The sequence below is a fragment of the Macrotis lagotis genome, chromosome X, assembly GCF_037893015.1.
Source record: "Macrotis lagotis isolate mMagLag1 chromosome X, bilby.v1.9.chrom.fasta, whole genome shotgun sequence".
NCBI classification, from domain to species: domain Eukaryota; kingdom Metazoa; phylum Chordata; class Mammalia; order Peramelemorphia; family Peramelidae; genus Macrotis; species Macrotis lagotis.
Window position 1 is genome coordinate 172,808,482 of NC_133666.1, and position 72,089 is coordinate 172,880,570.

A 72,089-nucleotide genomic window follows, 5' to 3' on the forward strand; every position below is an offset into this window, starting at 1 on the left:
GCACCGGCCTTGGAGTCAGGAATACCTGAGTTCAAATCCAGTCTCAGACACTTAATAATCACCTAGCTGTGTGGCCTTGGGTAAGCCTCTTAACCCCATTTGCCTTGCAAAAACCTAAAAAAAAAAAAGAAAATGAAGTACATAAGAGATAATTTTTATAAAGTGTTCATCAGATTCTGAAGGGCTTTTTTATTGGTTTGGTTTGGTTTGGCTTGGTTTTTCATCCTCTAGATGGTAATAACATTGTCCATAGCCAGTCTAATAGGGTTGTCCTAGCACCATTGATTTTATTAATGCAAAATCTTTTTAATTTAATATACTCAAAATCATTCATTTTGCAGTTTATAATGTACTCCATTTCTTGTTTTGTCATAAAACTGTCCCCTTTCCATAGATCTGATAAAGTATTTCTTGGTCTATTAATTTTTGTATGATGTTGCCCTTTATGTCTAAATCCTGTACCCATTTTGACCTTATTTTTGTATAGAGTGTGAGATGTGGGTCTATGCCTAGTTTTTGCCATACTATTTTCCAGTTTTCTCAACAATTTTTGTCAAATAGTGAGTTCTTATCCCAGAAGCTAATGCCTTTTGCATTTATCAAACTATAGATTACTGTAGTCATTTACTACTATTTCTTTTGAACCCATCCTAATCCACCGATCCATTATTCTATTTCTTAACCAAAACCATGCATTGTTGATGACTGCCACTTTATAGTACAGTTTTTTGATCTGGTAGAGCTAGGCTACTTTTCCTTACATTTTTTCATCAGTTCCCTTGCTATTCTTGCCCTTTTGTTAGTCCAGATGAATTTTATTATTATTTTTTCTAGCTCAGTAAAATAATTATTTGGTAGTTTGCTTTGGCACTGAATAAGTAATTTAATTTGAGAAGAATTGTCATTTTTATTATATTAGCTTGACCTAACCATAAGCAATTGACATATTTCCAATTATTTAGACCTGACTTTATTAGGGTGAGATGTGCTTTATAATTGTATTCATACAGTTTCTGGGTTTGTCTTGGGAGGTAGATTCCCAAGTATTTAATGTTGTCTATAGTTACTTTAAAGGGAATTTCTCTATCTCTTGCTCTCGTTGTTCATATATATATATATATATATATATATATATAGAGAGAGAGAGAGAGAGAGAGAGAGAGAGAGATGATATAGAGATAGAGATAGAGATAGAGATGATATAGATATAGATATAGATATATAAATGTTAATGTTTATGTGAGTTTTTTTATATCCTGCTACTTTGTTGAATTTGTTAATTGTTTCAAGGAGTTTTTTCAATGATTTTCTCAGATTCTTTGAGTATGCCATCATGTCCTCTGCAGAGTGAAAGCTTTGCTTCCTCATTGCCAATTCTTATTCCTTTGATTTCTTTTTCTTCTCTTATTGCTAGAATAAGCATTTCTAATACTATATTGAATCATAATGGTAATAATGGGCCTCCTTGTTTCACCCTTGATTTTACTGTAAATTTTCCAAGTTGATCCCTATTACATATAATATTTGTTGATGGTTTTGGATAGATACTATTTATTATTTTAAGGAAAACTCCATTTATTCCTAAAATTTCTAGTGTTTTAATAGGAATGGACGTATTTTATCAAAGCTTTTTCAACATTTATTGAGATAATCATATGATTTCTGTTGGTTTTGCTATTGATATGTTCAATTGTGCTGAGTGTTTTTCTAATATTGAACTATCCCTGCCTGTCTGGTATAAATTCTATATGATCATGATGTATTATCCTAGTAATAACTTGCTGTAGTCTCATTGTTAAAATTTCATTTAAGATTTTTGCATAAAAATCTTTAGGGAGTTTCGTGTGTAATTTTCTTTGTCTGTTTTGGTTTTTCCTGGCTTTTGTATCAGCACCATGTTGGTGTCATAAAAAGAATTTGGCAGAACTGCTTCTTCTGTTTTTTAAAATAGTTTATGTAGAGTATGAATTAACTATTCCTTAAATGTTTGATAGAATTCACTTGTAAATCCAACTGGACCTGGAGACTTTTTTTTAGGGTCTTTGTTGATGGTTTCTTCCATTTTTTTCTGAAATGGAGTTAAGATTTTATTTTCTCTTCTGTTAATCTGGACAGTTTGTATTTTTGTAAATATTCATCCATTTTACTCAGGTTATCCAATTTTATTGGCATACAAATCAGCAAAATAGTTCTACATTATCTTTTTAATTTCTTCTTCATTGGTGGCTAGCTCACCCTTTTCATTTTTTTTATACTGGTAATTTAGTTATCTTCTTTTTTTAATGAGATTAAGCAAAGGTTTGTCTATTTTATTGGTTTTTTCATAAAACCAACTTTTAGTTTTATTTATTAGATCAATGTTTTCTTGCTTTCAATTTTATTAATCTCTCCCTTCATTTTCAAAATTTTTAATTTGGGATTTAATTGGGGATCTTTGATTTGTTCTTTTTCTAACTTTTTTAGCTGTATACACAATTCATTAATCTCCTCTTTCTCTATTTTATTCATCTAGGCATTTAAAGACATAAAGTTTCCCTTCAAAATTGCCTTTGCTACATTCCATAAATTTTCATATGATGTCTCACTAGTATCATTTTCGTAGATATAATTTTTTATTATTTCTAATACTACATTCCATAAATTTTCATATGACGTCTCACTAGTATCATTTTCTTGAATATAATTTTTTATTATTTCTATTATTTGTTGTTGATCTACACATTATTTAAAATTAAGTTATTTAGGTTCCAATTAGTTTTTGGTTTATCTTTCCATGACCCTTTATTACATGTAATTTTTACTGTATCATGGTCTGAGAAGTGTGCATTTATTATTTCTGCCTTTCTGCATCTAATTATAAGGTTTTTATGCCCTAGTGCATGGTCAATTTTGGTATAATGCCATGTTCTGCCAAGAAAAAGGTATATTCTTTTCTATCCCCATTAAGTTTTCTCCAGAAGTCTATCATATCTAAGTTTTCTAAGATTTCATTCACCTTCTCAACTTCTTTCTTGTTTATTTTGTGGTTTGATTTATCTAGTTCTGAGAGAGGGAGGTTGAAGTCCTCCATTATTAAAGTTTTTCAGTCTATGTATAGTTTCTTTCTAATGACACAGGAGCATCAGGAAAAAATTACTGAGGCACTAAGGATGCCACAAACCTAGAAAGTTTTGCAAAGACTGTTTTCTCCTCTTTTTTCTTTGGTCTTTGTACTCTCAGCACCTAGCATCATGCTTTAAACATGGTAGATATTTCATGAACATTTCTTGGGAAAAAAGGAAGGAGGGAGGAAAAATCAATTAAATTATATTAAGTTAATTAATGGGCAGTTAGATGGTGCAGGAGATAGGTCTAGAATCAGGAAGACACATCTTTCTGAGTTTGAATTTGGTCTATCTGTATGACCCTGGACAAGTCACTTATTTCTGTTTGCCTCAGCTTCCTCATTTGATGGAGAAGGAAATGGCAACAACTCCAGCATCTTTGCCAACTAAAAAAAAACCCTAATTAGAGTCATGAATAGTAGGACACCATTGAACAATGACTAAGCAGTAACAAAAAAGCTAGGCAGGACATTTGACATTATTAAATACCTACTATGTCTTAGGAACTGGGATTACAAAGATAAAAGCAAACTAATTTCTATCAAGGAGTTCACATTCTACCCATGGCATATACAATTAGTTTAGGGGTGTTCAATAAGGACTAGTAAGGACTATCCCTCTGATGTGGGGGCTTACCAAACCCCTTTTAGGACTACTCCACCTTTAGTTTCTCCTTGGTACTTTAACTCTCATCTATGGTTCCAAGAAGCTATAGCATGTATAGTAATCCCATTCCAGTAAACTGCCTCAGCAAACAAGATAACCATCTTGGTGGTTCTCCCACCATCTACCCCAAGTATGTGTGAACTTCCCCTGGCAGAATGGGCACATGAGAACTATTTGTTCCAATGAACATGAATGTGACTGAAGCGGTTGTTATAGAGGACTTGAAGCTTGGTCAGGCATCAAAGATGCCAAGGTTATCCACTGTAACCTGGGACATTGCTAATCATCTTGACTTTTTTCTTGCCACTGGACTTTGATAACTGAAAGAGAGCATGAGGCTAAGAACTCTAGCTGGGGGGGGGGGGGAGCCAAGATGGCGACATGAAGGGATCGAGTCTTAGGAGCTCTCTGATAAAAACTCATAAACTAAGGACTCTAACTAAACTTCCAAGAGACAGAACCCACAAAGGGACCCAGTGAGGCAGTTCTCCTACTCAAGGTAACCTGGAAAAGAGCAGAAAGGCTCTGCTCCCAGGGCCGGAGGGGTGGCTGGCCAGAAGGGCTGCCCGCTAGAGTGAAAGAACTTCAGCCTCCTGGAGGCAGCCCCAGGGTACTGGGAGCCTCAGCTCACAGCAGCGGGGAGTTGCCTGAGCTGCACCCCGGGGAGCACCAAGCACAAATTGGGGGAACAGCGGGGGACCTCCGCCAGAGTACACCTGGAGCCCAGCCCTCAGGGCACACAGCCAGCAGCATGGTCTTTCAGCAGCCCTGATCCAGGAAACAGAAGCAGGTGGAGCCAGTAAGCAGGAGCCCCCAGGGCATGAGCCCATTGAGCTGAGGGAGGGGAGTGAAGAGAGAGAGACTGCTGAGCTCTGTCCTCTGCCTCTGGAACAAGGCTCTGGGGCTCTGACCACATTCAGATCCTGATAGCAGTCTAGGCCCCCCCATAGAACAGCAGGGCCCCCCCACCTCAGCCCCGTGGCAGAGGGGGGCGCTTATGATCATTCACAGATCAGGAGGGAGGACAGGGCCTCACACACTGAGACCCTTGTGGGAGTGTCCCAAAAGCTCAGGAAGCACCCCCCAAAAAACAGGCATAGGCTGGGAAAATGAACAAACAAAGAAACAAGAGGAAGACCATTGAGAAATATTTTGCAAATGAGCCCAAGAAGGATCAAAATACTCAGTCTGAAGATGAGGAAGCACAAGCTCCTGCATCTAAAGACTCCAAGAAAAACAGAAATTGGGCTCAGGCTATGATAGAGCTCAAAAAAGACTTTGAAAATCAAATGAGAGAGTTGGAAGAAAAACTGGGAAAAGAAAGGAGAGATATGCAGGAAAAACTTGAAAATGAAGTCAGCAGCTTAGTCAAGGAAATCCAAAAAAATGCTGAAGAAAATAGCATGCTAAAAAACAGCTTAGGTCAAATGGAAAAAACAGTTCAAAAAGTTATTGAGGAGAAGAATGCTTTAAAAAAGCAAAATTGGCCAGATGGAAAAAGAGATAAGAAAACTCTCTGAGGAGAATAAATCCTTCAGACAAAGAATAGAATTCAGGGAGATTGATGACTTTACCAGAAATCAGGAATCAATACTTCAAAACCAAAAAAATGAAAAATCAGAAGAAAATGTGAAACATCTCATTGAAAAAACAACTGATATGGAAAACAGACTTAGGAAAGATAATTTGAAAATTATTAGAATAGCTGAAAGTCATGATCAGGAAAAGAGCCTTGACATCATTTTCAAAGAATTACTACAGGAAAATTGCCCTGATAGTCTAGAAGCAGAGGGCAAAATAGAAATGGAGAGAATCCACCGATCCCCCCGAGAAAGAGATCCCAAAAAACCAACCCCCAGGAATATTATAGCCAAGTTCCAGAACTCCCAAGTCAAAGAGAAAATATTACAAGCAACCAGAAGGACACAGTTCAAATATCATGGAACTGCAGTCAGGATCACACAGGACTTAGCAGCAGCTACATTGGAAGCTTGTAGGGCTTGGAATACAATATACCGGAAGGCAAAAGAGTTTAGAATGCAGCCAAGAATGAACTACCCAGCAAGGCTGAATGTCCTCTTCCAGAGAAAAAGATGGACTTTCAATGAACCAGGGGAATTTCAAAGGTTCTATATTCATGGGGGGAGGAGTATTTTGTTTACTTGTAAACAAGTATATTTTATTATTGTAAAGAAAAACATTTGTACAAAATGAGAATAAAAAATAAATTATAAAAAAAAAGAACTCTAGCTCACTTAAATCCAATTCATGTATAAGTCATGATGCCACCTCAAAATGTTATTGGTCTTCTTTGAAAAATGAAGGACAAAACCAACAATTAGCACAATGCAGCAACTATTTAACAATTACTTCTTTATTCATGAAATGAATAAAAATATCTTGCAACAATACAATATATTTTGGGGCAGCTAGGTGGTGTAGTGGATAAAGCACTGGCCTTGGAGTCAGGAGTAACCTGGGTTCAAATCCGGTCTCAGACACTTAATAATTACCTAGCTGTGTGGTCTTGGGCAAGCCACTTAACCCTGTTTGCCTTGCAAAAACCTAAAAAAAAAAAATACAAGATATTTTGAGGAGATAAAGCATTTAACAATTAGAAGAAAGGAAGTTATCTAATTCAAAGGTTTTAGTTATTGATAAAGAAACTGAGAAATAAATTTGCTTATATAAGTTTACAATAGTTTTGGAGAAGCAAGTAAAGGAGTTCACAAAATTAGTTTTATTGTGCTTCAGAGAGACAATAAGAAGCATTGTAGCATGGAACATTTGGTTATTGCATGTTGCATTACGCACAATTTGAAGGTTAATTATAACTTTTGGTATAATATATTTTTCAGAGAGTGAGTAGATAGAGAAACTACATGAAAAGCTCACCAAGATAAAATTAAATTAAATTCATAACATTTACAAATTAAATTTACAACCCACCAAATTTACAATATTTATAAATTAAATTTACAATATGTATAATAACAAATATATAAATATATAATATATTTAAATATTATGATTTATATAATATATTATATACCTATAATATAAATATAAAATATAAATAAATTTATAATATTTATAAATTAAACCACTGGCAATGTCAATGAAGAGATGGGAATAGACAAGGATAATAGAAAATATGGTTTTTACTTCTAAAAGTAATGAAATAGGCCAAAGATTCATAAATTACTTAGAACCTTCATTCTTACACAACAATTTTACTCAATTACACAATGAAAACGTACCTTGAAAAGAGAATCAAAAGGTGCTAGACATGACAAATGTTGAATAACATCATACCAAAAAAAAAAGAGAAAGAAATTTATTCTATTTTAGTGGATAAATACTGATCCATCATTGATGTGGAAATTAAGCAAAAGTCAAAAGTAATATAAAACTGAAAGTATAAAAATTAATAGGGGAAAAACTATAGGGACAATAAATACAACCCCAACCTGACCTATTTAAGCATGTTGTTCATGAAAAAAATAATAATTCTTAAAAAGAAGAAAGGATTTAAATCAATTTTGAACAAATTTAATGTTAATCAGTCAACATCAGTCAACACCAAAAGAACCTAAAACCTTCTATAGTCAAGAAACACTTTATTTTTTTTTGCTGAATGGAGTGAAATGGCAGTTAAGTACAAACAACATCATTATTTTAGCTTATAATCTCATTTATAAAATCTTACAGAAAAGAAATGGTAAAAGATTATGAGGAATATTGATTTCCAAAACAGCAAGAAGGGAAAACCATTTTAAAGGTCTAAGAGAGATTCAATTATTTAATCATCACTAAAACAATTAAGGATAAAACCGGAAGGAATATACAAAAATGGAAAAAATCTGAAAAAAAAATTTTGAACAAACTCTTTCTTATCACTGTTAGGTTTGACTCTAATAAAGGAAGCCACTGATGAAAATATATCTATTTTCATTGATATAACCTTTCTATGAGAATAGACATATATTAAGGATTTCCCTGACAAGGGAAAGAACACAAAAAGACTTTTGTTAAGTGACTCTCCTCAACATAATACATTTTTACTATTGAAAAATTTATTGAGAAATGGAAAGATTATATGATCCTACTGTGCTTATTGTTTTGTTGAATATTTTTAAAGTATTTGATTTCATAGAGCAAAATAATATTTCATGTATGCTCATTCTACAAAGATATTTTGCATGCATGTATCAGAATTATTCAAAATTGCTTTAATGATATAGCAGTAGAGGTAATAGCATACAGCTTTTCACATATTTCATTAATTCTGAACAATGAACAATTGTTCCATTAACAATTTCATGTATAAGTACAACTTATTAGATAAATTCTAGTCCAGGGACTTTTAAACTTTTTGGTGACATGGACTTCTTTGACAATGGGAGGAATCCTATCAGTTATTAAAAAGTTTTAAAATGTATAACATAAAATACATGAAATTACAAAAGGAAATTAGTTATATTGAAATGTAATTATCAAACTTTTTTTTTAAATTAGCAGACCTAACATTAAAAGCCTTTGGGAAGTTTGTTACCTGAGACATATGGAGATTGGCTAATTTCTCCAAGGTTATATAATAAGTGAAAGAGTCAGGATATGAATTCAGGTCTTTATGACTCCAAGTAGCATTCTATCGTTTATGCCATTCCACCTAAAATGTTCATAATAAATATCTGTTGAATTTAATTTATTGACTCATTTTTCCTTAAATATTATTTATAATTATAATCTAAAGAAAAAAGTCACAATTTAAAAGAGAGATCACAAAAATTACAAGAGAATTGAATTCTATTAGATAGTCTCACAATGTAATAGAAAATAATATGAATCTGCACTCTAAAGACTTTGATTCAATGGGACTTGAGGCAAATTATTTCATCTCTTTCAGGGTCTTGATTTCTCTAACTATATAATGAGTTTGGATTAGGTGATCTTTAAAGGTAACTTCCAGATCTAAATTCTATGAATTATGCAATAAATAATAAATAATCCTTACAAGAGCTTTTCTGTTTCTTTTTAACGTCCTTGTTAGGGAAGACCTTAATACATGTCTATTCTCATGGAAATGATATATCCATGAAAATAGGCATTTGTATCAGTTGCTTCCTTTAAAAGGAATAAACAGACTTCCGGCCAAGATGGCGGACAGAAGACAGGCACAGTTCTAAAGTCTCCTGATCTCTTCCCCATCTATCACATGAAACAAACCTCTTAAAAGAAATCCGAACCAGGAAACCCAGAAAGAAAAGCCATGAGAGGAAAATCGACCTCAGGATTTGTCTCCCGCAGCAGCCTTGGCTGAGTACCGGCAGATGAGTCTGAGCCCGGGATCAGCCAGATCAACAGCTGAAGCAGAACTGGGAGTCTGAGGGCCCTAGAGCCGGACCTGCTGGATCAGTGGTGGGGCTGGATGAAGGGGACTTGGGTCCGTGGGGAAGCAGAGGCGCTGGTGCTGGTGCTGTCCCCCTGGAGCTTGGGGAAGGGGCTGCGGGGAGAGGTCTGGTGCAGGGGAGCTGTGGACACCATCCCTAGGCTCCTTGGGTCTGAGAAACTCTGAGCCCACGCCTCCATTGCACTGAGGCCTCCTCCCAAACAAATGCAAACTACTTCTGCCTCAGGCCCCAGTGTGTGAGCAAAAGAAGCAGCCCAGCTGGGGAATGACCTCAGGCCAGGGTAAAGCCCACCACTGATTGAAGGCAAAAGAATTCAATAGCTCCAATTCCCTCCCTCAAGCAAAGGGAGAAGGCCTCTCAACCAAGGTCACAGACACTCCAGAAAGGGCAATCAGCACCTCCTACTGGCCATCCAGAGAAACTGCACTCAGTAAAGCCTTTAGAGATCCCAAGCCCAGGTAAACCAGGCCCACCCAACTCAAGGTATTAGCATAATGAAGACGGGTCAGCGGAAAGGTGGATCCATAGAAAATTTCCTGGAAGGGAAAGACCCCAACCCAGAGAGACCTAGAACATCTGAGGAGAATACAATCTGGTCTCCAGCACAGAAAGACTTTCTTGAAGAAATAAGGAAGGAGTTTAAAAATCAACTGGAAAATTTGGGGGAGACAATTAATACCTTGCAACAAGAAAACAAAACCTTAGAAAGTAGAATTGGACAAACACAAAAGGAGAATAAATCTCTCAGATCATCAATTGGACAATTACAAAATGAGAATAATTCTCTCAGATCCTCAAATGAGCAAATGCAAAAAAGAAATTAATTCTCTCAAAACCTCAATTGGTCAAATGGAAAGCTCTTTCAAAAGTAGAATTGACCAACTGGAAAAGGTTAATGAAGAAAACTCCTCCCCCCAAAAAATAATGGAATCTACAGAAACTAATGACTCCACGAGACAGCAAGAGTCAGTTAAACAAAATCAAAAAATAGAAAAAATAGAAGCAAATGTGAAATACCTCATCAACAAAACCACTGACCTTGAGAATAGATCGAGGAGGGGCAACCTGAAAATTATAGGACTTCCTGAAAACATTGAAGAGAAAAAAAGCCTGGACTTAATATTACAGGATCTAGTGATGGAAAACTGCCCTGACATCATCAAATCAGAGGGCAAAGTAGTTATTGAAAGAGTACATCGATCCCCACCAGAAAAAGATCCTAAAATGAAAACACCAAGGAATGTTGTGGCCAAACTCCAGAACTATCAGATAAAAGAGAAAATCCTGCAAGCAGCCAGAAAGAAACAATTTAAATATCAAGGAGCCATAGTAAGGCTCACGCAGGACCTGGCCGCATCAACTTTAAGGGATCGAAGGGCCTGGAACGAGATATTTCGAAGAGCATGGGAGCTTGGAATGCAGCCAGGAATTTACTTTCCTGCAAAGCTGAGCCTTCTCTTCCAGGGAAAAAGATGGACATTTAATGAAATGGAAAAATTCCAAAAATTTCTGATGAAAAGACCAGAGCTAACAGAAAATTTGGATATCAAACAGGAGGTTCAAGAGACACATGAAAAGGTAAAATAAAGGGGGGGCAGTAAAAGGAAAAAAATGCAATCCAGCAAGTTGAAACTGGCTATATCCCAGCATGGGGGGGGGGGGGGTAGAGACTCTCATAAATCCTGAGAAATGTAACACTAACAGAGAGAATATACTGAGCCAGAAATGATGGACATCCATGACCTATCCATGAGACTGCTATCTAATGGGATGTAACTGGCTATAACTCCACTGGGGAGAAAGACTCTAATAACTCTTAGGAATTTTGACTCTATTCAACAGAATATACTGAACTAGAAGGGACAGACACTCGGAATTTTCTATGACTTAGATAGAATGATCTTAAAAAAATACATTACCTCCCTAAAAAGGGGGACAGGAAAGAGACGGGAGGAGGGAGGGGATTGAATGGGACAAATCTCATTACACTAAGAGTTTCAAAAAACCTATGGTAATAGAGGGGAAGAAGGGAGTAGAGGAGAAACACCTGAATCTTCTTCTCAACAGACTTGGCTTAAAGTCAACCTACACATACTCAGTTAACTTATAAAACATCTAACCTTTCAAGAATTAAAAGGGGCAAAGGGGAGGGGGGACAGAGAAAGGGAAGGGGAGTGGAGGAAATAAGGGGAAATAACAAAAGGAAGGGAAGGGAACAGGGAAAGGGGAAAGAAAGGGGAGGGTTTGATATAGGAGGGCAAACACACTGAAGGGGGTGGTTTTCAGAAACAAAAGACTGGGGAATATGGATAAAGGGGGGAAAGGGGGGGGGAATACAAACAGAGGGAAGATAGCACAGAGGGCAATAAAGAATTAGTCATAACCTTGAATGTGAATGGGATGAACTCTCCTTTAAAATGTAAGCAAATACAGAGTGGATTAAAAACCAGAATCCTACAATATGCTGCTTACAAGAAACTCATTTGAAGCAGAGAGATACATATAGAGTAAAGGTAAAAGTTTGGAGCAAAATATATTTTGCTTCAGCTGAAGTAAAAAAAGCAGGGGTAGCAATCCTTATCTCAGACAAAGCAGCAGCAAAAATAGATAGAGTTAAAAGAGATAAGGAAGGAAACTTTATCCTCCTAAAAGGTACCATAGACAATAAAGTCATTTCAATATTGAATATATATGTACCCAGTGGGACAGCACCCAAATTCTTAGAGGAGAAGCTGAAAGAATTACAGGAAGACATAGACAGCAAAACTCTACTAGTAGGAGACCTTAACCTCCCGCTATCAGATCTAGATAAATCAAATCATAAAACAAACAAGAAAGAAATTAGGGAGGTACATAGATTGTTAGAAAATTAGATATGGTAGACTTATGGAGGAAACTGAATGGGGATAGGAAGGAATATACCTTTTTCTCTGCAGTACATGGAACCTATACAAAAATTGACCATGTACTAGGATATAAAAACCTAATGATCAACTGCAGAAAGGCAGAAATAGTGAATACATCTTTCTCAGATCACAATGCAATAAAAGTCATATGCAATACTGGGCCAAGGAGATATAGTCCCAGAGCAAATTGGAAACTGAAAACTGAATAACCTCATCTTAAAAAATGAGTGAACCAAAAAACAAATTATAGAAAGAATTAACCATTTTGTCCTAGATAATGATAATAATGAAACAACATACCAAAACCTATGGGATTCATTCAAAGCAACTGTCAGGGGATATATTATAGCTCTAAATGCTTATATGACTAAATTGGAGAAAGAGGAAATCAATGAACTAAACATGCAACTAAAAAAATTAGAGAAAGAACAAATCAAAAATCCCCAATCAAATACCAAATTAGAAATTTTAAAAATTAAAGGAAAAATTAATAAAATTGAAAGCAAAAAAACTATTGGATTAATAAATAAAACCAAAAGTTGGTATTATGAAAAAACCAATAAAATTGATAAACCTCTCATCAATTTGATTTAAAAAAAGGAAGAAGAAAACCAAACTGCTAGTATTATAAATGAAAAAGGTGAACTCACCACCAATGAGGAGGAAACTAAAGTAATAATTTGAAATTATTTTGGCCAACTTTATGCCAATAAATTTGATAATCTAAGTGAAATGGATAAATATTTACAAAAATATAAGTTGCTCAGGTTAAATGAAGAAGAGATTAAATACCTGAACAACCCTATCTCAGAAAAAGAAATTCAACAAGCCATTATTGAACCCCCTAAAAAAAAATCTCCAGGGCCTGATGGATTCACAAGTGAATTCTACCAAACATTTAAGGAACAAATGGTTCCAATTCTATATAAACTCTTTGGAAAAATAGGGAAAGATGGAACTCTGCCTAACTCTTTCTATGAAACCAGTATGGTGCTATTACCTAAACCAGGAAGAGTTAAAACAGAGAAAGAAAATTATAGACCTATTTCTCTGATGAATATAGATGCAAAAATCCTAAATAAAATCTTAGCAAATCAACTACAACAAGTCATCACTAGGATAATAAATTATGATCAAGTAGGATTTATTCCAGGAATGCAGGGTTGGTTCAATATTAGGAAAACTGTTAGTATACTCAATTATATCAATAACAAACCTATCAGAAACCATATGATCATATCAATAGATGCTGAAAAAGCTTTTGACAAAATATAGTATCCATTCTTATTAAAAACACTAGAGAGTGTAGGAATAAATGGACTGTTCCTTAAAATAATTAGCAGTATCTATCTGAAACCATCAACAAGCATTATACTCAATGGGGAGAGGCTAGAGGCATTCCCACTAAAATCAGGGGTTAAACAAGGGTGCCCATTATCACCACTACTATTCAATATTGTATTAGAAATGTTAGCATCAGCAATTAGAGAAGAAAAAGAAATTAAAGGAATTAGAATTGGAAAGGAAGAGACAAAACTCTCACTATTCGCAGATGACATGATGGTCTACCTAGAGAATCCCAAGAAATCATCTAAAAAACTACTGGAAACAATTAGCAATTTTAGCAAAGTTGCAGGTTATAAAATAAACCCCCATAAATCCACAACTTTCCTATATATGACTAGCAAGAAACAGCAAGAAGAGCTAGAAAGAGAAATCCCATTCAAAGTAACCTCAGACAGTGTAAAATACTTGGGAGTCTATTTGCCAAGACAGACTCAGAATCTTTTTGAAAACAATTATAAAACACTTCTCACACAAATTAAATCAGATTTAAATAACTGGGAAAATATCAACTGCTCATGGATAGGTAGAGCTAATATAATAAAAATGACAGTTCTACCAAAACTAAACTATCTGTTTAGTGCCCCACCAATCAAAATCCCAAAAAATTACTTTAATGAGTTAGAAAAAATTGTAAGTAAATTCATATGGAGAAATAAAAAGTCAAGAATTTCCAGGAGTTTAATGAAAAAAAATGCAGACAAAGGTGGCTTAGCACTACCTGATCTAAAATTATATTATAAAGCATCAGTCATCAAAACTGTTTGGTATTGGCTAAGAAATAGAGTGGTGGACCAGTGGAATAGACTAGGTGTAAAAGCAGGAGAGGATTATAGTAATCTGCTGTTTGATAAACCCAAAGAGTCTGGCCATTGGGATAAAAACTCCCTCTTTGATAAAAACTGCTGGGATAATTGGAAGTTAGTATGGAAAAAACTTAGATTAGACCAACACCTCACACCCTTTACCAAGATAAGATCCAAATGAGTACAGGACATAGACATAAAAAACAATACTATAAGCAAATTAGAAGATCAAGGACTAGTCTACCTGTCAGATCTATGGAAAGGGGAACAGTTTATGACTAAGGAAGAGTTGGAGAACATCACTAAAAACCAATTAGATGATTTCGATTACATTAAATTAAAAAGTTTTTGCACAGATAAAACCAATGTAATCAAGATCAAAAGAAAAGTAGTAAATTGGGAAACAATCTTTACAAATAATGATTCTGACAAAGGACTCATTTCTAAAATATACAGAGAACTGAGTCATATTTTTAAAACAAAAAGCCATTCCCCAATTGACAAATGGTCAAAGGATATGCAAAGGCAATTTACAGATGAGGAGATCAAAGCAATCTATAGCCATATGAAAAAATTCTCTAAATCATTAATTATTAGAGAAATGCAAATTAAAGCTACGCTGAGGTACCACCTCACACCTCTCAGATTGGCCAGTATGACCAGGAAGGATAATGATCATTGTTGGAAGGGATGTGGGAAATCTGGGACACTATTACACTGTTGGTGGAGCTGTGAACTCATCCAACCCTTCTGGAGAGCTATTTGGAACTATGCCCAAAGGGCAACAAAAATGTGCATACTCTTTGACCCAGCAATACCACTACTGGGTATATACCCTGAAGAGATGAGGAAAAAGGGTAAAAACATCACTTGTACAAAAATATTTATAGCAGCCCTGTTTGTGGTGGCAAAGAAATGGAAATCCAGTAAATGTCCTTCAGTTGGGGAATGGTTTAGCAAACTGTGGTATATGTATGTCATGGAACACTGTTGTTCTATTAGAAACCAGGAGGGACAGGATTTCAGGGAAACCTGGAGGGATTTGCATGAACTGATGCTGAGTGAGATGAGCAGAACCAGAAAAACACTGTACACCCTAACAGCAACATGGGAATGATGTTCAACCTTGAAGGACTTGCTCATTCCATCAGCGCAACAATTGGGAACAATTTTAGGCTGTCTGCAAAGGAGAGTACCATCTGTATCCAGATAAGGAGCTGTGGAGTTTGAAACAAAGTACATAGGACTATTCCCTTTAATTGGGAGAAAAAGAAAAAAACCCAGATGTCTTATTGTTTGATCTGGTTACCTCTGAGAATTCTGTTCTCTTTAAGGATATGATTTCTCTCTCATCACACCCAATTTGGATCAAGTTACAACATGGAAACAAAGTAAAGAGTGACGGAGTGCTATCTGTGGGGTGGGGGTGGGGGGAGGGAAGCAAGATTGGGGGAAAATTGTAAAACTCAATATCTTTAATAAAAATTTTTTAAAAAAGGAATAAACAATACTAATACCAAATCTGAGTGACAGAAAGAGTTTACTCAAAAAGTTTTTTCAGATCCTTTCCATCTTTGTATGTTTAGTGTTCTCCTTCCAGTTTCATCTTTAATTGCCTTAGTGATGACTAAATAATTGAATCTCTTTGTGACCTTTAAAATGGTTTTCCCCCTCTACTTCTTTCTATTTTAGATGTCAGTATTGCTCATAATCTTTTACTATTTGGGAAGTCAGATCAGGAGTGACTGTATTCCAATCATTTATAAAAAGTTGTATGAGGCTAGAGTTGGGAAATGCAAAGTTCACAGAATACCTAGTAGTAGACTTTGGCTTGGGACATAGAATTTATAAAGGGGTATAATATAAAATAAGTATGGAAAGGCAAGTAAAATCGAATATTGTGGAAGCTCTTAAGTGCTCTGAGAAGTTTGCATTTTATATTAGAAATTATATTGTTGTTTATACTTCTTTTCAAAGAGGATCAATGACATCATAAGTGATGTCTTAACCTGCAAGTGTAAATTGCATTTAAGTGAAGCAGAGTTGCACAGTCATCAGCCTCACTCTCTTTTCATTAGTCTTTGAAGTCCAGTGGCAAGATAAAAGTCAAGATAACTAGGAATGACCCAGCATGAAGTGGATGACCTTGGCATCTTCAGTGTCTGACCAAGATTAAAGCACTCCCACAGTGCCTACTTCTTTCACCTTCATGACCATTGGAACAAAATGTTCTCATCTTCTCATTTCTCCAGGAAAAGTCTTCATATGCTTGTGGTAAATAAATATCATCATAAATCACCAACAAGTGTGAGGCCCATAGTTGTCCTCAACTTAGTTTAGTCTATTTGATGAGGTGGTTTATTAGAATGTGGTCACTGCACATAGTACAGCTTCTTAGAATCACAGGTAAAAGTTGGGTAAAAAACCCTGAAAAATGTTTTTGTTACACTCTCCTGAGGTGCTAGTCCTCCTGATCACATCATATGCCCCTAAAAACAATAGAAAGTCAGTGAAGGCTTTTGAGCAAGAGAGATAATCAGAGCTTATGTCCTGAGGAAGATTTTTTTTTGACAGTTGTGTGGGGTATGAATGGGAGAAGGGAAGAAAGTCTACAAGCAAGAAGGTGAAATAAGAATATGAATGGGAGGAGACAAAAACTGCTAACAAGAAGATGAAATGAAAGCATGAATGGGAGAAGGCAAGGACTGAAAGAAAGATGAAATGAGAGTATCAACATAATCAGAAAAGAAAAGATAAGAGTCTGAATTAGAATGGTAGTCATGTAAGTGAAGCAAAAGAGTTGTTATTTTCCAACTAGAGTTAAAACTAGCAGTTGCCATATTATTAATTATTAATTATTAATATGAAATACTAATGAAAACACACCATAAAGTCAAGATCTCTTAATACTATATTACATTACTCTTTAGAATAGAAAAATACCTTAGTTTTCAATCAAATTTATGATATTTAATCAACTTGTAAAGATATGCCATGATTGAGTCTGTAGTTACTAATGACAAAGTTGGAAAGGGAAAAAAACTGGGCAAAACCTGGATTAACTCACTCATCTATTAGATTTATCAATTCTTTTTATTATGTGATTTTTCTACATATCATATTCAAAGTAATGATGAATTAGAATAATAAAAAAAGAATTCTGGTGTTAGAATCAGAATGCCTATGTTCAAATACTGACTCTGATGCTTCATATTTTTGTGACCTTGGGCAAGTTATTCTCTGGACCTCAGTTTTGTTATGTATAAAATCAAGAGATTAGACTGAATGATTTCTTTTTTTTTTTTTAGGTTTTTGCAGGGCAAAGGGGGTTAAGTGGCTTGCCCAAGGCCACACAGCTAGGTAATTATTAAGCATGTGAGACCGGATTTGAACCCAAGTACTCCTGACTCCAAGGCCGGTGCTTTATCCACTACGCCACCTAGCCGCCCCTGAATTATTTCTAAAGTATATTCCAGCTGCAGATATGTGAGCCTATAATTTTATTTAATTTACATTCAGCCCCTCAACCATATAAGTTGTTCAACCTTTCCTGGGTTTCATTTGTAAAATGAGACCACAATACAAGATAACTTTTGAGGTCCCTTCCTACTCTAAGACTATGAGAAATCTAATATTAAAAATAATTCCTAGAAAACAGACTGAAATAAGATATTATCCCTAATTTACAAATCTACAAACTGAACCTCATAGAAAATGAATGATTTCCATTTTCCTAGCCTCAGATTCGTGATTCAGCATTACTTTTCTTTTGACTTAAAGTCTTCAAGATGTTTGCAACCTGTCTCTGTCATTGCCAAGAAAATTTTGTTGGGTGGAGTTAGGACAATGATTATCTGATTTATATATCTATAATTCATAGCCACAAATTCACATATTAACCAATATAGAATCAATTAATAAACTTTGATTTGAATCAAGTATTCAAGTCATCAAATATGTACCATTTACCATATATATTTATATATATATATGAAAGATTATATTAGGTGCTAGATAATACACAAAAAATCAAATAGAAAGAATCCCTATCCTCAATATTTTATTGTAAATATTCCCATTTATTTGCTATAAAATAAGTTTTTAGGTAGCTGTCTATCCACCAAATTTTCAAAGAAGAATTTTTGTAAAGAACTATATTACCCAATACTGATTAAAACCACATTCTCAAGAAGTATCTTGCTGCCAAATTTAGGAGATAAATAAATTCAAGATTGTGTAATATTGCACTCACTTTGGACTCCAAATATTTACTATCACCCATGGGTGAGAAAGAGAACATTAACTCTGCAGCATTTTATGAAATAATATTAATGCTTCATACTAGAATAATAGCGCATACCAGATTCAAGATTTCAACTGCTTTAAATTCTGCCATTTTTTTGTATTTTATAAGAATGATACAAACTATTCTGCTTGACCGCAGAGAAAAGAACTAGTATCACTGGATGAAAATTACAAGAAGGCAGATTTTGAATCATAAGAAATTATAAACAAATAAGATGGTCAACAAGGATAATCTCATAAAGCAGATGAGTTTTCTGTCATTGAAGGTATTCTATCAAAGGCTGAATGATTACTTGATATGGATGTTGGAAACGATGATTTGATATTCAGGTAGGCTTTGGGACTTGATGATTTTCTAAGACTTCTTTCAACTTTAGGACTTATTTATTTTAGTAATAAATTAGGTTCCATCATATTAAAGCCCTCCATTCCTACATTTAGTAGAGCTGCATGGACCATATAGGAAAGGGTGAGACAAATGTCTTGTCTCACTGAAGGTGAAACAAGACACTTCTCTCTCTCTACATGGACACCCCATGGAAACTCAGTTCTGAATGTCAATGCTATCAAATGGCTCACCAAGCCATATCTGAACAGAAGGCAGAACACACGCCTTCTGGAACATCACACATTTTCAATATAACATAGCAACCTTCATTGAAACATGCTGTATGCATTTAATTTTTTCCCCTCAATCTGTGCCACCTGGTAACTGTTAGAAGACAAACATACCAGCTTTGGCCATATCCAGTTACTAGCTGTTCCTAAGAATCAGCCAAATTATTCTTATGACATAATTTCCTTTCCATGGAATGTTACTTCACATTTTTGGAGATTTCTGCATATTAGTCCAAGGACAAGAAATGATACATTTTAAGCAATAACATGAATATTAACAACTAAAATATATATGGTAAATAGTCAAAAGAGTATTTTCTTTTAATTTTAGCAGATCATAGAATTTTATTAGAAATTGGATCATGATTAGAAGGGATCTTAGAGATATTTAGTCTAATAATAATAATAATAATAAACAGCTAACATTTGTATGTAAGGTGGATAGAGTGCAGGGCCTGAAGTCAGGAAGACTCATCTTCCTGACTTCAAATCTAGTCAGATACTTAGCCTGTGACCCTTGGTTCTATATCTATAAAATGACCTGGAGAAGGAAATAGCCAACCATTCTAGTATCTTTGCCAAGAAAATCTCAAATGGGGTCACAACAAATTGGAAAAGACTGAAAACTGAAATAGCAACAAACATTCTATAGTACTTTGAGGTTTGCTATGCTATACAAATCTTGTCTCATTTGATTCTAATAACAATGCTCTTAATATACCTACCCCCTATTTTACATAAGGGAAAATAGACTAAGAGAAGTTAAATGACTTGCCCAGGTTCAATTAGTAAGTGTTGGAGACTGGATTTGAATTCATGTTTTCCTGAATCCAAGCCCAGGCCTCCATCTACTGTGCCATAAGAAATATTTGATTATAAACTATCCACTACACTATTCTGAACAGATAGACTTCTAAATTTCAACTAAAGAAAATTCACTACATCCCCAAGCAATCTAGGCTATCCTAAGATAGCTCCAGGGCATGTCAATTTTATATTAAACCTAAAATATTTCAATATTTCTCCTGGTTCTTCTGCCCACCAGGAATCAGAGTAAGTCTATTTTTTCTTCTTCAGGATACAACTATCCTGTCTCCCCTAAATCTAAGGCATTTCCAATTCCTTCAACCAATCTTGATCTCAAAGTATTCCACCACCCTGGTTGCTCTCCTCTGGATGTTCTCAAGCTTATTCATGTCATTCCTAAAGATTATCAAACAGGACACAGGACTCCAAGTGCCATCTGAACAGGATGACTATAAGGTCTCAATTTTGGATAGTATTTCTCTCTTAATGAAGCCTAAAAACTCATTAGCTTTTTAGAACTACATAACCCAGTTGACTACTTTTGAATCTGCAGTTCACTAAAAAGCCCAGGTCTTTTTCAAACTATTCTTTAACCACACTCTTCATTCTATGTTTATTGATTTTTTTGAACTTAAATATTGTTGGGGATATTCAGTCATTTCTGGCATGTCTAATTCTTAATGATTTCAATTTGGAGTATTCTTAACCAAAGAGACTGAATTGCTTTGCCATTTCCTCTCCAGCTCATTTTACAGATGAGGATAATGAGGCAAACAAGATTAAGGGACTTTCCCTGAGTCAAATAGCTAGCAAGTGTCTACATTTGAACTCAGATCTTCCTGACTAGGTCACTGGCTACCTAGAAGACCCAAATGTACCTAACATTTATGTTTTTTGAATTAAAATTTATGGAGTCCTATCTGGAGCAAATATGCTGGTTTCCAATGCTAAATTTGGAAAACTAATTAATATTCAAGAATATGTTTGCAAAAATATAGTTTTCAGAGAAAGAAAATATTTCTTCAAGGTTGCAAAAATTCTTGGTTTCAAGGATTAAGGTTTCCTGAGAAAGCAGCATTTCTATAAAGACTCCTTTCTTTAGTGCTTATACCAATATTTAAAACAGTCAGGATCAGTGAATATCTATTAATGCTGATACTGAATGAGTCCTGGGAACATGAAATAGGTACATAATTTTAAGTGACAAGTCACGGAATTCCAATGAGTAAGAAGTCATGAGGGGAAAACCTAACATGAAAATTTCATCTCTCTTCTGAGTAAAATAGGTTACAAAAATACATTGGAGAATATGAAAAAAATTGAAGAGGATAATGAATTTATAATCTATGGTCTACAGCAGTCAGTCTCCAACAGTGAAAGTACAAGTTATCAACTAACCAAACGCTGCCATAAATGATTAACCTTTGAAAGCACAGATCTTTTGACCTACTCCCACGAACAAACACTGCTCTGTAGTGACTAAAATAGCTAAAGGTAACATTTCAGGCACACTGAACAAATCTTACTAGAAGCCCTGCCATTTTATGTCATAGGGATTCTAGTGATGGCTTCTCTCTACCTAGTTACAGAGAGGGAAATAATTCTGCCAGGGGCTCCCACAGGGAACTTAAATTAGCCAGATAATTGCCTCAAATCTCCATCTCACCAAGGCTTTTAAGACATGGCTTAAGGCAATTTAAAAAAAAAAGATTTGATTTATGAAAAGGTACTAATTTCTGAAGTATGCACCAAAAATGTAGCAAGTAAAATAGCAGAAGATTGCATGATGCCCTACAATGAAAGCAATTTTAGTTATGGTGAAATATAGAGTATTATTTTCATTATTTTTATCAACTGTAATTATGGTTTGACAGAACTCATATCCACCAATAAAATGGGTCATGAAGAATGGACACAACTGAAAACAAATCAAGAATAACAAAAATAACAAGACTATTGAAGGCACCACTAATCTCCCAGACACTTTGGATCACAAGCTCAGTGTCAATTGATATTTATTTTCCATATTTCCAGTCCACTGCCAAATCATATCATTTCTATTTCCACAACATCTCTTCTTTAATGCATTCAATTATCCAGGTACCACTCAAATTCAGTATCTAATCACTTTTTTGCTTGTTTGTTTTTTGTTTTGACTATTGCAATTGCCTTCTAATTGGTCAACCTCCTAAAGTCTCACCTGACTCCAATTCATTCTCCACTCATTTGGCAGGTAGCACAATGGATAGAGGCATTGGGCCTAGAAGCAGGAAAAGTTCCAATGTGACCTCAGAGGCTTATGACCCTAACCAAACCACTTACCCCTGCCTCAATTTCCTCATAGGTAAAATGAGTTAGAGAAAGAAATGGCAAATCACTCCAGTATCTTTACCAAATGGGGTCAAAACACACACACACACACACACACACACACACACACACACACAGAGATTCCATAAAGTTTGGTAGCTAACTATTCTCTCTAGGCTCAAATACAAAATCTTTGTTTGACATTGAAAGCTCTGAATAATCTAATCCCTACCTTTCCACTCCATTCCACACACAGACCATCCAATCTTCTTGCAGATTCTCACACACCACATTCCATATCCCATCTTCTTTCCTCTGTACTGGCTTTTCCCCATTCCTAAACTGTTCTCCCTTCTCACCTCCTAATCCTAGTTTCCTTGCTTACTTTAAGATTCAGCTGAAACCTCTACAGAAAATCTCTCCAGTTCTCCCTGCACCACCCCCATGTTCCCAGATACTAGTACCTCCTCCTCTGGATATTTAAATATTGCTTCCCAGAATGCCCATCAATTGGGGAATGGCTGAAAAAATTATTAAATGTGATTATGATGGAAAACTATTGTGCTATAAGAAATGATGAGCAGGATGTAGGAAAAAAACTTACATGAACTGATGGAAAGTAAAAAAGTATAAACTAACAGCAATATTGTAAGATGATCAGTTGTGAGTAACTCAGCTATTCCCAGCAATACAATGATCCAAGACAGTCCTGAAGGGTTTATAATGAGAATGCCATTCATCCCCATAAAAAGAATTGATGGTGTCATTAATGGCATACTTTTTTAAGGCTAATTTTTCTTCAGTGTTTTTTTTTGGGGGGGAGTGGGAATCTGTATTTTCTTTTTATAATATGACTATTATGGAAATATTTTACATAACTATATACAGGTGCTATATTAAATTGCTTGCCTTCTGAATGAGGCAGAGTGGGGAAGGAGGACAGGAAAGAACTTGGAACTCAAAGTTTTAAAAACAAAAGTTAAAAAATGTTTTTTCATGTAACTGGGGGAAAATAAAATACCAAATAAAAAGAAATAGGACAAAGTGACAAACCTCAAAAAAAAGTAAAGAATGTTATGTTTCTTCATAATTTTATTTTTTATATTCAATTAAATAATAAATGAAATTTCTAAGGATGATATATGAATGAATAAGCAAATGAATAAGTGAATAGATGAATGAATAAGTGAGTAAAAAAATAAATGAATGAATAAATATAAATATTGCCTCTCCCTTCAGAATATTTACTCCAGGATTGCAAGGTCCGTAATTTTGCTTTTCTTCATATCCCTGGTTTTTAATAACTACTGCTTAATAAACACTTGTTGACTTGTGTACAACATGAAACTAACCCTAGGTTTTCAAAGGTTAAACCAAAGTAGCAAGGTTAGGCATAACATCAAACTGAAAAGTCTTTTATTATGATAGGGCATGTCTGTTGTCCAAAGACCAAAGAAGATAAATTGGGAGTGGCTCATTGCTTTGGTTGGCAAGGACATAATGATTTTTTCCCCAACCACAATAACTCATGAAGACTGACTAATCATTAAGACACGAAGTAGTTTGATCTGCATCAATGAACAAAGTGCTCATATCAACCAATCTTGGATTCTTGAAATATTGAAAGAACTTTTTAAAAAATCTGCAAAATCAAAGATAGAACACTGTGCATAGTCATTTAAGTTGCTCATAGTAGGCACTCAAAAATAATTATTAAAGGAAGGAATAGTGGTGTTCATTGCCAGTTTATATCATAACTATAGCCTAAATAATAAAGTTTTTAAAATAACTAAATGAGTAGCTGAGGTCAGATGTCAGCCCTGGCTCTTTCTTCCTGGCCTCAAGCAACTGAATGTTCGCCTAAGGCAGGGTCCCACCCACTCTGCCATAACTTTCACATTTGTCAGACTTTGTGTGCTGCAGTTAAAATTCCCAAGTTAGATTCTAAGGAGGACACTCTTTCCTTGACAATTGGCAATGCTAATATTCACTGAACCACAGTTCAGCCGGATCAGGAGAACATTGTACACATGATGGATGCAGCTCCTCTCAGCAGTTCAATGATCAAAGACAATCTTGAGAGACCTGTTTATGGTTTCTCATCCATTCCACATGCAAGAAAAAAAACAAAAAGAAAAAAAATACTACGTAGTCTGTTTACTTCATAAAATTTCTTTAGTGTTTCTCTCTCTCTCTCTCTCTCTGTCTCTCTCTCTCTCTCTCTCTCTCTTGGTTTTTTCTCCTTTGGTTCTAATTCCTCTTTTACAACATGACTAATATGGAAATATGTTAAACAAGATTGTATATGTACAATTTTTACCAGATTGTTTGCTGCCTTGGGGAGGGGGCAGAGAAGGGAGGGTGGTAGAAAAATGTGGAACTCATAAACTTGCAAATGAATGAGTGCTGAAAACTACCTTTGCATGTAATTGGAAAAAAATAAAAGAAAATAAAGAGAAAAAGAAAAAGAAAGAAAAAGAAGCACTGCTCAGGTTCTTACCCCAACACAGCCATCTGGGTCACCTCTCCAATCCTTACTTGAGTGGGTCTGAATTGGGAGCAGGGGTATAATACATTCTACCCTCCTGAGTCATGAGTAATAAACCTTTACTTCCAAACCCCTCAATGTTCACTGTGTCCTCCCAATCTGAACTCCCACTTAACATTCAAAGATTTTTTTAATACTGTTTTTTTTCCCGAACCGCCTCCAAACTCACCTTATCTTCCCTGATCTCCCCAAAGTAAATGTATGATAGAATTGTGAAGCAAGAAACAACATGATCATGTGTCCCAAGAACTCACATCTCTTTAGTGATAGAATTAGGATAACAACTCAGATCTTCTGCTTTCTGGGTTGGTACACCCTATTTTTTTATATCACAATTCAAGTCAATAAAACATTTTAGCACAGAAATTAGAAGCCAAAGTTGTTTTTTTTCTCCCCAACTTCTCCTTTAAAAATGGTAGCACAGGGGGCAGCTAGGTGGTGCAGTGGATAGAGCACCAGCCCTGGAGTCAGGAGGACCTGAGTTCAAATTCAGCCTCAGACACTTAATAATTACCTAGCTGTGTGGCCTTGGGCAAGTCACTTAACCCCACTGCCTTGCAAAAACCTAAAAAAATGTTTAAAATTATAGCACAGAAAAATAATTATTATTTTTATAACAGACATTTATATAGTGCCTAGTATGTGCCAGACAGCATGCTGAGTATTTTATAAATATTATCTTAATTTTATCCTACAGCAATCCTGGGAGATTTGTTGTCTTTTCAGTCATGTCTGACTCTCCATGATTTCATTTAGGGTTTTCTTGGGAAAGACATTGAAATGGTTTGCTATTTCCTTCTCTAGCTCCTCATTTTACAGATGATGAAATTGTGGCAAAGAGGGTTAATATAACTAGTCATATAACTAGTGTCTAAAGTCTTTCCTTACTCCAGGTCAGGCATTCAACCTACAGTATCACTTAGTTCCCCCAGCCCTGGGAGGTAGATGCAGCTATTATTATTCCCATTTTTCAGATGAGGAAACTGAGGCAAACAGAGGTTAAGCAGTTTCCAGGGTCACACAACCAGAGTCTCAGGTCAGATTTGAACTCAAATCTTCCTGATTCAAGGTCTGATATTTTCTCACTTCCAGACCTGGCTTTCTATTCATTGTACTGTAGAGTCAGAGATTTAGAGTAAGCAGGGGTTGAATCCAAATTCAGGTCACTTTTGATTCTATCACATAACTTCTCAAATTATATCCTTCCTCCTTATTGAGGCTTTTTTTTTTGTCCTTCCTTCTTGAAGACTGAGACATCAGGGAGGTGATGCCATGACACACACACATAAATTGGATTTGAGTGGGGGGGGTGCTCTGCTAAGTCACCAGCCTTACTTTCTACTCTGGAATCATCTGGGTTCAGTGGTCAGATATAGATCAGAATGACAGGAGATGACTAGATGCAAGACAATCAGGGGTTAGTGACTTGTCCAAGGTCACACAACTAGTAAGTGTCAAGTGTCTAAGGTCACATTTGAATTCAGGTCCTTTTCACTTCAGGGTTGGTGCTCTATCCACTGTACCACCTAGCTCCCTTCCTCTTTATTACTTGACTTTACAGAGGCTTAGAAATCTCACAACTTCAACAATTGAGATCATAAAGATATATCTCTCATACAGCTCAAAGAAGAATTATTCTATGAACTATTAAGTTATTCTATCAACCAAAAGCAGCATCAATTTAGAAAGGACCATAGAGACCATCCTATTTCAAGATAATGAATCTGAAGTTTAGAGGCATTGTGATTTACCTAAGATTTTTATAGGGAATAGGTGGCAAAACTGGTATTTTTCATTTCAGTTGCCAAACCCCCAAATCCACTGCTACCACTATATAATCAAACATCTTTCTTGGAAAAACAAGATGTAAATAGTCATTCAGAGAAGAGACTTGCAAAACTATAAATGTTTTATAATATTGGATCTATTTCAATAGGAATAAAATGTTTAACTTTCTACAGAGAGAAAACCATCTTCTCTATTTTTTGATGAGTCAGATACTTCTTCAGAAAGCTTAGGTTTTTCTTATTTGTCAGCATACCTTCACAGACAAGGGGAAAGAGAAAAGGATGGGGGGAGAGAAATGATTTCTCTCTTTGATTACTATTTTAACCAAATTCTATTCAGAAACATATAAGATATCTTGGCAAAAGTACTATAAAAATATGTACATATATAGGGATTCTTAACCTTAACCCCTTTGGCAATCTTGATCCCTTCTCCAAATACTCTCTTTTTAAAGGGGGAAAAAAAAACAAGTTCTTGCCCAATCCCTTTACTATCACATTCTTAAATCTTTATGTTCTTTATACCCCATGTCCTGATAAGTCCCCCTAATCTAAACAGTGCTATACATAGGAAAACAGACTCAGAGACTTCAAGGGACCTATTTAATAAGTAGTCGAATTAGGACTGTCACTCACTCTCACATTTTCATAGCACTTAAAATTTTTTTAATTTATTTTTTTTAAGTTTAAAAAGTTTTCCTCTTAACAGTCCCATGAGGTAGGAAGTATTTTACAATAAACATTTTATAAGCAAGGAAGTTGAGTCACAGAGAGGATGAGTCTTTTCTGGTCCCATAGCCAACATTTATCATTGGTCAGCATTTCTAGATCATCTCAGTACTCTTGTAAAAACAATGTCCAGCATCATATTGGTCCAGCAAGAGATATAAAAAACTAAATAATATGGTGCTTACCTTTGTTGAACTTAAAATCTAATAGAGATAAGTTGATGATGATGATAATAATGATACTGATAACAATAACTAGCATTTATATCACACTTTAAGATTTACAAGATACTTTTGTGGCTTTTGTTCAATCATTCCAGCATGTCTAACTTTTCATGACTCCTAGGATCACAGGACACCAGACTCATGTATCTTCCACTATCTCTCAAAGAATGTCCAAGTTTGTGTTTGTTGTTTCCATGATACTAACCATCTCATCCATTGCCATCCCAACATGAGAGTCTTTTCCAATGAATCCCACCCTTCCAGTTTGTTTATTTATTTATTTATTAGTATGTTTACAAAACCACATATATAGACATATTTATGTATATACATATATATTCATATAAGAAATGCATACATAAAATGTGTGCATGTGTATATGGGGCAACTATGTGTCTCAGTGGAAAGAGAGCAGGGTTTGGAGTCAGAAAGATCTGAGTTCAAATTTGACTTAAGATACTTAGCAGCCATGTGACCCTGGACAAGTCACATTACCTTGTTTCCCTCAGTTTCCTTATCTATAAAATAATCTAGAGAAGAAAATGGCAAACTGCTCCAATATTTTTCCCATGAAAACTCCAAATGGGGTCACAAAGAGTGAGACATAATTGAAACAAGTGAACCACAACTGTATAGGAGCCAATATTGTATTTTATATATATATATATATATATATATATATATATATATATATATATATATATATATATAATACAAAGCCAAACATTAACTATGTAACCCTGGGCATTTAACCTTTCATTGCCCCTGGGAAATTTTCTATGATGGTTTGTAGTAGAGTGTTGGCTGATATTCACTGCTGGAGATAGTTCAATTAAATTAATGAATTCAGCAGTCCAGTCCAAATATTTATGTGCATATGAAGTAGTTAGATAAAAATAGAGAGAAACAGAGACAGTCACAAATAGATTAGATAGATAAGTAAAAAGCTAAATAATAGATTAGATAGAAAGAAATGGAGACAGATTATATAGATAGAAACAGAAATAGGGATAGAATAAATTAGATTAGATTAGATAGGTTAGACAGAAAGAAGTGAGACAAATTGGGTATAGATAGATGACAGATAAGATAGAAAGAACTGGAGACAGAGAAAGAAATGATAGAAAGATAGAAAAAGAAAGAAAGAAAGGTAGATAGATAGATTAGATGGGTGAGAGAGAAAGAACTGTAGACAGAAAGATTAAATAGAAATGGAGACAGGGATAGATAGTGATATATTCAGGATTTTCAACATTCTTTATATGTGTTATTTCATTTGATCTTTCACACAACTCTTTGAAGTATGTTGTTCTGAGCTGGACCTGACTCCATAGGTTCCCTGTAAATTTAGGTTTGCTACTGGAATAAAATAATACAACAATTAACAAAAGGAAATTTATTTAGCTATAGCAAAAGATATTCAACAATAGGCCCTAAGAGGCCCTTGAATTGATTTTGCTCTCATCTCAATCTCCCAACCAACCCCTGAGGACTCCTCTAGCAACTTAAATTCTTTGTATATATAGAGAGAGAATGGCATGAAATCTGAAGTCCCAAGTCCCCAAAACCAACTAAGTCTAAAGGAATGTCCAAAAAATTTTCTAAGGGAAAAAACCAACCTAATCTGCATGGGGGAGGAGTTAAGATAATGTTCCTATTGCATAGGTTCTACAGGTATTTTTATCTCCATTTTAAAGCTGAGGAAACTGAAGCTCAGAGTTGGGATTCAGGGTAACACAGCCAGGAAATGTCAAGGGCATGACTGAAACTGTGGTTTATCCAGCCTCAAAGTACTAAGTCCTTTTCCATATAATACAAGGCATCTTTGAATAGTATTCTTTTTGTGTGGTTTGGTTTAACTTTGCTTTTTATTCATGAATGTTATATGCTATCCTTCCTACTGAGATGACAACATTCAATCCTCCCTAGAGAAATGTTCCTTTAAACAGAAGATGATAGAGTTGACATAGATATTCATATGCTTATGTCCTTTTTACTTATATCTTTGGTTTTTACATCTCATTCATTTCTGATTATATCCCTTTCATTCCCCTACCCAATGTGCCATTCAATGTAGCAAGAATTATAAATTAAAAAGAAAAGGAATAGGAGTGTAAGCCTCTAATCCCTCCAATGGGCAGACTGAAAGTGATGGATCTTTTACTTTTTGGAGTTCTGAGCAGCAATAGGCTAAACCACTTGGATGACCATACTAAATTCAGCATTTAATAGGATGAAACCCTGGGAATGGGAGAGAAAGATGCAACACATTTACCTGCTTCAGGTCAGAAATGGAGCAGTACAAGTTCTATAACAATTAGTGTGAGAGGGGAGGCTAGGTGGCATAGTGGATAGAGTACCAGCCCTGGAGTCAGGAGTACCTGAGTTCAAATTAGGCCTCAGACACTTAATAATTACCTAGCTCTGTGGCCTTGGGCAAGCCACCTAACGCTATTGCCTTGCAAAAACCTAAAAACAAAAAAACAAACTAGTGTGAGATCAAGGCTATAGGTAATTTTCGTTTCCATTTCCAACACAAGGGTGATGGGGGGAAACATTTTTAGAATAAAATGAAGTGAGGGCATCTAGGTGGCACAGTGATTAGGTCACTGGCCATGGAGTCAAGAGAATCCGAGTTCAAATCTTACCTCTGATACTTGATACTGACTGAGTTCATGACCTTGGGCAAGTCATCTAATCCCATTGCCTCATAAAAAATTAAAAAAAAATAAAGAGAAAGAAAGGGAGAAAGGAGAAAGAAGTTAAAGCTTAATTATGTCTGAAAGTATATGCAATAGTAGATACTCACAGTCTTCTACCTTCAAAAAGAAAGAAAAATAATGTGTTGGGAGAGAGGTACAATTTCTCAATTCTTTTGTGGGCCAGAAGCTCTAAGTAACATTTTTATCCTTCTGTAGGGGGAAGAGAGATGATTTTTTAACCTTTCTTTTTCTATTCTTCTCAGCTGTTCCTCTTCCTCTATTCTTCCTTTTTCTCCTTTCAAAAATCTGAAACAATAAGAGGGAGGAAGTTAAAGTTGCCTTTGACTCTGGAGACAGGTGGAGGGAATCCATCTCAAAAGTACTGCTGAACTATTTATTGATGGAGCTGCGAAGTGGTCTGACCAGAAATTTTTCACACTTTGATTCAACAGTATTACTACTGGGTCTGTTCTCCCAAGAGATCATGGGAAAAGGGAACGAAAACATTTAGAGCAACCCTTTTCGTGGTGGCAAAGAATTGAACACTAAAAATGATGCTCATCATTTGGGGAATGACTGAACAAGTTGTGGTATATGATTGTGAAAGGGCATTATTGTGCTATAAGAAATGATGAAGAGGATGGTTTCAGAAAAATATGAGGTGATACAAAGTGAAGTGAGGGAACTAAAACACTATACACAGTAATAGCTATATGATAAGAACAATCAACTGTGAAAAACTTAGCTACTTTAATCAATATAATGCTCAATGACAATTCCAAGAAATTGGATGAAAAACACTATCTTGAGAGAGAATTGATAAACTCGGAGTAGATTGAAGCATATTTTTTCACTTTATTTTTCTTGCTTTTTTTGCAACACTATTTATATGGAAATATTATGCATGACTTCATATGTATAATAGTTACTCTATTGATAGCCCTCTCAATAGGTGAGTGTGAGACTGGAGGAAAGGAAAGAATTTGAAACTCAAAAATTTTAAATGAATGTTAAAAAAAATATTGCTGAAAATCTTCAATATGATAAAAAAATGCCACATAACCAAAGAATTTCACTATATTTTAATCTGAACTGCAGAACTTTAAGAGTATCTGGGGTTTTTTTTGGGGGGGAGGGATTCAGACTTTTTATATTTGACTCACAAATACCACAGTTTACATTGACAATGTTAATTCTGAAAAGTCAAATAGGAACTTTTAAATTATAGAAATCTTTTCCCACAGTTTGGATCTGAAATATTTTATTATAGTTGAAAACTTAATTTTATGAAAACTTTCATCTTCATGTTCTATACACAAAAAATAGTTAATAAACATTTAATAAATGGATGAAATAAAATAAAATAAAAATGATCTTTTGAAGACTGGTACATATGTAGCATGAGTGTGACTCAAAGGGAGGCAGAACCTCTTCTTCCCCCTCCTCACTCTTCTTTAAAGGAGACAATTTTCTGCTAGGTGGGAAAGCAGTTAGGCAAAAGCTTGGGTATTCTTTTTCTTCAGAGAAAGAACATATAAGACTAGAGTTATATCTATCTGTTCCCTTAAAATTATTAACTTCAGTATGTAATTATTTGGTTCTACTGTAACTCGGGTTGTAATTTTTTTAATTAAGGAAAGGAAAAGTCCAAACTTTATATTCAAGACTTGATTCCCTTCCTACCAAATACCAATATCACAATGAATACAAAAAAATAATTATCAGAGAAATCTATTTATCCAATTCTATAGGAAATCAAAATCAGAGAAAAATACATAGGAAAATATATTCCAGATAATATATAGCAGACAGTCCCTGTCCTTAAGGAATTTATAAACTAATAAGGGAGGCAATATGCAAATAAATATATCCAAAGCAAACTATATAAAGGATAAATAGAAAATAATTAAAAGAGGGAATGCACTGAAATTAGGGTAGATTGGAGATGGTGTGATTTTTAGTTGAGACTTGACAAGGAGGTGAGAGTGGAAGAGCTACTAGAATTTTGATTACAATATATAAATAATTATAAACAATTAGCATGCACCTCAAAGGAAAAGAGGTTATTGAGTGTTGGAAGAAGAGGGAAAACCTGGAAGAAGCAATAGATAAGAGAATGTCTTCACTTCAAGCAAGACTGTCCCACTTAAATCCAATTTATGCATGAGTCAAAGTCTCTCATACCATTTTACCCTTTTTTACTTACCTCAAAATCCTGTGACAAAGGGAAAGTGATGAAGGATCAAGTGTGGGTAGATACACCGAGAGCAGTTATAACCGTGCATAGCAGTGCTCTGGGCCAGTCCATGTTCTGGTGTCAGATGCCTCTCCTAACCACGTTAAGTTATCATATTGGAAAAATATCTCATCCAACTTTTTTTTGTTTTTGGAGTTTTAAAATTGTTTAAACTCATTTGTTTTTTGCTCTTCTATTCAATAATTCAATTTAAAGTATTATTTTAAAACTATTGGAAAGCAAAGATAGGAGAGTTTGGTTATAGTGTTTCCTTTACTCTGTCATTTTAACTCTGCCCCTGAAAGTTCAATTGGTTTCCTTTGCTACCTAATATATTTCACTTTATGCATTATTTAAACATTATTCTGAGAATAGATCTATAGGTTTCACAAGACTGTCAAAGGAATTTGAGATCCCCTAAAGCTTAAAGATCCCTTCTCTAATTCATTCCATGCCACTTGATTATTTCCTTCCTGAAGTTTATTTCACTTCAGAATGCCTTGATATCATGTGCCTTTTTTCTTGGACAACACTATATGCTCAATAGCTACCAATAACCACAATCAAAAATATTTTGGCAAAGATGAGTAGTTTTAGAGAGACTTCTGGCATTATGCCCATCTACTTGTTTGTGTGGCTTCAGGTAGTTTGGTGGCAGTAGTTCTTTAGTCTGTAACAGAAACTACCCAACTTCAAAAAAAATAAGTTATAATGAGTTCTGAACTTGTAGCCAGAGGCAAATGTGTTTAAAAATGGTTTTTCCCTGTTCAATTTTTTTGCAAACATTTACTGTCCTCAGAAATTCAGTAACTTAGGTGCCTAATATTACCAAAACTCCATACAAAAATAGAAATTGATACCAGAAATTCTCTAATGATTATGAAGAGTAAAAGGTTCATCTTACTAGAGGAAAAAGTAGTTTTTCCAAATGAAAGAATCTCAGAGTTGGAGGGGCCCTCAAACATGAAATCAGTACAGCCATATTTGAATAAAAATCACCTTTATGACAAATGGGTCCTATGCAGCCTCTATAATCACCATCATTTCAAAACAGAAAAATGTTGTCAAGCACTCAAGCTTAAGAAACCTGTCTTCAAAGTCAGATTGGAAAGGCTAGTAATATTTATGGCAGTAGACAAATATATGAAATAGAATATGTGGACCAGAAAGAACTAACATAGCTTTATCACTATCTGCAAAAGAAGCTGATATATATATGTACCTTTATGGAGGTAGGAGGATGTTCATGGTTTCCTCTGTCCACAGCCTACCAAGGAAAAAGCAGACAAGATCCAGGAGTTTTGCTATAGCACAATCTCTGTTTCACCTGTCTCAAAGAGAGGTATCAGTCTAGCACTGAAATATCTGTAGTAAAGGAGGTCAAGGCAATTAAGAGACCAATAGAGCAGTAGGCCAGGAGGCAGGTGGATTCTTGAGTTCAGATCCAGTCCCAAACACTTACTAGCTATGTAGCCCTGACTGCCTCACATCTAAAACCCTCTCTAATCATCCTGATTCATATCTGGCCACTGAACCCAAATGACTCCAGAGGAGAAAACAAAGCTGGTGACCTAGCCCTGCACTCCCTCACTCAAATCCAGTTCAAGTGCATTGTCATGTTATCATATTCCTGATGTCATGGTTTTCTTCCAAAAGGAAGGATGAACAACTTCAATAACAGCATTTATTCTCACCAAATTAGCTTCAAATGCTGGTTAAACAAAAGATAATTATAAGTAACAAGTAAATATATTAAAGTAAGCAGTAAACAAATCAGTGAATTTAAACAGATTAATTAAATTAATTAACAGAATAATGTGAGAACACAAGAGTAAATGATTTCTTTTACTAGGAGAGAGATAAGATCTTAACTCAACCAAAGAGATAGAATGATCTCACTGTGGGGCAAGGGGAGAGCCTTCTCTTGGTCTCTAAAATTTTAGGCATTGGAAAAGGGACATATTGGGAGCTGGATTCCCCACTTATCTGTGGTTCATGCCATGATATATCTTCAGTATTGCTATTCTAAAGTCTCTCTATGTATTTCTTTTTCTTTTTTGTCTTTCTCTGTCTCTGTGTCTGTCTTTTTCTGTCTTTCCAACTCTCTATCTCTGTTTCTGTCTGACTGTCTGTATTTGAAGTCTCTTCTCCATTTCTGCAGATCTTCAGCAACATGGACTCAAAGATTGGTGAGTCAAGAGTCACATTTGCCTCAATGTATGAGACTGTCTGTCACTTAGGAAACAAACCCAGTCTATTCCATAAACAGAGAGGAAACTATGTTGGAGAACATTTAGAGAACACTTAGGATCCAATTGACAATTAGCTGAATGAACTGGAGTGCTTAGGTTAGAGAAAACTTAGAGAGGATATAATAGCTGTTGTTAAGTATTTAAAAGGTCATCCTTCTGCTTGGCTTTAGAGGGCAGAACTAGGAACAATAAGTCAATGCTGAAAGAAAAAGAAACATATATGAGCTTCATTTACAGTAAATTGATGAACAGAGAATTATCCAAATATGTAATGAGCTGCTATGACAAGTGATAGGTTTCTACTGGAGGTCTTCATGCAAAAGCTAAAATGTCACTTAATGGGTTTATTGTAGATGATCTTGTTTGGATACAGACTAGCCCAAGTGACCTATGATATGTCTTCAGCTCAGATTCTGTGTACTTATAGGTTTTGAAATTATTTCAACCATCATTCACTTAAAAGAAAGTTGAAAATTAGTAACATTTATTTCTCATGTTCAATAAGCAAGTACAGAAATGTAGTTTGAATTTGGATCACTGCATGAAATCTATTGTCCCAGAAAATAAGAATGAAAAAATGCATAGCTCATTGAAATTTGTAAAACTCTGATTTTTGCAATTCAAATCTCTCAATCAATAAACATTTATGAGGTGCCACTGTGGCCAAGTGAGGTAGCTAGATGATACAGTGGACAAATGACAGGACCTGAAGTCAGAAAGACCAGAGTTCAAATGTGACCTCAAACACTTACTAGCTGTTTGATTCTGGACAAGTCAGTTAACCCCTGCCTCAAATAAGAGAAGGAAATGACAAACCACTCCAGGATCTTTGTCAAGAAGATTGCAAGGACAGTAGGTCCACAGAGTCTTAAAGAGACAGGTACAACTGAACAACAATAATGTGCTGAGGTAGATGAGGATAGAAATGGAGAAAAAGACCATTCCTTGCCCACCAGGAGTTCACAATCTAATAGGGAAGACAAGCCGTAAACAGGAAATAATTAACAGAGGGAAGGCATTGGAATTAAGAGGGGTTGGGAAAGGTTTCCTGCAAAAGATTAAATTTTAATTGGGACTTAAAAGGAGCCAGGAAAGTCAGTGGACTGAGGAGGAAAATACAAACCCTCCATACTCAAATCTAATCAAATCTGAATAATCTCTATAGATTAGCAAAGGAGTGAGAATGAGTTAAACTAAATCCCTTAAGAGTCTGACATCAGATCTATTCAAGCAAGGTCCTTTTCTCAAAACCTAATTTACAAATGAAGAGCCAGATTCCAGGAATTTCTAAAGATTCCAGAGAGAATGGTCTGGAATCCTAGGGAAGAAACACATAACCTTCATTTAATTTTTTTTTATTTTTCTTAATTCCTGTGTTATGAACATAAGAAATATTCACAAATATAAACATTTCTATATATCAGTTTGTCATTTGTCCTCATTCTCAAAGAAGACCATGAAACCAGGGAGGTGATGCCATGGCAGGGATGTGAATTGGATTTGAGGGGATGCTGTGCTAAGTTACCAAACTCACTTTCTCGTCTGGAACCAAATATGAATCAGGACAACTGAAGATGGCCCTGGATGCAAGGCAATCAAGGTTAAGTGATTTTCCCAAGGTCATACAGCTAGTAAGTACAAAGTATCTGAAGTTGGATTTGAACTTGGGTCGTCCTGATTCCAAGGCCAGTGTCCTACCCACTACACCACCTAACTATCCTTCAAAATGACTCTTTTATTTTCTTCTGTGTATTTTATATTGGTTGATTGTTTACAGTTGTGTCTGACCTCTTCATGATCCCATTTGGTGTTTTCTTGGAAGAGATACTAGAGTGGATTGCCATGTCCTTCTCCAGTTCATTTTACAGATGAGGAAATTGAGGCAAACAGGTTAAGTGGCTTGCCCAGAGTTAACATAGAGAAGTGTCTGAGGCAGGATTTGAACTCAACCATCTGCCTATAAATTATGTAACTTGCCATATACTTGTCATACAAAGATTTCCTGATACAAGCAATGGATCTGAAAGATTTCTGAACAATACCTGAAAGATATTCCAAATGAAGGCTATTTCAGTTCAAATGATGGGAAAGGACTGAATCCAGCAGCAAACCCTTTGAAGTCTTGAAATTTAGAGAGTCTCCTATGGTACAAACTCATCCTCCACAAATATAGTGACACTGCTTTTCAGCCTTGGTCCTTTACTGGTTTAAGATTAAATAAGGAATTATAATTCTGATGATTATTTTTAGCCCAGAGTATTAAAAAAAACACATGTAAACTCTATACCAACATAAGATTGAAAAGAATACAGGATTTTGACATAAATGCCATTAAGCCATTAAGAGAACAAGGAATAGTCTGTTTGCCAGATCTATGAAGAAGGGAGGAATCTAAGACCAAACTAGAGATAGGGAATATTATAAATTGCAAATCCATACTATGGGAATGGTGTAAAGACTAGCAAACTGCTTTCAGGGGGGCGGGGGAGGAGGGAAGTGAGATTGGGGGAAAAGTTGTAAAATTCAAAATAAATAAAACCTTTCTAAAATTAAGAAAATGGATAATTTTGACAACATTAAATTAGAAAAATTTTACGCAAATAAAACCAATGCAACCAAAATTAAAAGGAACACAGAAAGCTGGGGAAATAACTTTTATAGTGTTTCTGCTAAAGGAATCATTTCTAAAATGAGTCAAATTTGCAAAAATACAAAAATACAAGCCATTCTCCAATTGATAAATGGTCCAAAGATAGAAATAGTCAGTTTTCAGAAAAAGAAATCAAAGCTATCTATGCTTTGATATGAAACAATGATCCAAATCATTATTGATTAGAAAAATGCAAATTAAACCAATTCCGACATACCACCTTACATTTATTAGATTGTCTAAAATGGCAAAAAAGGAAAAAGATCAATGTTGGAGAGAACATGGGAAAATTGGGATACTAATGTATTGTTGGTAGAGTTGTGAACTGATCCAACCATTCTGGAGAGCAATTTGCTACTATGTTCAAAGGACAATAAAACAGTGCATACCCTCTGATCCAGCAATACCACTACTTGATTTATATAACAAAGAGATCATAAAAGGGGGAAAGATCCATGTGTTCACAAATATTTTCTTTTTTTAGTAGCAAAGAATTGAAAATTGAGAGGGTGTCCATCAATTGTAAAATGACTTAACAAATTATGGTATATGAATATGATAGAGTACTATTGTTGTGTAAGAAATCATGAGCAGTCAGAATTCATAAAAGCCTGGAAAAACTTGTATGAACTGATTGTGAGTGAAATGAGCAGAACCAGAAGAACATTGTACACATGAACAGCAACATTGTAAAATGAGCAACTATGATGGATACAGTTTTTCTCAGCAGTTCTGTGATCAAAGGTCCCTGAGGGACCTATTGTAGAAAGTGATGTCCACATTCAGAGAAAAAGGCAAAGCAAAGCATACTATGTTCATTTCTTTTATATTTTTTCTTTCTTTTTTCATAGCTTTTCCTCCTTAGTTCTAATCCTTGAGAGACCTGTTTATGGTTTCTCATCCATTCCACATGCAAGAAAAAAAAACAAAAAGAAAAAAAATACTACGTAGTCTGTTTACTTCATAAAATTTCTTTAGTGTTTCTCTCTCTCTCTCTCTCTCTCTGTCTCTCTCTCTCTCTCTCTCTCTCTCTTGGTTTTTTCTCCTTTGGTTCTAATTCCTCTTTTACAACATGACTAATATGGAAATATGTTAAACAAGATTGTATAATGTACAATTTTTACCAGATTGTTTGCTGCCTTGGGGAGGGGGCAGAGAAGGGAGGGTGGTAGAAAAATGTGGAACTCATAAACTTGCAAATGAATGAGTGCTGAAAACTACCTTTGCATGTAATTGGAAAAAAATAAAAGAAAATAAAGAGAAAAAGAAAAAGAAAGAAAAAGAAGCACTGCTCAGGTCTTACCCCAACACAGCCATCTGGGTCACCTCTCCAATCCTTACTTGAGTGGGTCTGAATTGGGAGCAGGGGTATAATACATTCTACCCTCCTGAGTCATGAGTAATAAACCTTTACTTCCAAACCCCTCAATGTTCACTGTGTCCTCCCAATCTGAACTCCCACTTAACATTCAAAGATTTTTTTAATACTGTTTTTTTTCCCGAACCGCCTCCAAACTCACCTTATCTTCCCTGATCTCCCCAAAGTAAATGTATGATAGAATTGTGAAGCAAGAAACAACATGATCATGTGTCCCAAGAACTCACATCTCTTTAGTGATAGAATTAGGATAACAACTCAGATCTTCTGCTTTCTGGGTTGGTACACCCTATTTTTTTATATCACAATTCAAGTCAATAAAACATTTAGCACAGAAATTAGAAGCCAAAGTTGTTTTTTTTCTCCCCAACTTCTCCTTTAAAAATGGTAGCACAGGGGGCAGCTAGGTGGTGCAGTGGATAGAGCACCAGCCCTGGAGTCAGGAGGACCTGAGTTCAAATTCAGCCTCAGACACTTAATAATTACCTAGACTGTGTGGCCTTGGGCAAGTCACTTAACCCCATTGCCTTGCAAAAACCTAAAAAAATGTTTAAAATTATAGCACAGAAAAATAATTATTATTTTTATAACAGACATTTATATAGTGCCTAGTATGTGCCAGACAGCATGCTGAGTATTTTATAAATATTATCTAATTTTATCCTACAGCAATCCTGGGAGATTTGTTGTCTTTTCAGTCATGTCTGACTCTCCATGATTTCATTTAGGGTTTTCTTGGGAAAGACATTGAAATGGTTTGCTATTTCCTCTCTAGCTCCTCATTTTACAGATGATGAAATTGTGGCAAAGAGGGTTAATATAACTAGTCATATAACTAGTGTCTAAAGTCTTTCCTTACTCCAGGTCAGGGCATTTCAACCTACAGTATCACTTAGTTCCCCAGCCCTGGGAGGTAGATGCAGCTATTATTATTCCCATTTTTCAGATGAGGAAACTGAGGCAAACAGAGGTTAAGCAGTTTCCAGGGTCACACAACCAGAGTCTCAGGTCAGATTTGAACTCAAATCTTCCTGATTCAAGGTCTGATATTTTCTCACTTCCAGACCTGGCTTTCTATTCATTGTACTGTAGAGTCAGAGATTTAGAGTAAGCAGGGGTTGAATCCAAATTCAGGTCACTTTTGATTCTATCACATAACTTCTCAAATTATATCCTTCCTCCTTATTGAGGCTTTTTTTTTTTGTCCTTCCTTCTTGAAGACTGAGACATCAGGGAGGTGATGCCATGACACACACACATAAATTGGATTTGAGTGGGGGGGGTGCTCTGCTAAGTCACCAGCCTTACTTTCTACTCTGGAATCATCTGGGTTCAGTGGTCAGATATAGATCAGAATGACAGGAGATGACTAGATGCAAGACAATCAGGGGTTAGTGACTTGTCCAAGGTCACACAACTAGTAAGTGTCAAGTGTCTAAGGTCACATTTGAATTCAGGTCCTTTTCACTTCAGGGTTGGTGCTCTATCCACTGTACCACCTAGCTCCCTTCCTCTTTATTACTTGACTTTACAGAGGCTTAGAAATCTCACAACTTCAACAATTGAGATCATAAAGATATATCTCTCATACAGCTCAAAGAAGAATTATTCTATGAACTATTAAGTTATTCTATCAACCAAAAGCAGCATCAATTTAGAAAGGACCATAGAGACCATCCTATTTCAAGATAATGAATCTGAAGTTTAGAGGCATTGTGATTTACCTAAGATTTTTATAGGGAATAGGTGGCAAAACTGGTATTTTTCATTTCAGTTGCCAAACCCCCAAATCCACTGCTACCACTATATAATCAAACATCTTTCTTGGAAAAACAAGATGTAAATAGTCATTCAGAGAAGAGACTTGCAAAACTATAAATGTTTTATAATATTGGATCTATTTCAATAGGAATAAAATGTTTAACTTTCTACAGAGAGAAAACCATCTTCTCTATTTTTTGATGAGTCAGATACTTCTTCAGAAAGCTTAGGTTTTTCTTTATTTGTCAGCATACCTTCACAGACAAGGGGAAAGAGAAAAGGATGGGGGAGAGAAATGATTTCTCTCTTTGATTACTATTTTAACCAAATTCTATTCAGAAACATATAAGATATCTTGGCAAAAGTACTATAAAAATATGTACATATATAGGGATTCTTAACCTTAACCCCTTTGGCAATCTTGATCCCTTCTCCAAATACTCTCTTTTTAAAGGGGGAAAAAAAAACAAGTTCTTGCCCAATCCCTTTACTATCACATTCTTAAATCTTTATGTTCTTTATACCCCATGTCCTGATAAGTCCCCCTAATCTAAACAGTGCTATACATAGGAAAACAGACTCAGAGACTTCAAGGGACCTATTTAATAAGTAGTCGAATTAGGACTGTCACTCACTCTCACATTTTCATAGCACTTAAAATTTTTTTAATTTATTTTTTTTAAGTTTAAAAAGTTTTCCTCTTAACAGTCCCATGAGGTAGGAAGTATTTTACAATAAAACATTTTATAAGCAAGGAAGTTGAGTCACAGAGAGGATGAGTCTTTTCTGGTCCCATAGCCAACATTTATCATTGGTCAGCATTTCTAGATCATCTCAGTACTCTTGTAAAAACAATGTCCAGCATCATATTGGTCCAGCAAGAGATATAAAAAACTAAATAATATGGTGCTTACCTTTGTTGAACTTAAAATCTAATAGAGATAAGTGATGATGATGATAATAATGATACTGATAACAATAACTAGCATTTATATCACACTTTAAGATTTACAAGATACTTTTGTGGCTTTTGTTCAATCATTCCAGCATGTCTAACTTTTCATGACTCCTAGGATCACAGGACACCAGACTCATGTATCTTCCACTATCTCTCAAAGAATGTCCAAGTTTGTGTTTGTTGTTTCCATGATACTAACCATCTCATCCATTGCCATCCCAACATGAGAGTCTTTTCCAATGAAATCCCACCCTTCCAGTTTGTTTATTTATTTATTTATTAGTATGTTTACAAAACCACATATATAGACATATTTATGTATATACATATATTTCATATAAGAAATGCATACATAAAATGTGTGCATGTGTATATGGGGCAACTATGTGTCTCAGTGGAAAGAGAGCAGGGTTTGGAGTCAGAAAGATCTGAGTTCAAATTTGACTTAAGATACTTAGCAGCCATGTGACCCTGGACAAGTCACATTACCTTGTTTCCTCAGTTTCCTTATCTATAAAATAATCTAGAGAAGAAAATGGCAAACTGCTCCAATATTTTTCCCATGAAAACTCCAAATGGGGTCACAAAGAGTGAGACATAATTGAAACAAGTGAACCACAACTGTATAGGAGCCAATATTGTATTTTATATATATATATATATATATATATATATATATATATATATATATATATATAATACAAAGCCAAACATTAACTATGTAACCCTGGGCATTTAACCTTTCATTGCCCCTGGGAAATTTTCTATGATGGTTTGTAGTAGAGTGTTGGCTGATATTCACTGCTGGAGATAGTTCAATTAAATTAATGAATTCAGCAGTCCAGTCCAAATATTTATGTGCATATGAAGTAGTTAGATAAAAATAGAGAGAAACAGAGACAGTCACAAATAGATTAGATAGATAAGTAAAAAGCTAAATAATAGATTAGATAGAAAGAAATGGAGACAGATTATATAGATAGAAACAGAAATAGGGATAGAATAAATTAGATTAGATTAGATAGGTTAGACAGAAAGAAGTGAGACAAATTGGGTATAGATAGATGACAGATAAGATAGAAAGAACTGGAGACAGAGAAAGAAATGATAGAAAGATAGAAAAAGAAAGAAAGAAAGGTAGATAGATAGATTAGATGGGTGAGAGAGAAAGAACTGTAGACAGAAAGATTAAATAGAAATGGAGACAGGGATAGATAGTGATATATTCAGGATTTTCAACATTCTTTATATGTGTTATTTCATTTGATCTTTCACACAACTCTTTGAAGTATGTTGTTCTGAGCTGGACCTGACTCCATAGGTTCCCTGTAAATTTAGGTTTGCTACTGGAATAAAATAATACAACAATTAACAAAAGGAAATTTATTTAGCTATAGCAAAAGATATTCAACAATAGGCCCTAAGAGGCCCTTGAATTGATTTTGCTCTCATCTCAATCTCCCAACCAACCCCTGAGGACTCCTCTAGCAACTTAAATTCTTTGTATATATAGAGAGAGAATGGCATGAAATCTGAAGTCCCAAGTCCCCAAAACCAACTAAGTCTAAAGGAATGTCCAAAAAATTTTCTAAGGGAAAAAACCAACCTAATCTGCATGGGGGAGGAGTTAAGATAATGTTCCTATTGCATAGGTTCTACAGGTATTTTTATCTCCATTTTAAAGCTGAGGAAACTGAAGCTCAGAGTTGGGATTCAGGGTAACACAGCCAGGAAATGTCAAGGCATGACTGAAACTGTGGGTTTATCCAGCCTCAAAGTACTAAGTCCTTTTCCATATAATACAAGGCATCTTTGAATAGTATTCTTTTTGTGTGGTTTGTTTAACTTTGCTTTTATTCATGAATGTTATATGCTATCCTTCCTACTGAGATGACAACATTCAATCCTCCCTAGAGAAATGTTCCTTTAAACAGAAGATGATAGAGTTGACATAGATATTCATATGCTTATGTCCTTTTTACTTATATCTTTGGTTTTACATCTCATTCATTTCTGATTATATCCCTTTCATTCCCCTACCCAATGTGCCATTCAATGTAGCAAGAATTATAAATTAAAAAGAAAAGGAATAGGAGTGTAAGCCTCTAATCCCTCCAATGGGCAGACTGAAAGTGATGGATCTTTTACTTTTGGAGTTCTGAGCAGCAATAGGCTAAACCACTTGGATGACCATACTAAATTCAGCATTTAATAGGATGAAACCCTGGGAATGGGAGAGAAAGATGCAACACATTTACCTGCTTCAGGTCAGAAATGGAGCAGTACAAGTTCTATAACAATTAGTGTGAGAGGGGAGGCTAGTGGCATAGTGGATAGAGTACCAGCCCTGGAGTCAGGAGTACCTGAGTTCAAATTAGGCCTCAGACACTTAATAATTACCTAGCTCTGTGGCCTTGGGCAAGCCACCTAACGCTATTGCCTTGCAAAAACCTAAAAACAAAAAAACAAACTAGTGTGAGATCAAGGCTATAGGTAATTTTCGTTTCCATTTCAACACAAGGGTGATGGGGGGAAACATTTTTAGAATAAAATGGAAGTGAGGGCATCTAGGTGGCACAGTGATTAGGTCACTGGCCATGGAGTCAGAGAATCCGAGTTCAAATCTTACCTCTGATACTTGATACTGACTGAGTTCATGACCTTGGGCAAGTCATCTAATCCCATTGCCTCATAAAAAATTAAAAAAAAATAAAGAGAAAGAAAGGGAGAAAGGAGAAAGAAGTTAAAGCTTAATTATGTCTGAAAGTATATGCAATAGTAGATACTCACAGTCTTCTACCTTCAAAAAGAAAGAAAAATAATGTGTTGGGAGAGAGGTACAATTTCTCAATTCTTTTGTGGGCCAGAAGCTCTAAGTAACATTTTTATCCTTCTGTAGGGGGAAGAGAGATGATTTTTTAACCTTTCTTTTTCTATTCTTCTCAGCTGTTCCTCTTCCTCTATTCTTCCTTTTTCTCCTTTCAAAAATCTGAAACAATAAGAGGGAGGAAAGTTAAAGTTGCCTTTGACTCTGGAGACAGGTGGAGGGAATCCATCTCAAAAGTACTGCTGAACTATTTATTGATGGAGCTGCGAAGTGGTCTGACCAGAAATTTTTCACACTTTGATTCAACAGTATTACTACTGGGTCTGTTCTCCCAAGAGATCATGGGAAAAGGGAACGAAAACATTTAGAGCAACCCTTTTCGTGGTGGCAAAGAATTGAACACTAAAAATGATGCTCATCATTTGGGGAATGACTGAACAAGTTGTGGTATATGATTGTGAAAGGGCATTATTGTGCTATAAGAAATGATGAAGAGGATGGTTTCAGAAAAATATGAGGTGATACAAAGTGAAGTGAGGGAACTAAAACACTATACACAGTAATAGCTATATGATAAGAACAATCAACTGTGAAAAACTTAGCTACTTTAATCAATATAATGCTCAATGACAATTCCAAGAAATTGGATGAAAAACACTATCTTGAGAGAGAATTGATAAACTCGGAGTAGATTGAAGCATATTTTTTCACTTTATTTTTCTTGCTTTTTTTGCAACACTATTTATATGGAAATATTATGCATGACTTCATATGTATAATAGTTACTCTATTGATAGCCCTCTCAATAGGTGAGTGTGAGACTGGAGGAAAGGAAAGAATTTGAAACTCAAAATTTTAATGAATGTTAAAAAAAATATTGCTGAAAATCTTCAATATGATAAAAAAATGCCACATAACCAAAGAATTTCACTATATTTTAATCTGAACTGCAGAACTTTAAGAGTATCTGGGGTTTTTTTGGGGGGGAGGGATTCAGACTTTTTATATTTGACTCACAAATACCACAGTTTACATTGACAATGTTAATTCTGAAAAGTCAAATAGGAACTTTTAAATTATAGAAATCTTTTCCCACAGTTTGGATCTGAAATATTTTATTATAGTTGAAAAACTTAATTTTATGAAAACTTTCATCTTCATGTTCTATACACAAAAAATAGTTAATAAACATTTAATAAATGGATGAAATAAAATAAAATAAAAATGATCTTTGAAGACTGGTACATATGTAGCATGAGTGTGACTCAAAGGGAGGCAGAACCTCTTCTTCCCCCTCCTCACTCTTCTTTAAAGGAGACAATTTTCTGCTAGGTGGGAAAGCAGTTAGGCAAAAGCTTGGGTATTCTTTTTCTTCAGAGAAAGAACATATAAGACTAGAGTTATATCTATCTGTTCCCTTAAAAATTATTAACTTCAGTATGTAATTATTTGGTTCTACTGTAACTCGGGTTGTAATTTTTTTAATTAAGGAAAGGAAAAGTCCAAACTTTATATTCAAGACTTGATTCCCTTCCTACCAAATACCAATATCACAATGAATACAAAAAAATAATTATCAGAGAAATCTATTTATCCAATTCTATAGGAAATCAAAATCAGAGAAAAATACATAGGAAAATATATTCCAGATAATATATAGCAGACAGTCCCTGTCCTTAAGGAATTTATAAACTAATAAGGGAGGCAATATGCAATAAATATATCCAAAGCAAACTATATAAAGGATAAATAGAAAATAATTAAAAGAGGGAATGCACTGAAATTAGGGTAGATTGGAGATGGTGTGATTTTTAGTTGAGACTTGACAAGGAGGTGAGAGTGGAAGAGCTACTAGAATTTTGATTACAATATATAAATAATTATAAACAATTAGCATGCACCTCAAAGGAAAAGAGGTTATTGAGTGTTGGAAGAAGAGGGAAAACCTGGAAGAAGCAATAGATAAGAGAAATGTCTTCACTTCAAGCAAGACTGTCCCACTTAAATCCAATTTATGCATGAGTCAAAGTCTCTCATACCATTTTACCCTTTTTTACTTACCTCAAAATCCTGTGACAAAGGGAAAGTGATGAAGGATCAAGTGTGGGTAGATACACCGAGAGCAGTTATAACCGTGCATAGCAGTGCTCTGGGCCAGTCCATGTTCTGGTGTCAGATGCCTCTCCTAACCACGTTAAGTTATCATATTGGAAAAATATCTCATCCAACTTTTTTTTGTTTTTGGAGTTTTAAATTGTTTAAACTCATTTGTTTTTTGCTCTTCTATTCAATAATTCAATTTAAAGTATTATTTTAAAACTATTGGAAAGCAAAGATAGGAGAGTTTGGTTATAGTGTTTCCTTTACTCTGTCATTTTAACTCTGCCCCTGAAAGTTCAATTGGTTTCCTTTGCTACCTAATATATTTCACTTTATGCATTATTTAAACATTATTCTGAGAATAGATCTATAGGTTTCACAAGACTGTCAAAGGAATTTGAGATCCCCTAAAGCTTAAAGATCCCTTCTCTAATTCATTCCATGCCACTTGATTATTTCCTTCCTGAAGTTTATTTCACTTCAGAATGCCTTGATATCATGTGCCTTTTTTCTTGGACAACACTATATGCTCAATAGCTACCAATAACCACAATCAAAAATATTTTGGCAAAGATGAGTAGTTTTAGAGAGACTTCTGGCATTATGCCCATCTACTTGTTTGTGTGGCTTCAGGTAGTTTGGTGGCAGTAGTTCTTTAGTCTGTAACAGAAACTACCCAACTTCAAAAAAAATAAGTTATAATGAGTTCTGAACTTGTAGCCAGAGGCAAATGTGTTTAAAAAATGGTTTTTCCCTGTTCAATTTTTTTGCAAACATTTACTGTCCTCAGAAATTCAGTAACTTAGGTGCCTAATATTACCAAAACTCCATACAAAAATAGAAATTGATACCAGAAATTCTCTAATGATTATGAAGAGTAAAAGGTTCATCTTACTAGAGGAAAAAGTAGTTTTTCCAAATGAAAGAATCTCAGAGTTGGAGGGGCCCTCAAACATGAAATCAGTACAGCCATATTTGAATAAAAATCACCTTTATGACAAATGGGTCCTATGCAGCCTCTATAATCACCATCATTTCAAAACAGAAAAATGTTGTCAAGCACTCAAGCTTAGAAAACCTGTCTTCAAAGTCAGATTGGGAAAGGCTAGTAATATTTATGGCAGTAGACAAATATATGAAATAGAATATGTGGACCAGAAAGAACTAACATAGCTTTATCACTATCTGCAAAAGAAGCTGATATATATATGTACCTTTATGGAGGTAGGAGGATGTTCATGGTTTCCTCTGTCCACAGCCTACCAAGGAAAAAGCAGACAAGATCCAGGAGTTTTGCTATAGCACAATCTCTGTTTCACCTGTCTCAAAGAGAGGTATCAGTCTAGCACTGAAATATCTGTAGTAAAGGAGGTCAAGGCAATTAAGAGACCATAGAGCAGTAGGCCAGGAGGCAGGTGGATTCTTGAGTTCAGATCCAGTCCCAAACACTTACTAGCTATGTAGCCCTGACTGCCTCACATCTAAAACCCTCTCTAATCATCCTGATTCATATCTGGCCACTGAACCCAAATGACTCCAGAGGAGAAAACAAAGCTGGTGACCTAGCCCTGCACTCCCTCACTCAAATCCAGTTCAAGTGCATTGTCATGTTATCATATTCCTGATGTCATGGTTTTCTTCCAAAAGGAAGGATGAACAACTTCAATAACAGCAATTTATTCTCACCAAATTAGCTTCAAATGCTGGTTAAACAAAAGATAATTATAAGTAACAAGTAAATATATTAAAGTAAGCAGTAAACAAATCAGTGGAATTTAAACAGATTAATTAAATTAATTAACAGAATAATGTGAGAACACAAGAGTAAATGATTTCTTTTACTAGGAGAGAGATAAGATCTTAACTCAACCAAAGAGATAGAATGATCTCACTGTGGGGCAAGGGCAGAGCCTTCTCTTGGTCTCTAAAATTTTAGGCATTGGAAAAGGGACATATTGGGAGCTGGATTCCCCACTTATCTGTGGTTCCATGCCATGATATATCTTCAGTATTGCTATTCTAAAGTCTCTCTATGTATTTCTTTTTCTTTTTTGTCTTTCTCTGTCTCTGTGTCTGTCTTTTTCTGTCTTTCCAACTCTCTATCTCTGTTTCTGTCTGACTGTCTGTATTTGAAGTCTCTCTCCATTTCTGCAGATCTTCAGCAACATGGACTCAAAGATTGGTGAGGTCAAGAGTCACATTTGCCTCAATGTATGAGACTGTCTGTCACTTAGGAAACAAACCCAGTCTATTCCATAAACAGAGAGGAAACTATGTTGGAGAACATTTAGAGAACACTTAGGATCCAATTGACAATTAGCTGAATGAACTGGAGTGCTTAGGTTAGAGAAACTTAGAGAGGATATAATAGCTGTTGTTAAGTATTTAAAAGTCATCCTTCTGCTTGGCTTTAGAGGGCAGAACTAGGAACAAATAAGTCAATGCTGAAAGAAAAAGAAACATATATGAGCTTCATTATACAGTAAATTGATGAACAGAGAATTATCCAAATATGTAATGAGCTGCTATGACAAGTGATAGGTTTCTACTGGAGGTCTTCATGCAAAAGCTTAAATGTCACTTAATGGGTTTATTGTAGATGATCTTGTTTGGATACAGACTAGCCCAAGTGACCTATGATATGTCTTCAGCTCAGATTCTGTGTACTTATAGGTTTGAAATTATTTCAACCATCATTCACTTAAAAGAAGTTGAAAATTAGTAACATTTATTTCTCATGTTCAATAAGCAAGTACAGAAATGTAGTTTGAATTGGATCACTGCATGAAATCTATTGTCCCAGAAAATAAGAATGAAAAAAATGCATAGCTCATTGAAATTTGTAAACTCTGATTTTTGCAATTCAAATCTCTCAATCAATAAACATTTATGAGGTGCCACTGTGGCCAAGTGAGGTAGCTAGATGATACAGTGGACAAATGACAGGACCTGAAGTCAGAAAGACCAGAGTTCAAATGTGACCTCAAACACTTACTAGCTGTTTGATTCTGGACAAGTCAGTTAACCCCTGCCTCAAATAAGAGAAGGAAATGACAAACCACTCCAGGATCTTTGTCAAGAAGATTGCAAGGACAGTAGGTCCACAGAGTCTTAAAGAGACAGGTACAACTGAACAACAATAATGTGCTGAGGTAGATGAGGATAGAAATGGAGAAAAAGACCATTCCTTGCCCACCAGGAGTTCACAATCTAATAGGGAAGACAAGCCGTAAACAGGAAATAATTAACAGAGGGAAGGCATTGGAATTAAGAGGGGTATATCCACCAATAAAATGGGTCATGAAGAATGGACACAACTGAAAACAAATCAAGAATAACAAAAATAACAAGACTATTGAAGGCACCACTAATCTCCCAGACACTTTGGATCACAAGCTCAGTGTCAATTGATATTTATTTTCCATATTTCCAGTCCACTGCCAAATCATATCATTTCTATTTCCACAACATCTCTTCTTTAATGCATTCAATTATCCAGGTACCACTCAAATTCAGTATCTAATCACTTTTTTGCTTGTTTGTTTTTTGTTTTGACTATTGCAATTGCCTTCTAATTGGTCAACCTCCTAAAGTCTCACCTGACTCCAATTCATTCTCCACTCATTTGGCAGGTAGCACAATGGATAGAGGCATTGGGCCTAGAAGCAGGAAAAGTTCCAATGTGACCTCAGAGGCTTATGACCCTAACCAAACCACTTACCCCTGCCTCAATTTCCTCATAGGTAAAATGAGTTAGAGAAAGAAATGGCAAATCACTCCAGTATCTTTACCAAATGGGGTCAAAACACACACACACACACACACACACACACACACAGAGATTCCATAAAGTTTGGTAGCTAACTATTCTCTCTAGGCTCAAATACAAAATCTTTGTTTGACATTGAAAGCTCTGAATAATCTAATCCCTACCTTTCCACTCCATTCCACACACAGACCATCCAATCTTCTTGCAGATTCTCACACACCACATTCCATATCCCATCTTCTTTCCTCTGTACTGGCTTTTCCCCATTCCTAAACTGTTCTCCCTTCTCACCTCCTAATCCTAGTTTCCTTGCTTACTTTAAGATTCAGCTGAAACCTCTACAGAAAATCTCTCCAGTTCTCCCTGCACCACCCCCATGTTCCCAGATACTAGTACCTCCTCCTCTGGATATTTAAATATTGCTTCCCAGAATGCCCATCAATTGGGGAATGGCTGAAAAAAAATATTATTAAATGTGATTATGATGGAAAACTATTGTGCTATAAGAAATGATGAGCAGGATGTAGGAAAAAAACTTACATGAACTGATGGAAAGTAAAAAAGTATAAACTAACAGCAATATTGTAAGATGATCAGTTGTGAGTAACTCAGCTATTCCCAGCAATACAATGATCCAAGACAGTCCTGAAGGGTTTATAATGAGAATGCCATTCATCCCCATAAAAAGAATTGATGGTGTCATTAATGGCATACTTTTTTAAGGCTAATTTTTCTTCAGTGTTTTTTTTGGGGGGGGAGTGGGAATCTATATTTTCTTTTTATAATATGACTATTATGGAAATATTTTACATAACTATATACAGGTGCTATATTAAATTGCTTGCCTTCTGAATGAGGCAGAGTGGGGAAGGAGGACAGGAAAGAACTTGGAACTCAAAGTTTTAAAAACAAAAGTTAAAAAATGTTTTTTCATGTAACTGGGGGAAAATAAAATACCAAATAAAAAGAAATAGGACAAAGTGACAAACCTCAAAAAAAAGTAAAGAATGTTATGTTTCTTCATAATTTTATTTTTTATATTCAATTAAATAATAAATGAAATTTCTAAGGATGATATATGAATGAATAAGCAAATGAATAAGTGAATAGATGAATGAATAAGTGAGTAAAAAAATAAATGAATGAATAAATATAAATATTGCCTCTCCCTTCAGAATATTTACTCCAGGATTGCAAGGTCCGTAATTTTGCTTTTCTTCATATCCCTGGTTTTTAATAACTACTGCTTAATAAACACTTGTTGACTTGTGTACAACATGAAACTAACCCTAGGTTTTCAAAGGTTAAACCAAAGTAGCAAGGTTAGGCATAACATCAAACTGAAAAGTCTTTTATTATGATAGGGCATGTCTGTTGTCCAAAGACCAAAGAAGATAAATTGGGAGTGGCTCATTGCTTTGGTTGGCAAGGACATAATGATTTTTTCCCCAACCACAATAACTCATGAAGACTGACTAATCATTAAGACACGAAGTAGTTTGATCTGCATCAATGAACAAAGTGCTCATATCAACCAATCTTGGATTCTTGAAATATTGAAAGAACTTTTTAAAAAATCTGCAAAATCAAAGATAGAACACTGTGCATAGTCATTTAAGTTGCTCATAGTAGGCACTCAAAAATAATTATTAAAGGAAGGAATAGTGGTGTTCATTGCCAGTTTATATCATAACTATAGCCTAAATAATAAAGTTTTTAAAATAACTAAATGAGTAGCTGAGGTCAGATGTCAGCCCTGGCTCTTTCTTCCTGGCCTCAAGCAACTGAATGTTCGCCTAAGGCAGGGTCCCACCCACTCTGCCATAACTTTCACATTTGTCAGACTTTGTGTGCTGCAGTTAAAATTCCCAAGTTAGATTCTAAGGAGGACACTCTTTCCTTGACAATTGGCAATGCTAATATTCACTGAACCACAGTTCAGCCGGATCAGGAGAACATTGTACACATGATGGATGCAGCTCCTCTCAGCAGTTCAATGATCAAAGACAATCTTGAGAGACCTGTTTATGGTTTCTCATCCATTCCACATGCAAGAAAAAAAACAAAAAGAAAAAAAATACTACGTAGTCTGTTTACTTCATAAAATTTCTTTAGTGTTTCTCTCTCTCTCTCTCTCTCTGTCTCTCTCTCTCTCTCTCTCTCTCTCTTGGTTTTTTCTCCTTTGGTTCTAATTCCTCTTTTACAACATGACTAATATGGAAATATGTTAAACAAGATTGTATATGTACAATTTTTACCAGATTGTTTGCTGCCTTGGGGAGGGGGCAGAGAAGGGAGGGTGGTAGAAAAATGTGGAACTCATAAACTTGCAAATGAATGAGTGCTGAAAACTACCTTTGCATGTAATTGGAAAAAAATAAAAGAAAATAAAGAGAAAAAGAAAAAGAAAGAAAAAGAAGCACTGCTCAGGTTCTTACCCCAACACAGCCATCTGGGTCACCTCTCCAATCCTTACTTGAGTGGGTCTGAATTGGGAGCAGGGGTATAATACATTCTACCCTCCTGAGTCATGAGTAATAAACCTTTACTTCCAAACCCCTCAATGTTCACTGTGTCCTCCCAATCTGAACTCCCACTTAACATTCAAAGATTTTTTTAATACTGTTTTTTTTCCCGAACCGCCTCCAAACTCACCTTATCTTCCCTGATCTCCCCAAAGTAAATGTATGATAGAATTGTGAAGCAAGAAACAACATGATCATGTGTCCCAAGAACTCACATCTCTTTAGTGATAGAATTAGGATAACAACTCAGATCTTCTGCTTTCTGGGTTGGTACACCCTATTTTTTTATATCACAATTCAAGTCAATAAAACATTTTAGCACAGAAATTAGAAGCCAAAGTTGTTTTTTTTCTCCCCAACTTCTCCTTTAAAAATGGTAGCACAGGGGGCAGCTAGGTGGTGCAGTGGATAGAGCACCAGCCCTGGAGTCAGGAGGACCTGAGTTCAAATTCAGCCTCAGACACTTAATAATTACCTAGCTGTGTGGCCTTGGGCAAGTCACTTAACCCCACTGCCTTGCAAAAACCTAAAAAAATGTTTAAAATTATAGCACAGAAAAATAATTATTATTTTTATAACAGACATTTATATAGTGCCTAGTATGTGCCAGACAGCATGCTGAGTATTTTATAAATATTATCTTAATTTTATCCTACAGCAATCCTGGGAGATTTGTTGTCTTTTCAGTCATGTCTGACTCTCCATGATTTCATTTAGGGTTTTCTTGGGAAAGACATTGAAATGGTTTGCTATTTCCTTCTCTAGCTCCTCATTTTACAGATGATGAAATTGTGGCAAAGAGGGTTAATATAACTAGTCATATAACTAGTGTCTAAAGTCTTTCCTTACTCCAGGTCAGGCATTCAACCTACAGTATCACTTAGTTCCCCCAGCCCTGGGAGGTAGATGCAGCTATTATTATTCCCATTTTTCAGATGAGGAAACTGAGGCAAACAGAGGTTAAGCAGTTTCCAGGGTCACACAACCAGAGTCTCAGGTCAGATTTGAACTCAAATCTTCCTGATTCAAGGTCTGATATTTTCTCACTTCCAGACCTGGCTTTCTATTCATTGTACTGTAGAGTCAGAGATTTAGAGTAAGCAGGGGTTGAATCCAAATTCAGGTCACTTTTGATTCTATCACATAACTTCTCAAATTATATCCTTCCTCCTTATTGAGGCTTTTTTTTTTTGTCCTTCCTTCTTGAAGACTGAGACATCAGGGAGGTGATGCCATGACACACACACATAAATTGGATTTGAGTGGGGGGGGTGCTCTGCTAAGTCACCAGCCTTACTTTCTACTCTGGAATCATCTGGGTTCAGTGGTCAGATATAGATCAGAATGACAGGAGATGACTAGATGCAAGACAATCAGGGGTTAGTGACTTGTCCAAGGTCACACAACTAGTAAGTGTCAAGTGTCTAAGGTCACATTTGAATTCAGGTCCTTTTCACTTCAGGGTTGGTGCTCTATCCACTGTACCACCTAGCTCCCTTCCTCTTTATTACTTGACTTTACAGAGGCTTAGAAATCTCACAACTTCAACAATTGAGATCATAAAGATATATCTCTCATACAGCTCAAAGAAGAATTATTCTATGAACTATTAAGTTATTCTATCAACCAAAAGCAGCATCAATTTAGAAAGGACCATAGAGACCATCCTATTTCAAGATAATGAATCTGAAGTTTAGAGGCATTGTGATTTACCTAAGATTTTTATAGGGAATAGGTGGCAAAACTGGTATTTTTCATTTCAGTTGCCAAACCCCCAAATCCACTGCTACCACTATATAATCAAACATCTTTCTTGGAAAAACAAGATGTAAATAGTCATTCAGAGAAGAGACTTGCAAAACTATAAATGTTTTATAATATTGGATCTATTTCAATAGGAATAAAATGTTTAACTTTCTACAGAGAGAAAACCATCTTCTCTATTTTTTGATGAGTCAGATACTTCTTCAGAAAGCTTAGGTTTTTCTTATTTGTCAGCATACCTTCACAGACAAGGGGAAAGAGAAAAGGATGGGGGGAGAGAAATGATTTCTCTCTTTGATTACTATTTTAACCAAATTCTATTCAGAAACATATAAGATATCTTGGCAAAAGTACTATAAAAATATGTACATATATAGGGATTCTTAACCTTAACCCCTTTGGCAATCTTGATCCCTTCTCCAAATACTCTCTTTTTAAAGGGGGAAAAAAAAACAAGTTCTTGCCCAATCCCTTTACTATCACATTCTTAAATCTTTATGTTCTTTATACCCCATGTCCTGATAAGTCCCCCTAATCTAAACAGTGCTATACATAGGAAAACAGACTCAGAGACTTCAAGGGACCTATTTAATAAGTAGTCGAATTAGGACTGTCACTCACTCTCACATTTTCATAGCACTTAAAATTTTTTTAATTTATTTTTTTTAAGTTTAAAAAGTTTTCCTCTTAACAGTCCCATGAGGTAGGAAGTATTTTACAATAAACATTTTATAAGCAAGGAAGTTGAGTCACAGAGAGGATGAGTCTTTTCTGGTCCCATAGCCAACATTTATCATTGGTCAGCATTTCTAGATCATCTCAGTACTCTTGTAAAAACAATGTCCAGCATCATATTGGTCCAGCAAGAGATATAAAAAACTAAATAATATGGTGCTTACCTTTGTTGAACTTAAAATCTAATAGAGATAAGTTGATGATGATGATAATAATGATACTGATAACAATAACTAGCATTTATATCACACTTTAAGATTTACAAGATACTTTTGTGGCTTTTGTTCAATCATTCCAGCATGTCTAACTTTTCATGACTCCTAGGATCACAGGACACCAGACTCATGTATCTTCCACTATCTCTCAAAGAATGTCCAAGTTTGTGTTTGTTGTTTCCATGATACTAACCATCTCATCCATTGCCATCCCAACATGAGAGTCTTTTCCAATGAATCCCACCCTTCCAGTTTGTTTATTTATTTATTTATTAGTATGTTTACAAAACCACATATATAGACATATTTATGTATATACATATATATTCATATAAGAAATGCATACATAAAATGTGTGCATGTGTATATGGGGCAACTATGTGTCTCAGTGGAAAGAGAGCAGGGTTTGGAGTCAGAAAGATCTGAGTTCAAATTTGACTTAAGATACTTAGCAGCCATGTGACCCTGGACAAGTCACATTACCTTGTTTCCCTCAGTTTCCTTATCTATAAAATAATCTAGAGAAGAAAATGGCAAACTGCTCCAATATTTTTCCCATGAAAACTCCAAATGGGGTCACAAAGAGTGAGACATAATTGAAACAAGTGAACCACAACTGTATAGGAGCCAATATTGTATTTTATATATATATATATATATATATATATATATATATATATATATATATATAATACAAAGCCAAACATTAACTATGTAACCCTGGGCATTTAACCTTTCATTGCCCCTGGGAAATTTTCTATGATGGTTTGTAGTAGAGTGTTGGCTGATATTCACTGCTGGAGATAGTTCAATTAAATTAATGAATTCAGCAGTCCAGTCCAAATATTTATGTGCATATGAAGTAGTTAGATAAAAATAGAGAGAAACAGAGACAGTCACAAATAGATTAGATAGATAAGTAAAAAGCTAAATAATAGATTAGATAGAAAGAAATGGAGACAGATTATATAGATAGAAACAGAAATAGGGATAGAATAAATTAGATTAGATTAGATAGGTTAGACAGAAAGAAGTGAGACAAATTGGGTATAGATAGATGACAGATAAGATAGAAAGAACTGGAGACAGAGAAAGAAATGATAGAAAGATAGAAAAAGAAAGAAAGAAAGGTAGATAGATAGATTAGATGGGTGAGAGAGAAAGAACTGTAGACAGAAAGATTAAATAGAAATGGAGACAGGGATAGATAGTGATATATTCAGGATTTTCAACATTCTTTATATGTGTTATTTCATTTGATCTTTCACACAACTCTTTGAAGTATGTTGTTCTGAGCTGGACCTGACTCCATAGGTTCCCTGTAAATTTAGGTTTGCTACTGGAATAAAATAATACAACAATTAACAAAAGGAAATTTATTTAGCTATAGCAAAAGATATTCAACAATAGGCCCTAAGAGGCCCTTGAATTGATTTTGCTCTCATCTCAATCTCCCAACCAACCCCTGAGGACTCCTCTAGCAACTTAAATTCTTTGTATATATAGAGAGAGAATGGCATGAAATCTGAAGTCCCAAGTCCCCAAAACCAACTAAGTCTAAAGGAATGTCCAAAAAATTTTCTAAGGGAAAAAACCAACCTAATCTGCATGGGGGAGGAGTTAAGATAATGTTCCTATTGCATAGGTTCTACAGGTATTTTTATCTCCATTTTAAAGCTGAGGAAACTGAAGCTCAGAGTTGGGATTCAGGGTAACACAGCCAGGAAATGTCAAGGGCATGACTGAAACTGTGGTTTATCCAGCCTCAAAGTACTAAGTCCTTTTCCATATAATACAAGGCATCTTTGAATAGTATTCTTTTTGTGTGGTTTGGTTTAACTTTGCTTTTTATTCATGAATGTTATATGCTATCCTTCCTACTGAGATGACAACATTCAATCCTCCCTAGAGAAATGTTCCTTTAAACAGAAGATGATAGAGTTGACATAGATATTCATATGCTTATGTCCTTTTTACTTATATCTTTGGTTTTTACATCTCATTCATTTCTGATTATATCCCTTTCATTCCCCTACCCAATGTGCCATTCAATGTAGCAAGAATTATAAATTAAAAAGAAAAGGAATAGGAGTGTAAGCCTCTAATCCCTCCAATGGGCAGACTGAAAGTGATGGATCTTTTACTTTTTGGAGTTCTGAGCAGCAATAGGCTAAACCACTTGGATGACCATACTAAATTCAGCATTTAATAGGATGAAACCCTGGGAATGGGAGAGAAAGATGCAACACATTTACCTGCTTCAGGTCAGAAATGGAGCAGTACAAGTTCTATAACAATTAGTGTGAGAGGGGAGGCTAGGTGGCATAGTGGATAGAGTACCAGCCCTGGAGTCAGGAGTACCTGAGTTCAAATTAGGCCTCAGACACTTAATAATTACCTAGCTCTGTGGCCTTGGGCAAGCCACCTAACGCTATTGCCTTGCAAAAACCTAAAAACAAAAAAACAAACTAGTGTGAGATCAAGGCTATAGGTAATTTTCGTTTCCATTTCCAACACAAGGGTGATGGGGGGAAACATTTTTAGAATAAAATGAAGTGAGGGCATCTAGGTGGCACAGTGATTAGGTCACTGGCCATGGAGTCAAGAGAATCCGAGTTCAAATCTTACCTCTGATACTTGATACTGACTGAGTTCATGACCTTGGGCAAGTCATCTAATCCCATTGCCTCATAAAAAATTAAAAAAAAATAAAGAGAAAGAAAGGGAGAAAGGAGAAAGAAGTTAAAGCTTAATTATGTCTGAAAGTATATGCAATAGTAGATACTCACAGTCTTCTACCTTCAAAAAGAAAGAAAAATAATGTGTTGGGAGAGAGGTACAATTTCTCAATTCTTTTGTGGGCCAGAAGCTCTAAGTAACATTTTTATCCTTCTGTAGGGGGAAGAGAGATGATTTTTTAACCTTTCTTTTTCTATTCTTCTCAGCTGTTCCTCTTCCTCTATTCTTCCTTTTTCTCCTTTCAAAAATCTGAAACAATAAGAGGGAGGAAGTTAAAGTTGCCTTTGACTCTGGAGACAGGTGGAGGGAATCCATCTCAAAAGTACTGCTGAACTATTTATTGATGGAGCTGCGAAGTGGTCTGACCAGAAATTTTTCACACTTTGATTCAACAGTATTACTACTGGGTCTGTTCTCCCAAGAGATCATGGGAAAAGGGAACGAAAACATTTAGAGCAACCCTTTTCGTGGTGGCAAAGAATTGAACACTAAAAATGATGCTCATCATTTGGGGAATGACTGAACAAGTTGTGGTATATGATTGTGAAAGGGCATTATTGTGCTATAAGAAATGATGAAGAGGATGGTTTCAGAAAAATATGAGGTGATACAAAGTGAAGTGAGGGAACTAAAACACTATACACAGTAATAGCTATATGATAAGAACAATCAACTGTGAAAAACTTAGCTACTTTAATCAATATAATGCTCAATGACAATTCCAAGAAATTGGATGAAAAACACTATCTTGAGAGAGAATTGATAAACTCGGAGTAGATTGAAGCATATTTTTTCACTTTATTTTTCTTGCTTTTTTTGCAACACTATTTATATGGAAATATTATGCATGACTTCATATGTATAATAGTTACTCTATTGATAGCCCTCTCAATAGGTGAGTGTGAGACTGGAGGAAAGGAAAGAATTTGAAACTCAAAAATTTTAAATGAATGTTAAAAAAAATATTGCTGAAAATCTTCAATATGATAAAAAAATGCCACATAACCAAAGAATTTCACTATATTTTAATCTGAACTGCAGAACTTTAAGAGTATCTGGGGTTTTTTTGGGGGGGAGGGATTCAGACTTTTTATATTTGACTCACAAATACCACAGTTTACATTGACAATGTTAATTCTGAAAAGTCAAATAGGAACTTTTAAATTATAGAAATCTTTTCCCACAGTTTGGATCTGAAATATTTTATTATAGTTGAAAACTTAATTTTATGAAAACTTTCATCTTCATGTTCTATACACAAAAAATAGTTAATAAACATTTAATAAATGGATGAAATAAAATAAAATAAAAATGATCTTTTGAAGACTGGTACATATGTAGCATGAGTGTGACTCAAAGGGAGGCAGAACCTCTTCTTCCCCCTCCTCACTCTTCTTTAAAGGAGACAATTTTCTGCTAGGTGGGAAAGCAGTTAGGCAAAAGCTTGGGTATTCTTTTTCTTCAGAGAAAGAACATATAAGACTAGAGTTATATCTATCTGTTCCCTTAAAATTATTAACTTCAGTATGTAATTATTTGGTTCTACTGTAACTCGGGTTGTAATTTTTTTAATTAAGGAAAGGAAAAGTCCAAACTTTATATTCAAGACTTGATTCCCTTCCTACCAAATACCAATATCACAATGAATACAAAAAAATAATTATCAGAGAAATCTATTTATCCAATTCTATAGGAAATCAAAATCAGAGAAAAATACATAGGAAAATATATTCCAGATAATATATAGCAGACAGTCCCTGTCCTTAAGGAATTTATAAACTAATAAGGGAGGCAATATGCAAATAAATATATCCAAAGCAAACTATATAAAGGATAAATAGAAAATAATTAAAAGAGGGAATGCACTGAAATTAGGGTAGATTGGAGATGGTGTGATTTTTAGTTGAGACTTGACAAGGAGGTGAGAGTGGAAGAGCTACTAGAATTTTGATTACAATATATAAATAATTATAAACAATTAGCATGCACCTCAAAGGAAAAGAGGTTATTGAGTGTTGGAAGAAGAGGGAAAACCTGGAAGAAGCAATAGATAAGAGAATGTCTTCACTTCAAGCAAGACTGTCCCACTTAAATCCAATTTATGCATGAGTCAAAGTCTCTCATACCATTTTACCCTTTTTTACTTACCTCAAAATCCTGTGACAAAGGGAAAGTGATGAAGGATCAAGTGTGGGTAGATACACCGAGAGCAGTTATAACCGTGCATAGCAGTGCTCTGGGCCAGTCCATGTTCTGGTGTCAGATGCCTCTCCTAACCACGTTAAGTTATCATATTGGAAAAATATCTCATCCAACTTTTTTTTGTTTTTGGAGTTTTAAAATTGTTTAAACTCATTTGTTTTTTGCTCTTCTATTCAATAATTCAATTTAAAGTATTATTTTAAAACTATTGGAAAGCAAAGATAGGAGAGTTTGGTTATAGTGTTTCCTTTACTCTGTCATTTTAACTCTGCCCCTGAAAGTTCAATTGGTTTCCTTTGCTACCTAATATATTTCACTTTATGCATTATTTAAACATTATTCTGAGAATAGATCTATAGGTTTCACAAGACTGTCAAAGGAATTTGAGATCCCCTAAAGCTTAAAGATCCCTTCTCTAATTCATTCCATGCCACTTGATTATTTCCTTCCTGAAGTTTATTTCACTTCAGAATGCCTTGATATCATGTGCCTTTTTTCTTGGACAACACTATATGCTCAATAGCTACCAATAACCACAATCAAAAATATTTTGGCAAAGATGAGTAGTTTTAGAGAGACTTCTGGCATTATGCCCATCTACTTGTTTGTGTGGCTTCAGGTAGTTTGGTGGCAGTAGTTCTTTAGTCTGTAACAGAAACTACCCAACTTCAAAAAAAATAAGTTATAATGAGTTCTGAACTTGTAGCCAGAGGCAAATGTGTTTAAAAATGGTTTTTCCCTGTTCAATTTTTTTGCAAACATTTACTGTCCTCAGAAATTCAGTAACTTAGGTGCCTAATATTACCAAAACTCCATACAAAAATAGAAATTGATACCAGAAATTCTCTAATGATTATGAAGAGTAAAAGGTTCATCTTACTAGAGGAAAAAGTAGTTTTTCCAAATGAAAGAATCTCAGAGTTGGAGGGGCCCTCAAACATGAAATCAGTACAGCCATATTTGAATAAAAATCACCTTTATGACAAATGGGTCCTATGCAGCCTCTATAATCACCATCATTTCAAAACAGAAAAATGTTGTCAAGCACTCAAGCTTAAGAAACCTGTCTTCAAAGTCAGATTGGAAAGGCTAGTAATATTTATGGCAGTAGACAAATATATGAAATAGAATATGTGGACCAGAAAGAACTAACATAGCTTTATCACTATCTGCAAAAGAAGCTGATATATATATGTACCTTTATGGAGGTAGGAGGATGTTCATGGTTTCCTCTGTCCACAGCCTACCAAGGAAAAAGCAGACAAGATCCAGGAGTTTTGCTATAGCACAATCTCTGTTTCACCTGTCTCAAAGAGAGGTATCAGTCTAGCACTGAAATATCTGTAGTAAAGGAGGTCAAGGCAATTAAGAGACCAATAGAGCAGTAGGCCAGGAGGCAGGTGGATTCTTGAGTTCAGATCCAGTCCCAAACACTTACTAGCTATGTAGCCCTGACTGCCTCACATCTAAAACCCTCTCTAATCATCCTGATTCATATCTGGCCACTGAACCCAAATGACTCCAGAGGAGAAAACAAAGCTGGTGACCTAGCCCTGCACTCCCTCACTCAAATCCAGTTCAAGTGCATTGTCATGTTATCATATTCCTGATGTCATGGTTTTCTTCCAAAAGGAAGGATGAACAACTTCAATAACAGCATTTATTCTCACCAAATTAGCTTCAAATGCTGGTTAAACAAAAGATAATTATAAGTAACAAGTAAATATATTAAAGTAAGCAGTAAACAAATCAGTGAATTTAAACAGATTAATTAAATTAATTAACAGAATAATGTGAGAACACAAGAGTAAATGATTTCTTTTACTAGGAGAGAGATAAGATCTTAACTCAACCAAAGAGATAGAATGATCTCACTGTGGGGCAAGGGCAGAGCCTTCTCTTGGTCTCTAAAATTTTAGGCATTGGAAAAGGGACATATTGGGAGCTGGATTCCCCACTTATCTGTGGTTCATGCCATGATATATCTTCAGTATTGCTATTCTAAAGTCTCTCTATGTATTTCTTTTTCTTTTTTGTCTTTCTCTGTCTCTGTGTCTGTCTTTTTCTGTCTTTCCAACTCTCTATCTCTGTTTCTGTCTGACTGTCTGTATTTGAAGTCTCTTCTCCATTTCTGCAGATCTTCAGCAACATGGACTCAAAGATTGGTGAGTCAAGAGTCACATTTGCCTCAATGTATGAGACTGTCTGTCACTTAGGAAACAAACCCAGTCTATTCCATAAACAGAGAGGAAACTATGTTGGAGAACATTTAGAGAACACTTAGGATCCAATTGACAATTAGCTGAATGAACTGGAGTGCTTAGGTTAGAGAAAACTTAGAGAGGATATAATAGCTGTTGTTAAGTATTTAAAAGGTCATCCTTCTGCTTGGCTTTAGAGGGCAGAACTAGGAACAATAAGTCAATGCTGAAAGAAAAAGAAACATATATGAGCTTCATTTACAGTAAATTGATGAACAGAGAATTATCCAAATATGTAATGAGCTGCTATGACAAGTGATAGGTTTCTACTGGAGGTCTTCATGCAAAAGCTAAAATGTCACTTAATGGGTTTATTGTAGATGATCTTGTTTGGATACAGACTAGCCCAAGTGACCTATGATATGTCTTCAGCTCAGATTCTGTGTACTTATAGGTTTTGAAATTATTTCAACCATCATTCACTTAAAAGAAAGTTGAAAATTAGTAACATTTATTTCTCATGTTCAATAAGCAAGTACAGAAATGTAGTTTGAATTTGGATCACTGCATGAAATCTATTGTCCCAGAAAATAAGAATGAAAAAATGCATAGCTCATTGAAATTTGTAAAACTCTGATTTTTGCAATTCAAATCTCTCAATCAATAAACATTTATGAGGTGCCACTGTGGCCAAGTGAGGTAGCTAGATGATACAGTGGACAAATGACAGGACCTGAAGTCAGAAAGACCAGAGTTCAAATGTGACCTCAAACACTTACTAGCTGTTTGATTCTGGACAAGTCAGTTAACCCCTGCCTCAAATAAGAGAAGGAAATGACAAACCACTCCAGGATCTTTGTCAAGAAGATTGCAAGGACAGTAGGTCCACAGAGTCTTAAAGAGACAGGTACAACTGAACAACAATAATGTGCTGAGGTAGATGAGGATAGAAATGGAGAAAAAGACCATTCCTTGCCCACCAGGAGTTCACAATCTAATAGGGAAGACAAGCCGTAAACAGGAAATAATTAACAGAGGGAAGGCATTGGAATTAAGAGGGGTTGGGAAAGGTTTCCTGCAAAAGATTAAATTTTAATTGGGACTTAAAAGGAGCCAGGAAAGTCAGTGGACTGAGGAGGAAAATACAAACCCTCCATACTCAAATCTAATCAAATCTGAATAATCTCTATAGATTAGCAAAGGAGTGAGAATGAGTTAAACTAAATCCCTTAAGAGTCTGACATCAGATCTATTCAAGCAAGGTCCTTTTCTCAAAACCTAATTTACAAATGAAGAGCCAGATTCCAGGAATTTCTAAAGATTCCAGAGAGAATGGTCTGGAATCCTAGGGAAGAAACACATAACCTTCATTTAATTTTTTTTTATTTTTCTTAATTCCTGTGTTATGAACATAAGAAATATTCACAAATAACATTTCTATATATCAGTTTGTCATTTGTCCTCATTCTCAAAGAAGACCATGAAACCAGGGAGGTGATGCCATGGCAGGGATGTGAATTGGATTTGAGGGGATGCTGTGCTAAGTTACCAAACTCACTTTCTCGTCTGGAACCAAATATGAATCAGGACAACTGAAGATGGCCCTGGATGCAAGGCAATCAAGGTTAAGTGATTTTCCCAAGGTCATACAGCTAGTAAGTACAAAGTATCTGAAGTTGGATTTGAACTTGGGTCGTCCTGATTCCAAGGCCAGTGTCCTACCCACTACACCACCTAACTATCCTTCAAAATGACTCTTTTATTTTCTTCTGTGTATTTTATATTGGTTGATTGTTTACAGTTGTGTCTGACCTCTTCATGATCCCATTTGGTGTTTTCTTGGAAGAGATACTAGAGTGGATTGCCATGTCCTTCTCCAGTTCATTTTACAGATGAGGAAATTGAGGCAAACAGGTTAAGTGGCTTGCCCAGAGTTAACATAGAGAAGTGTCTGAGGCAGGATTTGAACTCAACCATCTGCCTATAAATTATGTAACTTGCCATATACTTGTCATACAAAGATTTCCTGATACAAGCAATGGATCTGAAAGATTTCTGAACAATACCTGAAAGATATTCCAAATGAAGGCTATTTCAGTTCAAATGATGGGAAAGGACTGAATCCAGCGGCAAACCCTTTGAAGTCTTGAAATTTAGAGAGTCTCCTATGGTACAAACTCATCCTCCACAAATATAGTGACACTGCTTTTCAGCCTTGGTCCTTTACTGGTTTAAGATTAAATAAGGAATTATAATTCTGATGATTATTTTTAGCCCAGAGTATTAAAAAAAACACATGTAAACTCTATACCAACATAAGATTGAAAAGAATACAGGATTTTGACATAAATGCCATTAAGCCATTAAGAGAACAAGGAATAGTCTGTTTGCCAGATCTATGAAGAAGGGAGGAATCTAAGACCAAACTAGAGATAGGGAATATTATAAATTGCAAATCCATACTATGGGAATGGTGTAAAGACTAGCAAACTGCTTTCGGGGGGGGCGGGGGAGGAGGGAAGTGAGATTGGGGGAAAAGTTGTAAAATTCAAAATAAATAAAACCTTTCTAAAATTAAGAAAATGGATAATTTTGACAACATTAAATTAGAAAAATTTTACGCAAATAAAACCAATGCAACCAAAATTAAAAGGAACACAGAAAGCTGGGGAAATAACTTTTATAGTGTTTCTGCTAAAGGAATCATTTCTAAAATGAGTCAAATTTGCAAAAATACAAAAATACAAGCCATTCTCCAATTGATAAATGGTCCAAAGATAGAAATAGTCAGTTTTCAGAAAAAGAAATCAAAGCTATCTATGCTTTGATATGAAACAATGATCCAAATCATTATTGATTAGAAAAATGCAAATTAAACCAATTCCGACATACCACCTTACATTTATTAGATTGTCTAAAATGGCAAAAAAGGAAAAAGATCAATGTTGGAGAGAACATGGGAAAATTGGGATACTAATGTATTGTTGGTAGAGTTGTGAACTGATCCAACCATTCTGGAGAGCAATTTGCTACTATGTTCAAAGGACAATAAAACAGTGCATACCCTCTGATCCAGCAATACCACTACTTGATTTATATAACAAAGAGATCATAAAAGGGGGAAAGATCCATGTGTTCACAAATATTTTCTTTTTTTAGTAGCAAAGAATTGAAAATTGAGAGGGTGTCCATCAATTGTAAAATGACTTAACAAATTATGGTATATGAATATGATAGAGTACTATTGTTGTGTAAGAAATCATGAGCAGTCAGAATTCATAAAAGCCTGGAAAAACTTGTATGAACTGATTGTGAGTGAAATGAGCAGAACCAGAAGAACATTGTACACATGAACAGCAACATTGTAAAATGAGCAACTATGATGGATACAGTTTTTCTCAGCAGTTCTGTGATCAAAGGTCCCTGAGGGACCTATTGTAGAAAGTGATGTCCACATTCAGAGAAAAAGGCAAAGCAAAGCATACTATGTTCACTTTTTAAAATTTCTTTTATATTTTTTCTTTCTTTTTTCATAGCTTTTCCTCCTTAGTTCTAATCCTTCATGACTAATATGGAAATATGTTAAACACAGTTGTACATGTACAACTTTTCCAGATTGTTCACCATCATGGAGAGGGGGGGAGGGGAAGGATACAATATAAAAATGCCAGCATAAACAAACAAATGGATGAAAGTTGAAAGCTACCTTTGCTTATAATTAGATAAAAAAATAAAATTTAAAAAATATCATATATTAGTGGAAACTGGGTCCAGGAGACCAGACTTAGCTATGATATTCCAGGGGAAATTGGTCAAATCAACATTTATTAAACATAAACTATGTATATGTTTAATAAACAGTAGAATATAAATTGTTTGTAATACAAATATTAGCAGAAAGAATAACGGTCCCTAACCTCAAAGAGATTAATTCTAATGAGGGAAAATCAAACATAAAAGGGAATTAAAGGGGAGAAGGAAAAGTTGAGAAAAAGAGATTAAGATACTCATTGAGTCATTGTAAAAGTCCAAGAGAATCAAAAGTACACCCTAGAGAGGAATGAAAACACTTTTCCTTTAAATGGTGGGTTTAAGGAACTAGCCAATCAAGGGAAAGACCACAGGGCAGGGGTGCTTCCGTTATCTAAAGTCCTGGAGTTGAGTAAGTATCTAGGGTGAAGAACTGGGGGTGAGGGGGGCAGTGATGTGACATTATACATAAAATCAATAGCACTAGTAAAATGTCTACGTATGGAGCTAGATGGTGTGAATGTTTACCAATACAATGTTTACCTTGCATGCAATTGTACAAGTTCATTTAATGTACCTATTAATTACATCATGTTTAAGGACTCTTCTATTTTAACATTTACTTATTAGGCCTGTTCACTTTGCATTGGTGTTATGATTGTTAATTCTATTTAATTTGCTATTAACTTTGCATTTATGGGTTTTGTTCACTTGCTTATTTTTGTTGTTTTATAATATTGTTGCTATTGTTTGTTTGCTATTATATATCTGCATTTGTTTTATAGACATCATGTTCTGCTGTGATATGTATATAATAGATTCTGTATATAATTTTTAGATTTGTAGACACCCTAAGCATCTTGTCAAGTGATACTTTGAATGGTGTTTTTCATTGCATATGTCTTTGTTGTCCATGTATCATTAATGAATGAGCTGATAGTCTGATGCAGCCAATTTTGCAAAGGACTCTAAAATTCCACATATTAGAAAAGAATGTAATAACTCCTTACTGGGCAAATGCTGAAGCACCTTTGGATTTGGAATCTACTGTTTTAGAGGTCAGGGCAGTTGGTTGGCTAGAGCTTTGGACCTACAGTCAGGAAGACTCATTTCTGGTTCAAATTTGGCCTCAAACACTTACTAGTTGTGTGACCCTGAGGAAGTCATTTATTCCTGTTTGCTTCAGTTCCTCATCTGTAAAATGATCTGGAGAAGGAAATGGGAAACTGCTCCACTATCTCTGCCAAGAAAACCACAAATGGGATTATGAAGGTTTGGACATGACTGAAAAATGACTTAAACAGCAGCAATAACTTGAAGATCAATCACTTTTTAACCTAGAGAAAAGATGAGAGTGATTGATACATAATTTAAACTTTCCAATGAGGTTGAGAAGAAACCCAAAGAACTTGAAAGAAGAGAATTTTAGGATTGACATCAGTGAAAGGGAGGGGAAAAGAGGCACTGTGCTAAGGGCTTTACAAATATTTCATTGACTCACATTTGATGGCAGTTCAAATATTTTCCCTTTTCTGGCTTACATGAAGAATGGAGGGAAATCAATAGTAGTTGTCAGAATGCTGTAGAGACTATGACGATATGTCTGTGTGACTGAAATTCCAATCAAATTACAGCAAACTTGCAGGGAATGGTCTAGATTTAACTGTGTCTATCAAACTTATTTTCCATTCTCTGGTTATATTTTTATGTTCTTTTACCCTGCTTTTCTCTTCATAAGCCCTTTGAGTTAAAATATAAACACTCAAACACTTCTTAACTGTGTGATCCTAGACAAGTCACTTAACCTTTTTGCCTCAATTTCCTCATCTATAAAATGATTTGGAGAAGCAAAGAGCAAGCACTTTACTGTCTTTACCAAGAAAATGGGGTCATAGAGTTGTACATGACTGATAAGATCAAACAATAAAAACTTTTTTAATTGAAATTTTAATTTTTCCAATTACATGCAATGGTACTTTTTCAACATTCATCCATTTGCAAATTTATGAGTTCTATATTTTTCTAACAACCTCTCTTCCAACCTCCCTCCCCATGGTGGGGAACAGTCTGGTAAAAGTTGTACATGTAGATTCTTATTTAATGTATTTACATATTAGTCATGTTGTGAAAAAGGAATTAGAACTAAGGGGGGAAAGGAAAAAAAAGGAAAAACATAAAAGAAGTTTTTAAAAAAGTGAACAAAGTATGCATTCAGACTCTGATTTTTTTTTCCTCTAGATGTGAATGGCATAGTTCATAATAGGTCTCACAGGGTTGCCCTTGATTTCTGAACTGCTGTTAGGAGCAACATCCTTCATAGCTGATCATCTCACAATATTGTTAATAATGTGTTCCAAGTTCTCTTGGTTTTGTTCACTTCAGTTAGAATCAATCCATTTAATTTTTTCCATGCTTCTCTAAAGTTTGACCATACATGATTTCTTATAGAACAATAATATTCCATAGTATTCATGTACCATAACTTGTTTAGCCATTCCCCAATTGATGAGCATCCCCTCAATTTCCAATTTTTTGCCACCATAAAAAAGTTGTTATAAATATTTTTTAACATATAGGACTTTTCTCATTTTATTTTGATTTCCTTTGGATAAAGGCCTAGGATTGCTATTGCTGGGTGAAAGGGTAGGATCAAGTTTATTGTTCTTTGGGCAGAGTTTCAGGTTGCTCCCCAGAAAGGCTGGATTAGTTCACAAATCAAACAATAGTTTACACAACCTCTCTAACATTTATCATTTTCCCTTTTTTGCCATCTTAGCTGGTCTAATAGGTATGAGACTTCAGGGTTGCTTTAATTTTCACTTCTCTAATCAATGATGATTTGGAGCATTTTTCATATGACTATATAAAGCTTTAATTCCTTCTTTTGAAAACTACCTGTCATATCCTCTGACCATTTATTAATTGAGGAATGACTTGAAACCTTATAAATTTGATTCAATTTTCTATATATTTTTGAAACGAGACCTTTATCAGAACCCTTAGATGTGAAAATTGTTTCCCAGCTTTCTGTTTTCTTTCTAATCTTGGCTGCTTGGTTTTATCAGTGCAAAAACTTTTAAATTTAATATAGTCAAAATCATCTTTTTTGCAATTTATAATACTCTCTATTTCTTATTTGGTCATAAATTTCTCCCCTCTCCATAGATCCGACAGGTAGATATTCTTGTTCTCCTAATTTATGTCTAAATACTGTACAAGAAGGATCTGATGTTGATTAATTTTTTGTTATCAATCATTTCCTAACTGTTCCCAAAAAATAGAACCTTTGAGACCAAGGGTTTTCTTTCTGACCCTTCTGTCTAAGAGCCTAGCTTCCCTTTCACCCCAGGAAGAAACCAAAATTTTCTTTATCATGGTACTGATGATGTACATTAGGTTCCTGAGGCAAAACCATTCTCTCCTTCCCAAAATCTGGAAGAGATTGAGGTGTTGGGAAGATCTTGGTCCAATTTGAGTCAAAAGGTAGAGTTGAAGAGCTCTCAGCACCAACTTTTCTTGTTAGGAAAATATAAGTGCATTTATACACTATGTATGTATACATGTATAATATATATGTTAAATATTCATTTACATGTATGTGTGTATATCTATATTTCATCAAGCCAGAATTGCTCTCCTGCTCAAAAATATACCTTTTTTACCTGGCTCCTTGCTAATTAAAAAAATCTATAATTAGTTTCAATCAATCATACAATCAATTTGACATTTCTGGGAAAGGAATTTGCTTGCATTGAGGTAGAAAATACCCATATCCAGAGAGATCACAGATGCATTGAAGTATAAAAGGAGCTTTGCCTCAGCTTAGGAAGAAAAAGGAAAATATTCCTGAGAAGTAACATATTAAGCCTTGTCAGTCATTTACATCTCAGTGGGAATTCATTAGATCCTTTCCTCTGAAAAAAAAGAGAGCAGGAAAGAGACAGCCCGAGGGCCTCAGGCAGAAGGGAAAAGGGCTTAGAAAGCTGAAGTTGGAGGTTTAATTTTTATTTCACTCACAGATTTTGCCCAGTTTGACCCTACTTCAGTCTCACTTTGAGATTACAAATTCTAGTTATCTTAAATGTAGTTTCCTCAGTAGGCTGTTTACCTTAAATGACTAATGAGGTCATTTTAAACAAGTTTCTTAATAAGTACCCCAGTGGGTTGGGTTTTTTGCTTTCTTTCTCCTCTACCCACTCCATTGTTGTCTCCCTTTTCCTCCTACCACCCTGTTCTGTACTGAAGGTAGTAAGGAGTCATCTCACAGTAATTAGAGCAAGGGTGTCACTCACCCAGGGAGTCTATTATGAAACTATAAAGATCTAAGAGCTCTATTAACCCCTGCTCAAAAGCAGAGCAGTAAGCCTTGTATCCCTACAAATTGCCCTAACATTATAAAAATATTAAAGTACAACCTTTTGCCACTTTTCAAAATTAAGAAAACTCCTCCTCCCCCCCCCCCCCCACTTTGTTTTCATTGAAAGCTCAATTCTTTGTGGCAGTGTAACTGGGTCTATTTTTCCCCTGTATCTTTACATTCTCTCAGGATGGATTTGAGTGTTTGCTATCAGATGCAAGCTTTAAGCAGTCTGTTTTAGGATTCTTCTGCTCCATGGTGTTTTTCTTTTTTCTTTCTTAAGTGTAGCTGTCATTGAATCTCCAAGGTCTGTAAGCAATCTGAAGCATCCTCCTGGAATAACAGCTGTGAATAGCTTTGCAAAGGGAGTACACTGTTAGTTTGGAAGTAGGGCATTTATTGAGAAAACAGGATTGGAAGGTTTTCTTTTTTTAACCTTCTCCCTAAATCAAAATATCTTCTCTTCTAATAATTAAGTGAAGGCCCTTCATTTACCATTAGCCTGAAAGGAGGCTGCCAGTTTTATGGATTTTTTTTCATGTGGAATTAGAAAAACCAATCCCGGGGTGGGAGGGGACTAAGCTTTAGAAGAGTTAGAGACAAACCTTCATGCAGTGTTAGTGTTTCCCACTCCATCCCCTAACATATTTTTCCAGCTAAAATTTCATTAATATGTACAGCAAGGGCAGCTTTGGGGGGAAAGAAGGGAGAGCCTAAGGTATGCTTACGAGGAAGTCAGCCTGCAATTTCCTTGATTGCATATAAATCAGTGACCTCAGATTTTCTTAGCACTAGCTGGCCCTCCTGCTGTCTCTTTCATAGTTCCTCCTTTGAAATGCTTGCCTTATAATACCTCGTACTTTTCCCCTTGATCTCCCAACACTGTGAATTAGGTTCTATTATTAACTCCATTTTATAAATACACAAACTGAATTTTATCAAATTTAAATGAATTTCCCTGAATCACACAGCTAGAAATTTTTTAAGGTAGGATTCAAGCTCAAGTCTTCCCACTTCTATTTCAATATTATAGTCATTCTCTTATGCTGGCTCCTAGAATGTCTGCTTGTCTGCCCAAAGGTCAGAACCAGGTTGATAGCCTGGATTTAATCCTACATTAAGGTTGGTGAGATCAGTGAACTCATCAAGGCTTCTTTAATATTCTTACTTTAAGGTTCTTAACCTGAGGTACTTTAATGTTCCATTTTTTTCTAAATTCATAACTATTTATGTAATTAGTTTAGTTACCTTTGTAATCCTATGTATTTTATTTTCAAAACATTAAATCCAAGAAATAGTCCATAGGTTTTAGCAGACTGCCAAAATGGTTATGACAAGACAAAGGTATAGAACCCTTTATTCCAGAGGTACCAATAGAAACCAGAATGCTCAAGAACTGG